The following is a 59,695-nucleotide window of genomic DNA, read 5'->3' on the forward strand; positions in this document are numbered from 1 at the left end:
TCGAATTTTCTAACTTCAAATGATGTCTCTCATCAGTTAGAGAAATCAGTTCAGGTATCAGTTCAGGAAATCAGTTCTCAATCAGTTCAGGTATTAGTTACTACTTCTTCTCATAATGATGTTATTTCAGGTATAATCAATAGTTGCTCCACTTATCACAAAATCATTCGTACAACAGCATATGTTCTACGGTTCATTCATAATTGTAGAAAACAAAATTCAGTCGCTCCGCGCTTTGGTCAATTAGCTATCTCTGAAATTTCAGAAGCTGAAAATTGTATCTTCAAATCTATTCAAGAAGAAGCTTTCTCTGCTGAACTTAAAGCATTGCGTCAAAATCAGGAGCTATTGCCTAATAGTTCTATTAAAGCCTTGTCACCATTCATTCATTCAGATTCTCTGCTCAGAGTTGGTGGACGTTTGCAAAATGCAAATGCTTCCTTTGATTATAAACATCAAATATTGTTGCCTAGCAATCACAAATTCACTCGTGCATTGATTGTTGCTCACCATCGTCGTCTAAGTCATGCTGGTGTGCAGGCCACCATGGCCAGTGTAAGACAACGATTTTGGTTTCCCTCCACCCATCGCACCATCAAAAGTGTATTGCGGCATTGCATAATGTGTTTTTGCTTTTCGGCTCTTCGTTCTGAGCATATCATGGGTAGTTTACCAGCGGCCCGCGTTCAGGCTAATGTTCCCTTTCACAATTGTGGTTTGGATTACGCCGGTCCTATTTCCATTCGTGTAGGCGGCCCCAAATCTTGTACTTTTTCCCCACCACTCTTCAGAAAAAAGACCCACTCCTCAACCACTCTTCAGAAAAAAGGCAAATGGCTAAACGATTATGAAAATTTGAAGGTTGGTACGGTTGTCATCTTGAAGGATCCTGGTTCCGCGCAGTCCACTTGGAAGCTGGTGCGCATTACTGAAGTTCATCCCGGTAAGGACGACAAGGTTCGAGTTGTCACTGTTCTCACTCCCTATGGAACTTTTAAGAGAGCTATTTGGAGTTTAGCACCTCTTCCCATTGATGAGGATTCTAGTTAATCCCCTTGCTCTTATGGTTCAAGTTGTATTTTTAGGTTTCATTGTTTTTTTCCCCTGGTTCTCACATGGGGCCCAGTTTTCAATTTCCAATTGCCTTGCCAGATTTTACATATTTCTTACTTTTTCTTATTGTGCCATACCCCCGTATGACACAAGGGGCCCAGTTTATGTAAAATCTGACAAAGCATTTATTGGAACGGTTCCACTTGTTACTCGTTCCGCTACTACGTAGACATCATGTCGTCATTTTGTCCGTCTGCGCTGACCAGTGACGTCACACTCACGGTTCTTTGCCACTGCTCTAGTCAAGTTGGTTTCCTATATTATTCGTATTTTTTCGTCGGATTATTTGCCGTTGCAATTTTAATATTTGTGCTATTCGATTTTTTGGAATTTATTTTGTCTTTAGGCATCTTACTTTCTAGTTATTTGCTAGTTTTTCACCATACGTTTGTAAACGTGTTGTTCGTGGCTGACATTTCCGCCTTCCCTTTTTGTTGCTAGTGCATCTAGCTTACTGCTTGTCTTTCAATGGAGGATAGTCGGGTGTGCATATCGCGCCCGGTCTAAACTTTTCATCCAAAGTCATCTAATCTACGGAACGTTTTTAAAAGTGAGTTATTCTTCAAGTTAATTCGTTTGTTCTATTCTTCAATTGTGATTCAATTATTCATCGATTGCTTCGTATATTTACTCTGATAAACTTTTGATAAACTTTATCAAAAATTGCAACCTCGTGTGGGCGTTCATCGCTATTTATTTAATCTACGGAACGTTCTTAAGGTGTGAATTACTTCTGCAAATTAATTCGTTTGTTCTATTCTTCAATTGTGATTCAATTATTCATCGATTGCTTCGCATATTACTCTGATAAACTTTATCAAAATTGCAACCTCGTGTGGGCGTTTTTCGCTATTCATTGGATCTATGGAACATTTTTAAAAGTGAATTATTCTTTCAAATTAATTCCTTTATTCTATTCTTCAATTGTGATCCAATTATTCATCGATTGCTTCGCATATTTGCTCTGATAAACTTTGCTAAGTTCACAACCTTGTGTGGGCATTCATTGCTATTTATTTGATCTACAGAACGTTTTTAAAGTGTGAATTATTCTACAAATTAATTCATTTATTCTATTCTTCAATTGTGATTCAATTATTCATTGATTGCTTCGCATATTACTCTGATAAACTTTGTCAAAAATTGCAACCTCGTGTGGGCTTCAATTGCCATTCTTCTACAATTGGCTTCACCTCGTGTAACTCAAACTTTCAAGTTCATCATCTCTACCGTTTGGAAATCATTCTAAAAATTCCACAACTTGAAAGTCGGATTATTCATTTGGGATTCTACATGCTCCTGTCTACATTTCCACTGGGGGATTGGCCTGCTGTGGTGGACGCTTCCATTCTTGTCATCGCATGGCCAGATCACATCGTCGCTTGCTGATGTCCTGATCCTTTGGGTATTGCGGACTCATTGCCTGTCTGCCTGGCTGCATCTCCTCTTCAAAATTTTATTCAGGTTACGTAAATCGTTCTATTCAATTTTCATTTACGTATGTATCATAATTGTTTTATTAATGTCTATCTTGACATTCAATTCACTAAGGCCACCGACGCCTATTAATTCATTGGATTTGACAGCTACCCTTGGCTTCACAAGTGATTTTCTGAGGCCACTGACGCCTATTAATTCATTGGATTTGACAGCTACCCTTGGCTTTACAAGTGATTCACTAAGGCCACCGACGCCTATTAATTCATTGTATTTAACAGCTACCCTTGGCTTTACAAGTGATATTTTAAGGCCAGTGACGCCTATTGATTTTTGTTGATATCTACTTGACATTTAATTTACTGAAGGCCTATGCTGCATATATTTTTATGTATTCTACTTGTTGAGCACTATTTACAGCTCATTGTCATTTGTTATTATTCCTTTTGTACTATTGAATGTCTATCTTGACATTCAAATTCACTGAGGCCACTGACGCCTATTAATTGCTCAATTGATATCTACTTGACATTTAATTTACTGAAGGCCTATGCCGCATATATTTTTATGTATTCTACTTGTTGAGCACTATTTACAGCTCATTGTCATTTGTTATTATTCCTTTTGTACTATTGAATGTCTATCTTGACATTCAAATTCACTGAGGCCACTGACGCCTATTAATTGCTCAATTGATATCTACTTGACATTTAATTTACTGAAGGCCTATGCCGCATATATTTTTATGTATTCTACTTGTTGAGCACTATTTACAGCATATTGTCATTTATTGTTCCTTTTGTAAATCATTGTCATTTATTATTATTCCTTTTGTAAATCATTAAGATTGAACCTTACTGCAATAACTTTCATTATAGCACTCAATTTATATTCATTTCAGGTATCATTAATATTACCTTTTCGTTTATTGTCAGACTTCAATGGTCATTAATGTCATTGACCTAATCTCATTTAAATTTTGTATTTCTCTAACGTGTTATCATGTTGTAATTATCCCAAGATATTTGACTCAATCTTCTTACAATTGTTTTTGTATGTGGCCATCTGCCTATTATTATTTTATTGATCCCAAGATATTTGACACAATCTACTTACAATTGTTTTTTGTATGTGGCCATCTGCCTATTATTATCTTATTATTATTAAATCTTATGTTGTTGATTCATTTAGTCTTTTATTGGCGTACTTACCACACTTCAAGCTATCAGTATTTTTATGCACAGAATTCAAAGATTTATTTGTAGGTATTTATAACAACTATCATTCACAGTCCACTGCCCTGACCTTGGATTCTGTCACTTATTGTGTTCCCAAGTAGTATGTTAGTTAGGCAAACCAATACCTGTGTCCTTTGCAAGAAACAGGAGTTTTTCCCTATACTAACATCCCATTCATCACCTGGTTGCTTGTCGCAATCCAGTGTCTCTTCAGATTGATTAGTCCTCGTAACCTACGTGAGTTCCACTCCTGGCCTTCTTTGAAGGTCCTTCCGCTAAGAAAGGGGTGGCCAAGTTACCTCTAGGGTGCCCGGCCACCCTTGACTCAGCCTCTTCACCCACATTTGTGCCTGGAGTTTCACGATCCCCTCATCTCTCTAGCCTGGACTTCACTCTGTAAGGCTACTTGGAAAAAATTGTTTACAGGAGCTCATACTCTACAGGAATTGAAGACAAACATTGCTAATGCTATACATGAAATAAACTGAGAAAAGCTGAGAAGAGTGGCCAGGAACAAGGTGAAACTTGTTGTTAATAGGTGCATTACAATAGATGGACAACATTTTTCCAACATGTGCGGTTGAAAAAAAAGTTGGTAATTCAAGTGTTTGTCAATAAATTGTTATTTACACACTGAACTAAGAGTTGGGTTCTGTTTTAAATTGAACACCCTGTATTATAAACATCACAATTCGTAATGGATCGAAAACCTCATCTTCAGTTTGATTGAGATCGATTTATAAATAACTCTGTCGATGTTATGAACTCTCCTGTCACAGAAGATTGAAACAAATCGTTTGTAAGCTACTGCAGTTCTTTCCTCTGAGCTTCTGCGCAACACGATCTAAAACCCATTTAACTGGTGACATTTTTCAAAGTTTTTCTATTTGAATACTATCATAAGTTACCAAAATTTATTTTTTTAATAAAAATAAAATATGAAATAGTTTATAAGCGCCTGAAGTCAAAAATTATCAAAGTAGCAAACTATTTCATGAATAAAAAATTTAATGAATACTGAAGCAGTGGATCAATATTATTACACTAATATAAAATGAGTCAACAAATTAAGTCACTAATTAAAGTTTTAATGCAACGTTGAACATAACAATAACTAATAATAATTGTTGCACAATAACGTTACCTGCTAGTCTTAACCATACCATATAGTGTTTTGCGAAAATCAAGTAAAATGACTAGATAATAGAAAAATAATTTGCTCACATATATGTCTGAGTTGGAAATAAATTTTCTAAAGTAGAAGTATTGATATAAAGGAGAGCAAACAAACTAATATTGTATTCTACATAATATGTCTACGGTACTAACAATATTGCATTACATTACTTGGGAATTTTATTTCTAATCGAAGTCATGATAGGATATTAAACATAGGTTAGATTTTAAATGGTATAATTGTATAATATTATAATACTTGAATGTGCATAAGCAATGAAATAAGCTAACTTAATGTATGAACGATCTGAAAGCACACTATACAATTATACTGGAATTAAAAAATAATGAGAAAAAAGTATACTGTACAAAAAACACGAATTCTTACTAATATTTGCACCCATACCTTTAGTACCTTGCTCTATCATAGTCAGAAAAATTATTGAATAAAAGGATGGAACGGAAAATTATATTTAAAAATTGAGAAATATGATCATGTATTCACTCCAATAGTGTGAATACAATACGAATTTCTTTCGTATACAATATTTTTAAGAAGTTCTACAATATAAATAGATTATTATCTATTTGTGTGAAAGTCTCTGTCATTTTCAATCAGTGGAATATTTCCAATTATGAATGAATGAAACAGATATAGTCAACTCAACTCCACTGGTTTGAAGAACAATAATAGAGTTTTAATGAAAATTGACACTCGAGTTTTCTTTTCTAAATAAAAATAATTAGTGGAATCTACAATATCTGATTTATTTACCTAGCATCTTACCAAATTCATAACATTATCATCCGCCTCATTATCCACGCACAAGCCTAGAGCTCAGTGGACATCACCCTCAGCAAAAAAACAAATGAATAAATAGAAATCAATTGAGAATTATACAATGACTGTATTTGATTACATAATTTAACATTCAAGATAAATAGTAGTCGTGAGGCCCATTGATAGCTTGAATTATATATACCGGTAATGATATAGGCTAAACGGTATATATTATTGAGGCTAGATAGAACCTTCCCATGAAGGGACTCATCGCTAACAAAAAGTCATACGAATTTACGTTTTCAATAGCTACGATCAGATCTACTCTATTTTTAATGAATAATGATGTCTAATTCATTCAAATTTATTAGATTTGTCAATTGAATGAAACTCTATTCACAGTATTATTATTACTGATAATAGTTTGACATCTTGTGATGCCGGACTCCCTATTGGGATGATTATTGCTTATCAATCAATAATTAGATTATCAATGTTCATAACATTTAGTGGTCATATATTTTATTCACAATCAATGCAACTTTCGACCCAGTTTACTGATACTTCTCCTACCGGGATCTGAGAAAAACTGAAACAGCGATATGAAATAAGAAAGGAGCGAGCCGATGATGGCCCCCGTGGAGCAGGGAATGGGCCAAACCTGCCAAGACCGGTGCCAGTCGAGGGGTATTACGAAAGCCCCCACCCACGCACCAAACAAACTCATCTGAATGTTCCTGTACAACGCCAGAAAGAAGATGTCGTTCATCTTGCCACCGGCTAGCAGATGTGTGACTGAGTACGATCCAAAATGCAAACACAACGGGAACACCGTTAAAACAGTCAACAGAATACTGAACATGAAAGTCTCCTCATACTTGCCGAAAGCGTCGGCTCCGAATAAGATTGTCATGAAGAAGTAGACGAAAACAATTACAGTGATTGTTATGGCGCACTTGATCAGTTCGACGATGTTTGTTCGTTTCAAGAGGAGGAAAATGATGGTGAGCAGTTTGAAGCCTTGCTTGGGGTTGAAGCTAAGCTCCTTGTGGTTGACCGACTGGATGTAGATGAACTTGAGCACTTCGGCTATGATGATGACGAAGTAGACCGGCAGGAAACTGTAGCTGCCCGTGTAGTTGAACGCGTCGGTCAGCAGTAGGCCACCTGTCAACAGAATCCCAAATTCATATGTTGAGTTGATTGAATTAAATACCATCACTGGTACCCTTATTTTATTTTAGACACGACTATTTCTAGCTTAACTTGTCTTTAACAAATTTCAAAATAGTTTCAAGTATTCTGGTTTGAATTTATAATATAAGCATTTTTAGTTGAGTTCTGAATGTATTTCACTCCTGTTTGCAGACAAGATTTTTCTTAAGCAAGCAGTATTGTATTCAATGATCTGTAATATCATTTGTGTAACGGAATTTGCCATGTAAGTGATGTCTTATTTGAGTTGAAATCTATTTAAAAAATACTGGTATTTTTGCTTGTTGAAATGCAATGTTGAAGTGCTTCTGTTGTAATACTCCCGTTGATTTGGCCGAGCTTATAAAGTGTTCAATCTGCCGAAACGCTTTTCATTTTAAATGTGTAGGAATCTCCGAAGCTAACTTTAAAAAACTGTCTAAAGCTAACTTGGCCAAGTGGAAGTGTTCATCGTGTAAAGTTAATAAACTATCTCCTGTTACTCAAAAGCAAAACAAAATGGAACTAAATCCTGAATGCAAGAAAGAAATATTGAATGAAATAAAAGGTATAATCTCTACGGAACTTGCGTTTTTTAGGGATGAATTGAAGAAGACGAACGAAAATGTACTCGAATTGCGTAAATCAGTGGAGTTGTTCTCAGCTAAAATTGATGACTACAAGTTGATAATAGATGATTTTAAGACTGAACAATTTGTTATAAAAAAGGAAAATGAAAAACTGTCCAAGAAGGTTCACGAGATGGAATTACAAGTCATCGAGCTGCAGCAATACAGCAGGATTAACAACCTCGAAATTCACGGAATACCGCAAACGCCAAACGAAGATGTTTATGCTATAATCGAAGATATTTCAAAAACTCTCAAATTGAAAAATGATGCATTGAAGATCGATATTGCTCATAGACTCCCAACTACGAATAAACATGCTATTCCACCGATACTAATAAAATTCAATAATAGAATTGCGAAGAACAACTTGTTTTCTCAATATAAAAAAATACAGAGTGAGCTGAAAAAATGGAACCACCGGGACAGTTAAGAACCACATCAATAAATAGAAATCTACAAGACGGGCCAGTATACATAAACGAAAATTTGTCTACTTACTACCGAGGTCTGCTGAAAGGTGCTAAACTATTTGCGAAGGAAAACGGCTATAAATTTGTGTGGGTCATGAATGGTAAAATATATGTTAGAAAGCACGAAGACTCAAGACCCATCCGACTGGCAAACCACGCTGATCTAGATCGTCTCAGGTGTGATGACCCAATTTCTTCTCAAATGCGCTCCAACAGTGGTGGAGAATAAAGATACGGCTTCCCTGATTTTTACTTTATTGAACTCTGAACTGTAATGATAGCAATAGAGGAAATCTACAATTTACTTAATAAGGAGTTAAAATTAACAAATGTAATTGACAACTACTGTGAATACTTACCGTCCCCAGGAAATAGACATAAATTTTTCAATATATTTCACATGAATATTAGGAGTATTGGCAAGAACTTTGATGAACTAATTTTATTTTTGAGTGATCTACGTTTTGAATTCGACATAATTGTTCTGACAGAGACCTGGTCTTGTGAAGGTATTCCATACGAACATAAGATCAATGGATATAAAACAATAAATAAATTCTCAAAGTTGAATAAATGTGATGGTATTTGTGTGTTTGTTAGAGACTGTTTTGACTTTGTAATCCATTCAGTAGATATTGATGAAGCTAACTCGCTGAGCTTGGTTGTTGAGATAGATAGTGGTATCAGGTTACTGATAATTGCAGTTTATCGCTCACCTAGCGGTAATCTAACTGCATTTTTGGATAGCCTTGAAAATAATCTTCAACAGCTAGGTGATAGAAACAGCTGTATTTTTATGGGAGATTTAAACATTGACTTGAATACTAGTAATACAGTGACCGATGAATACATACACACTTTAAATAAATATGGCTTCGAGTCTTTTATCAATTGTAACACGCGAGTAACGGAGACCACACACTCATGCATTGATCATATTTTTCTCAAGAATAGTATTAAAATAAATGAACATTCTATCGGTAATGTTTTCAAAACATCAATCACAGACCATTTCTCGACTGCTCTACACATGCACATGAAAGATAATAATAATAATAATAATAATAATATAATAATAATAATAAAAATAATAATAATAATATTAAAAGCTTAAAAAAGAGTATTCACGTAATTGATTATGATATTCTCTTAAAAAGACTTGAAGTAGAAGACTGGGGATTCTTGTATTCAGATAACGTCATCGATGTTGACCTATTGACGGAATTATTCGTTGAGAGAATTCAATGTCTAATAGAAGGAGCAACTAAAACCAGAAATGTTACACACAGGAACCGAGCATTAAAACCATGGATCACATCCGGTCTCATTAAATCAATTAATGTTAGGGATAGAATGAAATCGCAAACTATAAAGGAGCCGTATAATATAACACTAAAAAACAGATTCAGGGAATACAGAAACAGATTAAAAGAATTAATAAATATCACCAAAACAAACTATTATAGAAATAAACTAGATGAATACAAGAATGACAGTAAGAATTTGTAGAAAGTTATGAAAGAGATCATAGGAAATGACTCTAGTGAAATAAGCGATGTTAAAATAGAGCCTGACAAACTAAATAAGTTTTTTTCAGAAGTTGGTAAAGAATATGCATGTAAGATTCCAACTGTGTCCACAAATCTTAATGAATTATACAAAGCCCCTTTACAGTCAATATGTCAATCTCTATTCCTCAGACCTGTCACAGTGGAGGAAATAAGAAATATTATTAAAACATTGAAGAATTCAGCAAGTCCTGGGATGGACCAAATCCATAATGTTTTAATAAAAAGAATATCCTGTTGGATCGAAACCCCTTTATGCTATATTATAAACAAATGCTTTCAAACTGGTAAATTTCCAAATTGTTTCAAGATAGCCAGAGTCAAGCCTCTATTTAAATCCGGTAACCACAAACTTCCTGAAAACTATAGACCCATAAGTTTGATTAGCAACCTGGCTAAAATAATGGAGAAAACTATAAAGATTAGACTAATGGATTTTATTGATAAGCATGATATAATTGATAAAGATCAATACGGGTTCCAAAGCAATAAAAATACTGAGGATGCCCTGGCCAATTTTGCAAATGAAGTATCTGATAGTATGTCCTCTGATAAAAATAAGTGCCTTGCCATATTCATTGACCTTGCTAAGGCCTTTGATACTATTCCCCATAATAACTTACTCAATAAATTAAAAAGCTACGGGATTAGAGGTCTCTCATTTGAATTAATCAAAAGTTACCTAAATGATCGATCACAACTGATTTCTGAGAATGACCATTATACATCAGATATTGTAGAGCTGAATGATTTCGGATTGCCGCAAGGTACCGTCTTATCACCGATTCTATTCCTACTCTATATGAACGATATATTCAAAGTAAAAATTGAAGATTCAAGAATAATTTCCTTTGCTGATGACACAGCCTTAATAGTTAAAGATAAGTCATGGACCCAAACGTCTTTAAAAGCAGAAAAAGTTATGTCAAATATTAAAAAGTGGCTTGATCTGAATACATTGAGTATGAATACTACTAAGACTAAATATGTTGCTTTTTCTCCCACTGTGATTGGACAACCACCAGAGGAAATTGTACTTAAAATACACACGAATTGTGAATCGGAGACGTGGGGAGAATGTGCTTGCCCGAAACTAAAACAGGAAAAAGTGGTCAAGTATTTGGGGATTATGGTAGACTGTCATCTCAAATGGGACATGCATATAGCATTCATTTGTAAAAGGCTAAAATTTATATCTTATATATTTTACAAAATCCGTAAATTATTAAATATACAGGAGTTAAAACTAATTTATCATGGATACGTTCAGTCAATTCTGCAATATGCGTTAGGAGTATGGGGGGGAACTTATGATTACATAATAAATAGGATTTTTGTCATTCAAAAAATGATAATAAAGACTATTCTGAATAGACCAAGAATTCATCCAAGCAGGGACACATTTGATGAATTCAAGGTAATGACCATACGCCAACTATATATTAAAAAATTCTCTACTACATAAGAAAAAATAAAGATAAATTTACAATAAGGAATAATCTAGCCACATATAATTTCAGGTTAAATTTTCATAATTTATTCAACATAAATCACACTAACCTAACAATATTACGTCGACAATTAAATTATTTAAGCACAAAATTAATTAATTTAATCCCAAATGGTATGCAATTTTTGACTGAGGATAGACATGGGGCACAGATAAATAAATGGATAATTGAGACATTTTTCTTTACTCTCGATAATATTTTATAATATACATTTTTTTTCAACCTTGTTTTTTGTTTACTTACGTGATTCTAAAATTTTGCCATATTTATTTTTATTTATAATAATAGAATAATATTTGATATAATAATATTGAACTGATGCTCACGCCCAGCGGACAGGATTTTCCTTGCTGGGTTGTTGCCTTAATGAATAGATTTTGATTTAAATATATTTAATTTATAATTTTTGTTTTGATTGTAAGCTATGTTTTATTTTTATTTCTATGAATTTCTTGAATAATTTTTTGTAAATTGTATTGATGGCAAATAAAAAGAATTGAAAAATTGAATTGAAATTGTACTGTCTAAACACTGTGATTGAGTTGTAATATAAATTTAACACCACACTAGTCATAATAATTCATCGATTCAAATACATAAACAATATTAGAAGCATTTGAATTTTAGTTAAGGGTTTTTATTGGGCCAGTTAGACATGAATGTTAACCAGTCAAAATTCACAAACAAAATCTAAAATACCCATACATATAAATTATTCATTAAGTTTGTAGAGTAAAATATTGATGTTGTGGAACTTTTTCATAATTTCTTCAATTATTGACTTGAGAACTATTGACTAAGACTTGAGATTTTGCCAATATTCCACTTAAATAAAAATATTATTTTAGTGTGCTCACAACACATCAGCACATACGAAAGCATGCTCCTGTAAAATAATAATTTTTATTGAAATAAAGTGGAATATTGACAAAGTATCTTCAAATATAAATTATTATTGAATCAGTGAATTATTATTATCATTAGAATATTGGCCTAGAGAGTATGGATTGTTTGAAATTCGGATTGATGGATTTATTGATCGGACATTCACTTGCAACCAAACAAGAATATTTTATATTTTCGAAGGGTTGAGTATACTCTAAATAATATAACAAGTTGAGACTAGGACGAAATATGAGTTACTGAATTGTTTCATGTTTTCATACAAGCCTATATGACTGGATATAATCAATTTGATAAAACAGTCATTGCAGAGTTATCAATTTGGATACATCCAGCCACATTGGCTTGCATTATAGACATTAGAAGATAGACATGTTTCACAATTTGGCGATACGGATAAATTATCCAAGTCTCAATTCATTTTATTCAGAATATAGATGCTGTCTTTACAAAGATGGGAAAATGAATAAAATTGATAATGAACAGAAAATAGCATTTTTCTTGTGCATCAACCATTTTTATGAATACACTTCTGTGTAATGTGTGGGGGTGTCCATAACCTTCTGAAGTATTTCCCGTGGGCCCAATAAAATTATTGAATAATTATTTTCTCAAGGCCCAAAATAACGGCACCATCCAATCTATCATGCCAGACGAGTGTATTTGATCAACTGAAGTGGATTGCTTGTATTTTTAGATACCCAGTTTTCAATAACATAAAAACTCAAGATAGAGAGAATTCATATCAAAAACATGTTTGATATACGGATCCTTAGAGAGCTTAGAGGCCATCTGATTATTGGTAAAATATATATTCTTAATTTCTCCCGAGTTTCTAATGTGAATTCATCATTTTGGAAGTTACCAGTATGAGCTGAATGACCTAGAAAAATATTACAATGTGAGGTACTACATTGGATTCGGCATTTCTAGTCCTAGAATTTGGATTAGATTGTCTGGTCTAGTATGTGATAGTGAATACACTATCTCTCTCTATCTCGCACTATCTCCCCTCTAAGACTAGAGTTGTGCTAGTTTGGTGAAAATAGACACTTGAAATCTGGACCCCTATACATAGGTGAACAGCTTGAAGACATTTAGTAAAAACCAATAAAATATTAGCCTTGATATTGGACCAGGGTAGTTGTAGGTCGATAATTTTTTTTTCTATTCATAGATCTTTTTTTTTATTTTTTATTATTTATATTAAAACTAGTACTAGGACTAACCATTAATTTTGTTCTCTTTCTTATTCTAAAATATTAATTTTTATTGCTAAAGTCTTCCAGTGAAGCCTACAGTTCTAATCTATAATTTCACTGCTTCAAATTCTTTCACTACACTTTTATTTAATATACTTTTTTCACTTCACTAACACTACACCAACTCGAAGGGCTTGTAATATGAAAAGTAACAAGTAATAGCTCTTGGCGCAACCCATCCGGCCATGATGGTATTTGTGAAAAAGAAGATAATTCAAGATAATTGGAAGGTAATTAAGGTTTATCTGGTTTCAAGATAATGTATTACAATCAATCCACGGTGCCAACCTGGCTCTCAAGAAACAGGACCTGTACCACAGGACTCTGTTAGATAGATAGATATATTTATCGATCCATGAAACATCTATGGATGCATAAGATCACGTCAAAAGATTAGAACACGTACATAATAGATACAGATGGAAATTACTGAGATATTGCAATTATTCTAATGCTAATGAATCAATTATTATTATTAAACGAAAATCCAAATTAAATGCTGTAATTCACCCTGAAGACTTCTGCTACTGCAAATATTGACAACAGGGTAAACAGCTAGATGGAAATTCGATGAGCGCTACTATTAAAAAATTTCGCTCATCGAATTTCCATCCAGCTGTTTACCCTGTTGTCAATATTTGCAGTAGCAGAAGTCTTCGGGGTGAATTACAGCATTTAAATTGGATTTTCGTTTAATAATAATACATAATAGATTACAAGTCAATAAGTTATTATGCCTTATGGTTTCAATGGTTGTGATTGTAAAGCATTGCAGGTCTATGCTGGATTCAGACAGCTGAAATAAACTCATCAACATTATAAAAAGGGTTTAAGCAGAGCCACGTATGTAGAGTTTTTTCAACTCTATGGTTCACAACTTCATGTTGTTACTTTACTGATGCTACCTCATTACTTTTATGTGAGAAATAAGGACTTGTGAAACACTCTGTAAAGCAAGTTAGAGAGGATTTATGTGCAACAATATATGTTATTAGTTAAACGTAAATTCGTATGGCTTTTGTTGGTGGGGAGTCCCTTGCGGGAATGTCCCACCGACTGAATATATAAATTAAGCCGTCAATGGGCATTACGACTGTCATACTTTAGCCGGGACCGACATGTAACGTGCCCATCCGATAACACGGGAGTGATCTGGTTAAAAAACGTTTGATAATGAGAGGGTTTGAACCCGGGATCTATATGCTGCTACGCAAGCACTCTATCCACTAGACCACGATCACTCCTATGTTATTAGTAATAAAAACATATTATTATAGTGAGAAGCACTTAATTTTGTATCATTGAATCAATAAAATAATAATAATAATAATAATACTGTCATAATTCCTTATAAATAATATCAACATTTTTTCAAAACCAATGCTTATCATATGAATTGCAATTGCCTCTATACCTACCTATGAGCGCTGACAGGTAAATGCATGATGACATGCAATAGAAGGAGGTGATCTTGTTGATAGTGTAGCTATCGTTCGATAATGGAAACATTCTGGTGCAGTTGATGATTCAGTTCTCGATCATATCTTGTCCAGTCTTCTGATGAAAATGAAAACATTTTATTTTTTATCAATACCAAGTTCAATACTCGAGAGATGTCTAAATAGCTTAAAATGCATCATAGTCATATAGAAGTCATAGATGAAAGAACCGCTTTGCTAGTAGACCTACATTGTTTCTCTCTTTGTGAGGCAAGGCAATGGTTCAACAATCACAGGCTGAAATTGAATGAAGACAAAACCCAGGTATTAGTCTGTACAAAGAAAAATGATATTAGACATACAGACAATGCCCTAGTGAAATTACTCGTTTTCTGGATTGACAGCAAATTATGTTTGAGTGATCACATAAGTAATGTCTGCATTACGCTGTCCAGGATTACTCACTTGTTGCTTAAATTGAGGAACATTGTCTCTGCAAACTACCTGCTTACAGTATATCACGCACTGTTTCATACACATGTTACATATGGCCTCCTAATGTGGAGTCACTCTCAATATTGCAAGGATGTGCTACTGATTCAAAAAAGAGCTCTGAGAATAATGACGTTCTCCAATTTTCGTTGCATTGATGCATATGAGGAAGAATAATGAACAAATGAAAAGGAGAAATGAGGTCCACAACTACAATACACGGTCAGCAGGGAACCTGGAAATTCCACGAACTCGACTGACAAGCAATCAGAAGAGCTTCCAGATAGCGGCATTGAAGATCTTCAACAAACTTCCCACCGATGTTCAGGAAATGGAACTTAAGAGATTCGAGAAAGCCCTGAAACCCCAACTTCTTGTGCGGCCCTTGTACTCGCTCAACGAACTGGACGAAGAGACGCTTTTTCCTGCCGGATGACCCGGCTGGGTATACGACTACGATGCGGTCTATCTGGCACCCCCAGTCAACGACCCAGACATCAAGTATCTTGTCAAGTAATTTTTCTTGATTATGATAATATTATCGACGGGAGAATCAGAAAATAAATTGAGACAGTTTAGCAATAAAATATAGCTATTGATAAGTTTATAGTACCAGGGTTCATCTAATTAAAATATAATAATAATATTTATACTAGATTACAATAACTCCAACGTTGGACACCTGTATAATGACTGTAATGATGATATATCTCTAATCAGGAACTGCGGTGACTGTGGTGTGTCACAGGGCTCTATCCTGAACCTCTGTATTTTCATTCACTGACATAGCTAGGGTGACTGGCAGTAGTGTCTTCTGCTATAAAGATGACACTGCCTTCAATAACCAACAACCAATTTTTCGATCAAGGATCAGGCCATGGGGTCCTGGGTAAATTGCGTTATTCTAATACATATCCAACATAAAAACTAACTGGTCAAAAAGATCACACTTTACTTGATCAAGATGACAGTGTCACAGATCACAATTACCTATCTTCATTAAAAAGTTATTAATGTTATACAGACTCTTATTAATCAACCACTTAGACAAGAGAACCCTGAATACATACACTGGATGTGTATCATCACCGACTCAGGTAAGACGTTAAACATCCTCAGCGCTAGCACAATAATAATAGCTGCGAAGTTGGAGCATTAGGGGCAGTTATTTAGGAAAGTAGCTCAGGGTGTTTTTGTCCAGACTGGTTTTCTGTAAACCATTCTTTTAAAAGTGGAAAAAAGGCAGTCTTTTAGTGTTTAGCCTCAGAAATGTGGATGACTTTGCTCGAGTAATAATGATCATCCTATTTTAAGTAGAGAGAGGATCCTTCAATATTCTTCTATTTCATTTGATACGCTATGCAAGAGACATGCAAGTGTGGGGAGCTTGTAACCAGGCAAACCTTCCATCAATACATTACTTGGGGGAGACTGAGAATGGATGAAACTCAACAAAATAATGTTAAGCATAACACGGTCAGGTTTTGCCTTGAAACTATACAATAAGATGCATGTATTGACCTATGATCTATCTGCGGCACAGTTTATATTGAGCTATAAGGTTGTCATTGAGAGATCTGTTATTGAGAGTTCCACTCACTATCTGTAAAGTTTTTGTTTTCTTGCAGCCTGGTAATTTCCTATTATTTTTATATTGTTTGGATTTAATTTTCTTGGTATGTCCTAGGAGGGTTTTCACCCACATTAAAGACCTAAGCCTAACTAGGCTACCCAACTGAAAAAATCCTTACAATTTTAGCAGCTCATTTATGAAAACTAAAAAAAAATATTCTATGATATTACAATTATAAGGCGAGCCATTAACTTATCACTTTCCGTAGGCCAAGTTAATTAAAAGACATAAAAACAGAAAAAAAGCAGGATAAATTGATAAGCAGGATAGACCTAACTGAAATATTAGCCTAGAGTTATTGCTTAAAAATCAACAACTATAAATAATGAAGGTATTCAATTATTCATTCACAAAACGTTTACAAACGGATAACCAATCCTTTATTATTGTAATTCTAAAACTAAAGTTAAAACATGAAAAAAGTAAAATTATTATGCTTACCTGAGAATTGAGGTTATGGTAGCGACAATGCAACTCAATAATCATTCATCAAAGATTCTTCATTATTTTACAGTTAATTAATATTTGAAGAACATTGTAAATTTTATAAATTAATAATAATAATGCATAGTCTCTGCTATGTTTATTAGCTGTAAATAATTGAAAATTAAAAATTTATTTGAAAAGTAAGGTTAAGTTCACTTTATCGATCATTAACTTCGAGTTCGAGGGTCGATCGATCGGTCAACTACCGATCATCGATATTTTTCTGTATCGATAACTATTGCGCTCTATTTTCAAATTTCCACCGCCAATGCCAATACGGGTTTTCAGTAATTTCTATTAGACCTTGTCGGTAGGTAGTCTACTCAATTACAGTATATAATATATTTTGGTACTCAATTACAGTACTACTTTTCATCTGAGTTCATACCTAATATAGTTCTAATCTACCTAAAACTAAAGCCTTGTATAAGGTACCGTGAAATGTGTAGTACCTATACATTTATCTGATAAATTCTTACAAAAAATATTGAATTGAATAAGAGTGCAGATTATTATAGTAATTAGTTAAGGGCTTGAGACTATGATAGTAAGTGAATTTCAGAGCCAATTAGATTACAGTACTCAATATTGATTAAATTTATCATTTATATAATTTGCTGCTGAGAAATACACTTACCGTACCGAATGCTCAGCTGCCAAAAATTGTTAAATTTTAACTGTCATTAAATGTTACAAGAATCAATTAGAGAAGCCTAGAAAGTTACCATAGTATCAAAAAACCTTCTCTGATGATTTCTCTTGACATTAGGTAGCCTATAAACTTACCAGAGAAAACTTTACAAGATTGTTTATTGTAAGATTGTTTTATTCTATTCCTACCGTATACATCATGATTGACAATTCAAGAGGTTTTCCAATACGAGCGAACTCACTGTCAGCAGTTACTATAATTTTCAAGACTTGGAAATTTATAAACAAGAAACAGTTTCCTATCTCTTTTCTGTATAGGGCTACTTGTAATATAAATATAAAGAAAAATAAAAATCTCAGTACCCTTTTAGAAATATTTTATCACAACATGTTTCGAACATTTATGCCATTTTCAAGTGATATGAAGTACGTAAATAAATAAATACTGAGTTCATACCTAATATAGTTCCAATCTACCTAAAACTAAAGTATTTATTTATTTACTTCATATCACTTGAAAATGGCATAAATGTTCGAAACATGTTGTGATAAAATATTTCTAAAAGGGTACTGAGATTTTTATTTTTCTTTATATTTATATAACAGTTCCCTAGCCTGAATAAAATCCTTTTGCAATTTAGGAGCAGCCATCACATCCATCACCACACATATCGCATAAAGTCTACCCTGGATTATCTTCCTTTGACAGACTAACCAGTTAGACTATGCAATACTGTTGAGTGATGTAAAACTATAATAGTCAAACTATAATTAGTGATAGAAACACCAAGAAAGAAGTTGAATTTCATCTATTAATATTTCATCAAATATTATCCTTTAGTTATTAATCTACACTCATTAAGAGTGGAAAGGAGAGATGACTTTTCTACCCTTTTGATTCTGACCCACTAACCAGAAAAGCCACATGAGGCGTTTTTCAGACGAATCATACGGGCAGGGAACTCTCCGATTGGCTGATTACTATAGCTGATTTCCGGACGCCGAACCAATCGGAAGAGCTTCCTGCCCTGCTGACTCGTCTGAAAAACGCCGCATGTGTCTTGGCCCTAATACAGGAACAGAGTCTAGAGTAATGAGTGGTGCGGGGCTAATAAAATACTGGATACAAGAGTAGATAGCAACTTTTCTTTTATTGTATATAGGGTCACTACAATAATCTCAGTAGCACCTCCATTTTCAATATCAATTTATTATATTTATAATTGAAATTGAAAGTTAACAAGTATGTAGTCAACCCTTTTTATATTTTATGAACTATAAAAGAGGGTCCTTGATGAATCCAATATCATTTTAATACAATATTCTGTAATATTGTATCAACTTTCAATAGATTTGCCACAAGTTTCAAAAAACTTCGGTTTTTCGGTGGAGGTGGCGTCATCTATATATATTTAGATTTACTTCGAACCGCCAGCATTGTTGTCATCTATGAGGAATACTGACCCTACAATGAGTCTTTTTATAGCTCCTTAGCTATACAGAGCATAGAGCAGACATTTGAGGTCACAAACTTTTTGTGTGTTACGAAGAGATTCCTCAATATTAATCATCTTTGGAGAGTAGAATTTCATTGAATTTGAACCCTCTGTTGGAAGAGTGGTATCATTTAGCCAATGCCACTTAAAGTCCAGTCACTATATACATTGGTGTATGCAATTTATATTGTAGTTCTGATTTTTTAATATATTATTTGGGTACATAAGAGAAGTCCAAAACCAATTTCTTCATGCAAAATTTCCTTGTGCTAGATACAGAATGGCCCAAAAACCTCGTATTTTCGGCTCATTTTCCAGTTTTCAGCTATTTCTTCCAAATCTCGTAATCGGACAGAAAAATTTGCTCTCGCCTTTTTTAGATCATAAAATTTTGAATAAAATGAGATCATTCGGAACTCCTTATCTCCAATGAGTACTGAGTTATGATTTTTCAAAAATGAGTGAAATTTGAAGGAAAAATCAATTTTGATGAATTTCAGTTTTTGATCAACAATATCCTCCGATTGTTAACATTTAGATGTATAATTCAAAATCCCCCTGGGCGTATTTTTGTGCTCTACAATCTGAGATCAGGGAGAGCGCTCTATCTCAAATAGATTTCCAGGTACAGCTGACAACAATGCTCCTTGTATTGTGAAAAACACCTAATTTTCAGCTTCAACCATCATCACCAACTACATTGTCCTCACATTGATATTTCGCACTTCATTTCAGTATTTCCTAGTGGAGAGGCGCGCTTAAGGACACCTCAAGGATCAAAATTTCAAACACCTATAACGTTTGACACAATGCTCAGATTTCATCGTACTGCTTTTCATTCTTCTCGGCTCGTCAAGGCGGTCCAGAATCATGCATCATAAGTCAAATTCGGTCGAAAAAATGAAAAATTTATTGTTGAGTGTACTTAAGCCAATACACCCTCTCCACTAGGAAATACTGAAATGAAGTGCGAAATATCAATGTGAGGACAATGTAGTTGGTGATGATGGTTGAAGCTGAAAATTTTTTATGTCTATATTGACTGGACTATTAGTAATTAACAGGTACTAGCATAGAATAAACAATAATATAGCTATAGTGAGGTCAACGTTATAATGCCAATGGAAACTACGTATTCGATTCTTTGCCTTGTCACTGCCTCCTATGGAATATAACTGATATCGGTATATCTAAAGAAATTTTTTTGGTTTCTCGCATATAACTCGAAAACTATGCATTTTACAGACATGACTGCGAGAAATCAAAAAATGGTACCTTTGAACCACCCCCCACCCCCTTAGGACAGTGGCAAGGGGTGGGCCCCTTTAGAACAGTGGCTAGGGGTGGGCCCCCTTAGAACAGTGGCTAGGGGTGGGGACTTTTGATATGTGTACCTCCTCACTACCCTAAACAGTACTACAGGATCAAAAATTGTCTTCCAAATTTTTTCCTCTATACCCTTTTTTGAGCATTCATTGCCTGGACTATATACTGTATATTAGGTTCAATATAGTAGGTAAAACCAAAGACAATGTGTTATTATTGTCGTTCAAATGTTTTACCTACAATTTATTGTGTTTAATACAACGTAGCTGCAGGCCTATAGAGATCAACCTCAAACTGTCAGCAATCCATGTAAATACTGTAATATCAATTTCACCCAATGAACTAATGCTGACATTTTGAAGTGAATCTTACATACAAAAGGACAACACACATTCTTCGACAACTGCGGTGACATTCCGATCTGACAAATCATTTTTGAATAGTAGTGCTCATCGAATTTCCATGTAGCTGTTTACCCTGTTGTCAAAATTTGCAGTAGCAGAAGTCTTCGGGGTGAATTACAGCATTTAATTTGGATTTTCGTTTAATAATGTTTAATAATAATAGCTAACAGAATTGGTTAACAGTTTGTAGTGATGGAGCAGTCTGCCAGTTCACAGGATTGCTTATACTCCGTACAAAATAACTTTTGACTTGGAGGAATATGCGTCGCAGAGAAATGGAGGGAGATCAGCCAATACTGAGATGAATAGTATTATAGGTAGAAGCGCAGTTGCCAATTTGTCGATTAGAGTTAGTCGACTGAAGGATTCCAGACAGGAAACTCCGTAAGTTTAACATGAGCGCTTGAATACTCACGAGAAATTAGAGAATGCTGGCCGATTAAGAACGGTAACTTCGCCGCCGTTGTATCCCTACCTCTGTATGCCTTCTCTGCTGCGCATGTCCCTCCCAAGTCAGAAGTTAATTTGTACAGAGTATAGCCCCTTGCATCTTAAGCTGCGTACAGACTTGCGCGCCACGAACACGCGCATTTCACTTTAAATCAGCTGATTATACCTGTATTTGTATAGAAACAGTAAAGTACGATATTATAATAAGCTCATCAGCTGATGAAAAGTGAAATGTGCGTGTTCGTGGCGCTCAAGTCTGGACACACCTACATACCTGATTCTTGGCAGCGAACGCGCAGAGGTGGGAATGCTTCCTGAAGGTGTGTTGTCCTTGCTGATTTGCCACACCGACCGCTCATGTTGCTATAACACAATTCTGCAACTGCGGATGATAACACAATTAATAGCTGATTCATAAGGTATTGTTGAATACCTCTACAAAATATATGACCAGATCAAAAATTGAACCCGGTAGTCTGGCCAGATATAGATGATGGTTCAAATTGATAGTTTATCGATCCATTCCGAGCAGCAATGTATTAATGCACGGTTTTGATGTATTTTACGGTTGATGCATTATTATACGGTGATGTATTTCGTAGGTGATTGTTGTGACTTTGATCTTGATGGCCACAGTGGAATTATTTTTGGAAACTCTTTTGGTAATATTGTTGCTTCATAGTCCATATAATTTTAGATTATACTATTGGTGTTTCCAGTTTAATTGCTCTTATTTCTACAATACGTTCATGCCAATAGTTGTACTACTAACATAATTATCTTTACATAATATATTAGTGTTTTTAACTATAAGTTTCATATTTGCAAAGTTTCTATTATTCTCTATTCTTTGTTTATTTTTTATTTTCTTCTTGAATTCTTTATTAGTATTAGTTACATACGTTTTCCTTTGATCTGCTACTATAAGTTTCATATTTGCAAGGTTTTCTACTATTTTGTTTTCAGTTTCTTTCTAAAACGCAATAGTATAATTATTAGTTAAGCTATTTTATTTTCATTTTAATGTATTGTTTTTCAAATTGTATGCTCAATGTGCGTTATGAGGGCAATAATGGGATTCAGTTCCTGGTGCTCTCAAATATGTAAATTTTTTAAAATAAATATAACGACGTGCAGTCAATTGTTAAAGTAAATAAACAAATTTGTTCACTTACTGACTGGAGTAGGCCTACGTTTAAACGGCAAGTGTTCCCTTTCAACAGACTTTTGAAAATAGACGCTTGCCATTTGAAATTACTCCAGTCAGTAATTGAAAAAATTGCTTATTTACTTAAACAATTGACTGCACGTCGTTATAAATACATCAGAACCGAGTATAATGGTTCAATCACAATCAAAAGAACGGTTACCCTTACACTGCTGCGATTTCAGTCTTTTTCTTGTCACTAAACCATCTATAAGTTTCCAACAGACACTTTTGTTTAGTTGCACTCAGGTAGTATTTCTCAAGTAACTAGCCGATCATTTTGTATACATAGCTTAGTCACAGGCTTAGTCGACTAGTTGAATAAGAAGTAGCTGTGCTACTCAAAGACCTTAAAGATGCATAGACTCACATGCAGCGCTAGTGTCGTACTTGGAATTGAAATCGGCCATTGAGGGGGCAACCTATAAGATTATTACATACCAATGCCTTTGTAATTTATAGCATCACAAATATATAGATATAATATCTCGTGCTAAAATACCCCAATGACAGCCTTCAATTTCAAGTAAGAGCTGTCATTGGGAAGGCATAGGCATTGTGGGTCTATATATCTCTTTAAGGTCTTTGGTGCTACTAGACTTGAATCAATGAAACTTTTGTATTGGACAGCATAAGAAAATTATGCTTTTCACAACACAAAAGTTTCATTAATCCGACAGAAATATCCGGTGGTCAAATGAATCAATTAATTTCAAAAGAGCCTAATTATTAGGGCAATGATGAAGTTCTAGTCCTCCTTTGTGTGGGGACATAATTACTATGGTGTTGAAGATTTATTCTTCCTCTATTGCTGAACGCAACAAATAATTTTATAAATTATCACCATTCAAGTTTTCTGTGTGCAAGCGTCTCCACTACATAGCGACCACATAGTACAAATTTGTATTACGTGGTCACTGCCACAGACCAGTGAATTGATACTTCACGTTCACAGTATAGTTTATATAATTATACGTTTTAGATTTATGTGTTACCAGAGAATAGCTATATAGCTTTGTTTATGTTATAACTTGTTAATAAACAGACAAAAATGAAAAGCTTTAAGTTGCCGTTTTATATAACCAAAAATAAAAATAGTACAAGGACTACCTTATTATTTTATCTACCAATGTTATTACATTAGTGTCATTTGCATTGTAAATAAAATGAATAAATAAATATACACAGTGAAATAGAATATAATCGTTATTTTTTATTCCATTGTGTAAACGGAAATCTAGGCTTTTTCATTGTCTTTTTGTGTTTTTTGGATTTCTGTTTTCTGTGAATTGCACCAATGAACAAACAACTTCCTTCTGTTGGTGGTGCCTAAAACATGTTTCAATAAAGATATATAGGTTTTACATATTGCAAAATTGACACATAAATTGACTGGAAATTGTTAGAACTTCTTCATACTTCGGCGAAAGGAAAAAGCAAAATTACTGTCTATTCCTGACTATCCATTATAATCTTGGAACGAAATACAATTTCAATGATCGTGGAATCATCATCAGTGACATTTGTTCGAGACCAAGATGAAACTTGAGTTGTTTTTTTTTTGTAATAGAAATGATTTGAGGAATAGACAATAACTGTTTATTTATGTTACCTTAGTAATGTAAATTAAGTGCCGGATGCACAAAAGCCGGTTAAATTTTAACCGTGATTAATTTCACGTGAACCAATCAGAGAAGCCGTCTTTTCTAAAAGGCCGTCTGTAATTGAGTCTCCTAAAATTAATCACGGTTAAAATTTAACCGGCTTCTGTGCAACCGGGCCTAAGATTTATTGTATTTTCAACTTCTGCAATAGAGAATTTAAATAACTATAGTCCGTACAAAATTACTTTTGACTTTGAGGAATATTCGGCGCAGAGAAATGGAGGGAGATCAGCCAATTACAGTGATGAATAGGTAGAAGCACAGTTGCCAATTAGTCGATAAGAGTCAGTCGTCTGACTGCTTTAAGACAGGAAACTTCGCATGTGTAGCATGAGAACATGAACAGTCACTAGAAGTTAGAGAACGCTGGCCGGTTCAGAACGGCAACATCGCGCCTCTGTATGACTTCTGCTGTATGCTTTCTCTGCTGCGCATGTCCCTAAGCGGTACTAGCTAATGGGAGTGGTTTTTACTGAATGCACCACAGTATTTATATAAAAGTAACAAACATCGTCGATTTATTGTTCTAAACTACTGTCTCATGTCTTGAGTTCTAATATCATGCATTTTCAAAAATCACTCAGTCAATGATTTAAATTGAAATGACCTTTTTGCACTCACCGATTTCTCGACGAATCGACAGGACAGGACAGGAAGCCCTCCGATTAGCTGATTTTTGATACGTCATTCTCATCCTCATCAGCTTCCTGTCCTGTCGTGTCGTCGAGGAATCGGTGTGAAAACTAGCATTAACGAAGATCTACTGCAGCTTCAAAGACGAAACCAAGTTACATCATAATGAAATATTGAGAAAAATTGCTTATAGGGTAATAAGAAACCAATTTTTTGATACAAAAATTTAATGATTCAAAATGAAATATTTGATTTGGAGATGAGTAATACTCATTAAGAAAGCAAACCACTTGATAATTGATTGAAAAACAAAACGAAAGGTAACTTCTTACAATAATAATGTTGTTACACCATCTTTAGTTTGTGATAAATAATATGATTGCAATAGGAACAGTCATGATACAGTAGAGATATGCCTACAGTTAATCATACTGTGTTCGCAAGACATCACCAATCTCCTAAAAATATTTACAATTACTACGTGAATTGACCTAATAAAGTATAAGATTATACAAACATCTATTTATCAGGGAACATCAAACAGTTTGAGAGGATAGTAGTAGCTGACGAACGTACATTTTAATGTTTACTGTAGTTAAACATAGATGAAATTTCTAATTGAATGGATAAAATATTCACAAGTTTTGAAAATAATAAGAACGCTGATAAAACAGTGAGATAGTACGTTAATAAGACAGTATGGTCTTGTAGTTGATAAGATAGTACGGTAAGACATTGTGGACACAGAGGTAATATTTTGAAAAACACTTATTGAAGGCCATCAGCTTATCAACTCAATTCGAAATATTTTAAAGTAAAATTGATCAATATGAGATATATTTTGAAAAATGCTAATTGCAGAGTAATGCTTAAGATTAGAACTGTCAATTCGTTTCCCTTTATGAATCAATGAAGAATTTCCCCTTTACTCCTACCAGATATGATTCCTACTCCTGAAACACATCAGGAATGTTTATTAAATTTCTTAATATTGGAATCTTGTTCGATCTTGTACAACTACAGCTATTAATAAGTAATTTGTATGTGTGTTCTCGATAGAAATATAATCATGTTAATAAACACCAAACTAATTAAAAGGAGAAAGAGAATACAAAAATTAATAACAAAATTTGAATAATATTGATCGATTCTTCTATAAGATACTGGAACGAAAGAAAATTACTAACTAGATTATAAGATAATTGAACAAAAATACTATCTTCTGTAAGATACTGGGAGGAAAAAAATTATTAACTAGATTATCAAGAAATAATAATATATAACATTCATTTTCTTATATATTTTAAGAAGTGGTCACATTAGGGTGTGTGGTTAGGTCCTTAGGAGGATATAGATATCCTCATAATATGAGGATATATTCATACCCTTTCAAGACCGCTAAAACTCGGAACGTCTGAAAGTACTTTATGTAACACACCTTTATAAAAATACCTCATTTCTACTGAATTATTCAAAATAAAACTTTACAGGAAGAACTCTGCAATAGAACGAAAAAATGAATAATTATTTCTATTTCTCTACTTGAATGTTTGGTCAATCCACCTGAAATGATTGACTGTCACCTGACCTGGATTATGGCAATTAGTTTTAATTAAGGTTGCCATTCAAAATAAAATAAATAAGAGGTACAGTATTTGATTATTACACAAAATTGAATAAGATACATCACATTTGACTCATAATACAAGGCGAATCAAATTGATTAAACAAGGTACCAAAATTTACTGCATATTATGTAGCGATATATTGCAGAAATGATAGTCAACATATAAAAAAAAAAAAAACAAAAAAAACATACTTTTCTGGGACCTGTTTGAGAAAAAATTTGAAGTATTGTAAATTGTAAAAGGTTAATAGTAGTAGCCTTTATGCACATATTTTACAAACAAACAACAGCGAGTGGCGTTCACATAATAAACAATGACTTTTCTATCATGTGGTGTGCGCACATCTTATTAGCTACCGTAGCCTATTACCGTTTACAAGACCAACAATTTTATATAAAAACAAACCCTTGGAATGAAAAACGTCACTTACATGCCAAAAATAAAAAATAACTGAAATATATCAGACAATAATGCATAAAAATTATGCTGAAGTTTTAAATGTTGTAGTTATAAACTTTAAAGTAGGCCTATGTCTTTAGCACAATAGATAACACACTCATAATATACAAAATCTAGTAAAAAGTGATTACTTTGAAGGAGTATCTACCTCTTTACCGGTTGCCTCTTTGTTAGGAGACGCCGCCGTTGGTGTCGGGTCCTTGGTGAGTCGGAAAACTTCGTCGACGGACAAGTTTTCAGTTCTTTTGCTGAAAGCTTTTACTTCTTCAGCAAAAGCCTCTCGGAAAGTTTTACCGTCAGGGACAGTAAACAAGGACTTGAGTTTATTGTATACGTACTCCGCCTTGGTCCGAATCATTGAAGCCTTTGATGTAAAGTTCTGGACGGCCTCCTCATCCATGTTCCATCGTGATGTGTTTCCGATGTACTTACGCAGCTTCTTAATAGTTTCCACGCATTCGGGATGCTTCTTCAGCATTAAAGGTGTGAGTTGGATTTCCATCATTTCATCAAGTAGCCTCAAACAATTATCCGGGTCAGCACGAACAAGATTAAGACTTCCACGGATGTGCACATCAATATCTAAAAGCTGTGCTTCAATCCTTAAATATTCCAGTTTAAAGTCGTTGTCTTCTGCCGAGCATCCTTTACCCATTTCTTCTATCACTTTAAGTCTTGAATGGTGTATTTCTTCTAGCTCTTTTTTAATCCCTTCAGGAATTATTTCGCCGGATTCAATCTTGGTTTTCAATGCAAGAGCTTTTTTCAAACTTTCTGCGTGCCACTGAAGCCTAGCTTTATCGCTTTTGAAAGATTCTGGTTTATTTTTATTCAAGTCTATTTTCACTTCCTGGCCACCGGGTGTTAAAGCTGTCAACACATTGTCAATAGAAGATTCAACACTACAAATCATGTCTTTTTGTCCTTTTTTTTCCTTAGAAGTATCAGTACTTGCCTTTGTAGATTCTCCTTCTGTCGATTCAGCTCCCTCTTGATCAGCAAATTTTTTTGGTCTAATTTTTCGTCCAGATCTTGATTTTACAGATGACTCATCAATTGAACTGTCATGAGATGCTTCAGCCGAAGATGGCGTTGTATCTTGTCTCTTCTTTGCTTCAGGTTCTGCAGACTTGTCAACTTCAGCTGCCTTTCGTTTGGATGCTTTTGTAGCACTCACTTTTGGACTGGGTGTTGTTAATCCTGCCTTAGGAGTCTTCTTTTGCGTTGAATTTCCGTGAGGAGCTTCGTCGATAACAAGATTTCCTTCGATATCACTGTCGTTCTCAGATGGGGTTATGCTAGCTGTGCTAGTATTGAGATTGGCGGGACGAGCTTTTGGGGTTAATCCCAACTCTTGCTCAATTTGTTCGATACCTTCCTTAAAACCACGCTTCTTCATAGGCTTGCCAAACTTTTCACGATTATCAATATAAGAGAAGAGTTCTTCTGTTTTGCAAATTGCTGTTTCGCGAGTACCGTAAAAAAATACATGATATTTCATTTTGTTAGGCGTCTCGTCAGCGACTCCTTCTACTCGCGCGGGCCAAGGTGGGTAGCCTCTGACTTTAGCGAATACTTTATCACCGGGTCCGTATCGTTTTGCCATGATTAAAATGCAAGCCCAAAGGCTAAAAAACTTATATATTTCTTAAAAATTCACAATAATTTAATAAATTCACTAAAAACTGCAAACACTAACAACACAGGATCACAGGAAACAACAGTAAATTTTAAGCAGTATGACCAACCTCAATGACCTAAACATTACTTGTGTAACTGGTAAAATCTGTCTGATTTATTGCTCGGAATATTTCCTTCCAAAATGATTAATAACATAAAAGTAATTTACAAAGCTATGAATTATTTTAAATTTTTATCATTGATATTATATTGTTATTGAAACACAGCCATCTGTATAGTAATGGAACTACCGGTAAATTGAATTTTAGTATTCCAGCACGCAGGTAAGTCAGGTTAAAATTCTGAAATATTTTTTAATTGAAAATTACAAGTGTTAATTATTTTGATGTGTCGAATAAGAATTTTTAGGCCTATTGGAATTACAGAAATTAATCAAAATGGACTATGAAAATATTCTTACTCCAGAAATGAGATTGAAACAAATTTCTGATGTTGGGAATACAGTTGAATTGAATTCTAGTATTCCAGCACGCAGGTAAGTCAAGTTAAATTCTGAAATATTTGTAATAGATAAATTAATTTCGAACCTAAAATACTAACATCAATTTAAAGATATTAAATAGAAGTTATTTAATTTGCTGGTTATTTGTTTGAAAATTGCTTCATACCTATAAAGGTAGCATTACTAGCCAATATAAATTAAGGTTATAAGAACTAGCATTAGGTACTACATAATGTGTAAGACTAATGATTCAAAAATCTCAACATTTATTTATGTTGAGTCAGTTTAGCATATTCTTCATTTTTTAAATGCTCCAAACCAAGCAAAACTTGAGTTTTTTAAATTTCATGAAGAGAGATGTATTTTCAACAATTAAACTTTATTGAATAAAACCTACTCATTTATAATAAAAATTGACAGGTCACCATCCTAGATTTCGGAGAACCTGCTATTGATAACTTTCTTATTATAAGCTCCATCCCTTCACCTAGGAAGTACTACATATATAGGAATAGTTTTAATTGTATTTTGAGATATAAAACTTATGGTATGTAATTCAATTATTGGTCTAAATATTGATAAAAGCTGTTTTTTTTGTCAAAAAATTTTTTCAACAAACTCCTTTCAATATTTTTTCTACATCCATTTTTTTATCATCTACACTTTTTGTTTCAATTCATTCAAGATAATTAATCGCTTTAAATTTTGCAGGTATTTCAAGTCTGGACTTGAAATGGTACGCATGGCAAACGTCTATTACGACGAAGGAAACCTTGAAAATGCCTTTGGTCTATATATGAAATTTATGACGTGAGTATGTTGAATAATTCCGACATAGCCTAACTATCTGGCACTGTTTTAGGTTGATGATAACTACCAAGCAAGTTTATACAAGCATGAAGTCGTGAAAATTAATTTACATTCCAATTTAAAAATAAATACTAGATTCAGAACTATGTTTTTTAACTCGCATATTCGTATTGTAAAAGAAATTTACTCATAAAGGATTTCAAATAACATATTCCAAAAAATTATAAAGCTGTGGTCATTTGGGCAGACAATTCTCGTTCTGATTCGCTGTAAACTCTCAACACCCAGCAGGCAAGAGTCCTTATTCCCTCGAATTCGTCTTGACACACCAACCTACAGACGTTTGATTCTCTTACATATCACAAAAGACAAATCATTCCCAGTAGGCAACTCCTGTAAGTAAGCAGTAAGAAGTAAGTGAAAAAGGCAACTCCTCTCTTAGTAGAATTCTTTCTAATCCCGATTCACCCCTCTACTGTGCCACCCGATGGACCCCAACAACACGGGACATTACAGATTGCAATGAAACTTTTCCTGAATCTCAAACGACCAGTCACAGATGTTCAAGCAGGGGATGACGAGAGTCATCTGTCAGTTCAGTTCTCTCCTTATCCCTTGAAACTTTCAACTTTATTGTAGCCTGAGACATCCTGTGATTTACGGATTGTTCCATTACTGTTGTATCCATAAGCTTTGCATGTGCTGAAGCGTCTGGTGCAGCATATTCAGCTGCTCATAAACACGGCAATAATTAAAACTTATGACTACTGATGAATTTCACAAGGAAAGTTATTTGAACTCTAGCAATTTACAAATTTGAAATCTGAAGCAATTAATCTAACAAAAGTCCAGATTAAAAAATAAATCAATTCAGAAAGTCTCTCATTACAGACCAGAATAAGTTTTCTGATTGAAGAATCGATACAAGAACGGGTTAGATCTGTGATCTCATCTAACTTGAACAATTCAAGATTGTATTATGTGTACTTCCTTTCAACTTTCTTTTGTAAAATTAAAATGTATGATACCGTGTAGCCTAGTGGTTTATAAATAAGATAGAATTGATTCTTATTAAATAAAAATACTAAGAAATTGTCAAAAATCAGATTTATTCATACGATAGGTTTCGGTTGTCAATCTCTGATAAACTGATAAACAGAATCTCAATCTCTGATAAACTGATTGACCATTGTGTATCAGAGATTGGCAATGGTGTAACAACCGAAACCGGTCTTTCCAAGTATCAATAAATCTGTGGGTTTTGACAATTTCTTAGTATTTTTATCTAATATGAATAATTACCGTACCTTAATATCAACTTCTCAACTACACAAAAAGTGAATTGATTCTTATAGCAATACATTTTATTTATTTTATGTTCACCCAAGCACGTTTTGTATCCTATGTGACTATTATAAAAACAAATTTAAAGGAGTAGACTAAATTTCGCTGCATAAAAGGACACTAGTAGTATAGTATCCCTGTGTGTAGCGTGCTTGTGGGAAATGTTAATTTTATGGAGGAGTTGAAATCTATATAATGCATGTTTAATGATTTCGAATGTATGATAACTTTATTTGAAATTACTTCTTGAGTGAATGAATTTGGATAAAGCTTCAAGAGTACCAGATAACTACACTCCAAATAATTATCTCCATTAAATAAAGTAGCCAGTCAATAATTAAATTCGCTTGGACCTCCCGTAAAAATTGTTGAAAATCGACCTCCCGTATCTCTGAAAATATTCATTCCTCAATGAAACTCAGGAATGAACGATTCAGGCTCATTTCGCAATTGACTTAGTGGAAATCAGAAAGCCTTGAAATATTAGAATCTATTGAGGGAATCAATCAATTCAAACTAATACCTTGCAGAACGGTCCCCTTCTTCAAATTAACGGTATCAACCAGTATGCCAAATCTATTGGAGAGTCCAATACATTATCTAATCAGCCAGGCAATATAAGTCTCTGGCCATCTTCAGTTTTTATGGTGAACATCTACATTCTGGAAGGAACTGTAATTCTCATTAAAATTATTCACATTCTTCTATGGTGAGGTCCACATTATAATGGCAGTGTGTGATTTGCAATGGTGTTGCTATCCTTGTCTATCATTCATGAAAGCAGATGGAGCTATCTCTTTCACGCTTTACGATGTTGCCACATCATTTATCAACAATGTAGAAATTCAACTAATTGACAAAATATTTAATCTCAATAATGAAAATTTATTATTAAATCTTTATAAAATATATTTTCCTGGCAAATAAAATATGATTAACAATTTTCAACAATAATGAACAGTTAAATTGATGAGATATAACAGTATCAGCTTTTTGGGTGGCAAGGCTGAGATGTGGCAACCCTTTTCTCCTATCTCCCTACACTGCCTTTATAACGTGGATCTCACCATAGAGATTGATAATGATCCAACTACAAAAACAAGTTCATCGTTGATCCGATGAAGAAGTGATTGTAACAATTACAAATCTTTTCATTCAACACAATTACGTTGATCAAAAAATATTTTCAAGACAATTGTAATAGTTGTGTTTTTTACAGAAACTGAACTAACAATACATTTTTTGGTGAATTGTATAGTTGTGCTTTGTACTACTATACTTGGAGATAACATTTTATTTATTGTTGGTAGGAAAGGAGAGCACAAGAAGAGCGGCTACGCTTGGAGAGAGAGGCGGCTGAAGCGGCGGCAAGAAAAGCGGCAACGACGTCACAGCGATTGATGACATCAGAAGTGAAACGCAGCCTGCCCGCCGACGGATGGAGTCTGGCCAAGAGTGTCACTCCTGTTCCCCCCCTCCCCGCCGATCTGCTCCTCTATCCGTCTGATGACGTCACCCCTACTCCTTTTCCTACTCCTGTTTCTGTCCCCATACCGACGAGGTAAGCATAGGTTCTACTGAGCATTATCCTCCCATGTGCCCTAGGCTTGATGGAGGCTAATAAGGCGGATTAGATTCGAATATGTATTTATGTATATTATTTCAAAACAAATAGAAATAGAAATAAAAATCTCAGTACCCTTTTTTTGAATTATTTTATCAAACCATTCCATTCACAGCATTTATTCATGCCATTTTCAGTGATATCACTTGAAAATGGCATGAATGTTGAAACATGTTGTGATAAGATAATTCAAAAAAGGTTCTGAGATATTTATTTCTATTTATATTATAAGTAGCCCTAAACAGAAAAGAGACAATATTTCAAAACAATTCTGTGAAAATTTCAAATCAGTGTGCGGTGGTTTCAGACAAGATACAAAAAATGGTGGATGAAAAATTAGGTTACTGTCAGTATCAGTTATTTATTTATTCCAAGAAAACATAGAAAGGCTCACAAACTCCAGTACGAGCCTTAATGACATATATGATAGTATAACATTACAATCAACTTACAAAAAAGAAAACAAAAGAAAATAATATCGCACTTCATAAAATATTCACGATTCAGTATAACTAATAAGATTTGAAGAGAACGATATTTGGGTTAGATTCCGGAAAGTTAGCAAAGGGGTATAGGATGAAAGATACATATAGAAAGAAGAAACATTTGATAAAAAAAGGGATTTAGTAGAGCTCAAAAATAATATTTCATTCATCAATTTAGCAGCATAATTTTTCACAAGTTTTTTTGAATGTATTGTAGCGGTCATAGAATGGGTTTAGTCTATTGTACAATCTCATTGTTCTATTTAGGTAGGAATTGAAATGGTGAGCGGTTCTGACAAACGGTATCTGAAATAGCATATTAAGTCTTGGTCTATTGCATGGAACATGAAAATTTAACAAATTTATGAAATCTGGCATGAATATATTATTATTTAGAATTTCATATAATAACATTAATGCTCTAATGGATCTTCTGGTTTTCAATTTTTGGACTTTAAATGTTGACCTCGAAGTTTCAGTGGAAAAAGCTATTGGACAAAATGTATTGTACTTTTTGAAATAGAGAAACCTTAATAATTTATTTTGAATAATCTCCAAATTATTAACGACAGTGCTCTGTGAGGGCTCCCAAACAAGTGCTGCATACTCTAGCTTGCTCCTCACTGTTGCATTATAAATATTCAATATGACCTCACATCTAGTGGGCTTACAATTACGAAAAATAAACCCTAGTGATCTATTTGGCCGAATTCATGACATGAGCCAAATGATCCCTGTATTCAAGTGCTGGGTCCATCAGGACTCCCAGGTTTCTCATACTCGTTACTCTGTCAAGAAAAGTATCATTTATTTTATAACTGTACTGTCTAAGATTTTTTGGCGGGTAAAGATAATGAACTTGGTTTATGAAATATTGATTTCTAATTTATTCACTCCACACCACCTCTGAACACCGTCCAAATCCCGTTGCAAGAAGGTACAATCATGAATATCAGATATAGGTTTGTAGAACTTGACATCATCAGCAAACAGCAGAATACCGGACTTTCCAATGAAATCAGGAAGATCATTTATTAGTAATAAGAACAATAATAGGCCAAGATTTGATCCCTGAGGGACACCTGATGTGTTAGTGAATTCAAGAGACATCTGATTATTGAATAATACCTAAGATTTCCTATCATAGAGATAACTTTAAAAAATGTAATAAGACTTTCAAACAGTCCGAAACCTCTCATCTTATTCAAAAGTACTTTGAAATTCACTGTATCAAATGCTTTTTTATAATCTAAATAAATTACATGGACGCGACCTTGTACATCTAGCTCAGAGGAAACAGATTGGGAAAACTGCAGCAAATTAGTAACCGTTGATCGCGAAGGCATGAACCCATGTTGAAAAGGGGAAATTACAGCCTTTACGTGATTGAATACTCTACTGTAAAGTATATACTCAAATACCTTGATTGCTGAGTTCAAAATAGAATCGGTCGAAAGTTTCCGATTATATTTTTAGTACCAGATTTTTGGATGGGTGTTATCCTAGCAACTTTCCATTTTGTAGGATATTTATTTGATTTGAGAGTCAAGTTGAAGATGAATTTCAAGGGTTTAGTGAGTATATCCTTACATACTTTTATTATATATCCTGGCACTCCATCAGGTCCACAAGAGCGTGTGGCTTTCAGGTTATCTATGGGTGAGCTGACTTCTTCCTCAGAGATAAATTTCATTTGAAATTTATCAAGAGGTGGCAGAATGTAATTCATATTATTTGCTTCATTGTCGTTTTCGGGAGGTGAAGTATCATTATTGTTATTGCGATTAATATAGGTTGAATAAAAATAATCAGCAAATGCCTGAGGCACCTCCTGATTGGTATATTTACATCCATTCCATTCAAAACAAACCATCCCTGACCTTGATTCCTTTTTACTCCCTACGTAATTCCAGAATTGTTTCATATTGGTTTTAATTTCGCATTGCAATGAGTCTATGTACTTCTGAAAAGCTATATTTATTTCTGATTTTATTGACGCTCTTAAATCTATGAATTTGTTCAAGTAGTATCTGGAGAACGATTTTTTACGCGCACACTTATTTTTAGATTTAATCATTTGAATTATATTACTCGTATACCAAACTGGATATCTAGATTTAATCATTTTTTTATTTTTTGGTATATGCAAAGTGAAGACATTATTCATCAATTCATAGAAACAATCAAGAGCTAGATCTACATCATGAAATTCATATAAACCATTCCAATCAGAATATCTGAGTGTTAAATAAAATTCAAGTTACCTTTTTCACCCAAAAACATCTTTCGACAAAACATTGTTTTCTTGTTCCAATTCTATCTCATTAGTGTGCGATTCATTCATTTAAGGGCATGCCATACCGACATCTGTTAGTATATAGGTGAAAGCGAGCTATCGGACGTTTTTTTGCAAGCCAGGACACACCGAGCTCGCGGTTCTCTCTATATCGTTCTATACCGAGCTCGCGGTTCTCAATAGTAGTGGAAGATTAGTGTCGTAGGTTGTACAGCTTTAAAAATTCCCCACGAGGTTTTCTAAATGGGACCAGGCCATACTTCTCGCTATCGCGGCGGGTGTCTCGAAAAATCGGTAAGAACATGTTTTGTCGAAGGACCTATTAGCCGAGCCAGATAGCCGAGTTGACTAAGGCGTTGCAGGCGTTGTCTGCTAGTGCTACCTGGTCGCGGGTTCGAATCCCATCAATTAAGCATGGACGTTTGATCATATCTCATCTCATCTCATTTTTTTGTCCTACTAGCCATATCACCAATCAATACAATAGTTGGAAATACTTTCAGGCTTCCAACCAAAACTGTTTCTCCCCTGACTTTCAAACAACTAGGTCTTAGTGAAATAATGATTTGAGGTTCAATTTTACCAAACGTCAAACGTTTAGATATGACCAAAGATTTATATTCTAAAAAACAACACTCAAGCCGGGGCCACCTGCCATGCAGCGTTAAGATCCAATCAAGGCCTTGAATGGCCTCTAAAACGGCCTAGAATGCTGAATGCCACACATGTCCGTCATGTGGTTCGATATAACCACCACCCCACAGAAATGTTGGACATGAGTCGGATCGGAACACTGTATGATAACCATCTGAATGTAGATTTATTAGAATGATATCAGAACCAGTTTTATTTTTACCAGAACAGTGATATTTTTTGATACCAGAACAATGATATTTTTTAGTATAATTGAGAATCAATTCCAAAACATCTCTGATTAAACCGTGTTCAATTTTGTAATCTAATTATAATTTTAATGTATTGAAATCGACCACATCAGTTCGAACAGAAATATTTTGTTATTTCAATAAAGTTTTCTAATAGGGCTACTTGAATGTTCAATTATTATAAGAGTGCTCAAAACTAGGTAGTTGTGTTTATATTAAACAAGTTCATTTTGACACTTGAAAATGGAATGATTACTCGAAACGATTTTTGTGTATATAAAACATTTAATGAGGGTACTAGTAATTTTCTTTAATAACTTGTTATTCCATCTTGAGTTTTAAACAATTTTGATGTGGTTTTTAGTGGAGCAGCCAAAGACAGCCGACCCGACATTGATCGCAGCAAAAAGCCGTCGCTGCTGAGTGCGGTTCACACGTCGCGCCACGCGCTGCGAACGGTTGTCGTGCCGTCCACTCTCATGCACAAGTTCCTCTCCATCGCATCCTCCAACACCAACAACAACATTGAAACCTGTGGCATTCTGGGCGGAGTGCTGGTATGTACAAATCTGTCCTTGAAACTGATTGTATAGATGTATAGACTGCAATTAATGCAGTCACTGAGGCCGTGATGCTGTGTCGTTAAGACGTGTTCTTAACAAGTTATTTTATTGAATAATCTTATTTAGAAAAAACACATTCTCGACGGCAAAAAAGTTCAAGAATAAAATATCTTGTTTACTCGAATTCAACTTCATTTGAAATAAATATGAACCAAATAATATTAAAAGGCTCTTGGTACATAATTAATACGAGAATAACTTTTATGCCAGCACTATACTGTTATTGCAATATAAAAAACCCAGGCTGAATCTGCAGCGCCAATATCTGCTTGCTTTGTTCTAATTTTCCGTTACCAATCATAATGCTTTACAATTTAATTGACGATTTGAAGTCAGTAGTTTTCATAGAAGAACATTGTCGTTACATTTCCTTTTCTACAGCCTTGTATAATAGTTGTAATTAAAGTCATCCCGGTATATCTGATTAAATAATCATCAATTCTTTTTCAAATACTGAATATTTGAAATGTACAATTTGACAATGGTGTGGAGTAAGAAAAGGTTAGAGTTATCTGCTTTGTCTAATGACAGACAAGAAAACCAATGTTAAACGTTTATTTTACCGTTATGAATTTTTTTTTGAAACGGATGCTGAATTTAGAATGTACATCTCACTATATCAATCGAATCCAAGCTTTCGTGTAAAACGAGAAATTTTATTCTTGAACTTTTTTTGTCGTCGAGAATGTGTTATTGCGCTAAGTAAGCTTACTGAATAAAATAACTTGTTAAGAAAAAGTCTTTCACTTAATGTGTATATATTTCCCTCGTATTGTCAATATATTTCATTTTACAACTCAATTATGTGTAAGAACGGGTGGGTAAAATGATAGATAGAATTGTGTTGTTTCCAGGAGTACAACAAGCTAGTCGTAACACATCTATTAGTGCCTCTGCAAACAGGAAAGTCGGACGCTTGCATCACTCAGAAAGAAGAGCAGATATTCGATTATCAAGATCAGAACGAGTTGGTTACCTTCGGTTGGATTCATGTAAGTCTCATTATACATTTATGGATAGAACCATATTTTCTAAAAACGTATTTCTTCTTGTTAGTTGAAAGATAATGTTTTAATAATATAAAAATAATTTTAAAATTATGAAAAGGGTATTATTTTCAACTAATAAGGGTAGAAAATTATTAGCCTGCAAATATTGGAATTGATAGGTTGATTCTCTTGAGACTGTCAGCATTGGTTGAATGGAAATCACTGGTGCTATCTATAAGGAATGCTGACAGTTTGACGTGGATCTCACTGTAGGATATTTGTTTATTCTCTTAATACTGATTATAATAAGTTCAATTCTTATTGATCGATCCATTTCAAACGAGATACGATAATCTTGCAATAATATTATAAAAATCTCATCAAGCGGCTCAGTATGTTTATGTTGAAGCTTATGAAGCTTATTGTGTGTCCCAAAAGTATGTTAGTTAGGCAAACCAACTCCTGTGTCCTTTACAAGGTCCAGGAGTTTTTTCCCCTACACCAACATCCCATTCCTCACCCGATTGCTTACAGCCAAACAGAGCCCTTCTTCTGGCTCCAAGACTTTCGCAATCCAGTATGATATGCTTAGCAGTCTCTTCAGACTGATTACAAAGCCTACACATCTGGCTTTCAATTCTGAGTCCAATTGTATGGAGATGTTTCCTGAAGTGGCCATGTCCAGTTATCAGGGCAATTACCTGCTTGACCTGACCTCTACCCAGACTCACCAGCCAGCTGGTGAAGCGAGGGCTTGCGTCTGCCAGCAGCCTTTTGCCAAGTGCTTGACCAGGGTGACCCTGCCATTGCTGGTAACACATTTATTTCTCTATCCTCTACTGAATTATATTTACTTTTGAATTGTAGGAATTGACATTTCTTACTATTTATTGTTAATTGCCTTTGCTTCAAGAATTGGACAATTGACTGTACTCCAGTAAAAGCATTTATTTCTAGACTATCTAATAAATAATTGTTAAAGATAAGCGATGTGTCATCAGCAAACAACAGAGCTCTGTGATCTTTTAACTCTTTTGGTAATTGGTTCACATACAACAGAAACAGTAAGGGACCCAGAATTGAGCCTTGAGGTACTCCAGCCTGGACCTCCAGTTTTTGAGATTTAATTTTTACTATTTCATTCCCATCCACCTTGGTAAGCTCAACACACTGGTTTCTACCTATGAGATATGATTCAAACCATTTTAGTTCTATACCATTCACACCTACAGTTTTTAGTATTTCCAATAATATTCTATGGTTCACACAATCAAAAGCTTTGGATAAATCAAGAAATATTGCGGCTGCCTTCTCACCTGAATCTATTATATCTATTAGTCTTTCAACAAGGGATACTATTGCAGTCTTAGTAGATTTCCCTTTCTGGAACCCATGCTGTTCATCACATATGAAATTAATTTCTTCCAGGTGCATCAATAACCTATTTAAAACTACTCTTTCAAAAATTTTACTTATTACATTTAGAATACTAATGGGTCTATAATTTTCAACTCTTTCAGAATCACCGCTCTTGAAAATTGGCAAAATTTTTCCTTGTTTCAGATCATCAGGAAAATACCCTGCTCTAGTGAAGTATTAAGGAGATGCAATAAAGGGTCCAGTAATTCATTTTCACATTCTTTTAAAATTTTGCTTGAGACCCCATCCAATCCTACTGTTTTTTTGTTATTCAATTTTTTATTATTCTTGACAACTCATCTCTTGATAATGGATGAATTTAAATACCTTTTCAATTGGCTCAGCATTTAATGTAGTTGTATTATAAGTATTAGTGTTCAGTGACTTTTGGAGATTATATGCAACCTGTTGATAATATTTATTGAAAAAGTTACAAATGTCTATACTATCATCCATATAATTCCATGTTCATCGATTATCCTAGGGACATTAGTAACTGTATCTTTTGAGCTGCTCTCCTATTTCTATTAATTACCTCCCAAACAGCAGAGTTAAAATTGGTACTAGTTGTTAATATTTCAGCTGTTTTCTTACACTTAGCTTTCCTCACTTCTTTTGCATAGTTTTTCTTTAGACATTTGTATTTGACCTCACTCGGAACATCCCTCACTAATTTAAATTCCTCATAAGCTTCCCTAACAATATTTCTTTGAGTAAGGATATCTTCAGTTATCCATTCATCTACTTTGTTTAATTTACTTTTTACTTTGACTTTTTTTATTGGACAGCATACACTAATGTGAAATCTTAGAGTATCAATGAATTGCTTATATTTGTAATTTAGGTTACAACTGTTATAAACACTACTCCAATTTTCTTGAAGCAGTTCCTGCTTCAAACAATTTATATTTCCTAGCTCATATTGCTGAATTTCTTTCACAAAAGTTTTTTTTCTGCTTGGATTCTGGCCCTGCAACTTAACATCTAAAATTTGATAGTTATGATCTGATAGATCTGAGCTACCTAACCTGACATTACAACCTTCTATATTTGTGAGGATATTATCAATAATTGTCTGTGAAGTTCGAGTTACTCTTGTATATTCGTGGACCTTAATTTCTAAATTATTCATATTAATAATATCTCTAATATCCTCTGTCATTTTATCCTGCCTGGCAAAATCGGTATTGAAATCTCCTACTACTATAACATTTGTGAAACGAGCGGTTGTAATTTCCAAAAGTGTATGGAGCAGCTCACAAAATTTTTGCCAGTCTCCATTTGGTGACCTATAGATACCTAACACTGCTACCTCAAATCGATCATCAATTTTTAACCTTAGTCCCGTCACCTCTAAATCCATCTCAACAGAAAATCTCTTAACAAAATCCAGTTCATAAGTTTGGGTATGTTTAGCATTGCTAGTGAATATACATACACCACCACTTCTATGAGCTATTCTACAAAATTCTGATCTCAGTGAATAGCCTGGAATCCTAACTTGATTTATTTCCTTTATTTTTAAGCCATGCTCTGTGAAAATAACAATGTCAGGATCCTCCTGTTTAAGAAATACTTCTAATCTGTCAATTTTGTTGCGAAGATACTGAATATTTTGATGATAAATACTAAAAACCTTACCATCTTGTGCTACTCTATCTCTAGCATTTGTAGCTATTTCCCTTTCCCTGTTTTGAGCCAATTTACTAAAAAATCGTTATTTGTTTTTTTGACTGTTTTTAAACCAGAGGATTGCAAACGGCTTTCAATCAGCTCTGCCAATCTATTACAAAAGATTACTTTGCCAGATCGATTTAGATGCAACCCATGATTAGTGAAGTTATGTCTTTTCAGCCTTTCATTTAGAAAACAAATCCCCAGTTGTTTAGAATTCTTATTTTTTAGGCTGTTGATTGTATTATGGATTGATTTGTTTGTCGAATTGATTGCTTCATTTAATTCTGGCCTATCAAACCTATTAGGAATAGTACTTATTATTAAGTTTGTTTTTTTGCTGAGTGGCACAATTTCCTTGATTTTTTCTGTTACTTGAGGAAGATGATTCAAGTTAGGTTCATTTATATTATTTGAGCCACCCAGTACAATTAGATAGTCATTTTCATCAAAGTCTTTAGTTTGTTCCCTAGCTGACTCTACAACTGCATTAATTGATGCACTTGGCTTGAAAAAACATTGGACATCAAATTTATTTTTTAATCTTTTATCAAGGAGATCACTGCAATCACGTCCATGACTGGACGTCAGTAGCAGAACTCTCCCTTTCCTATCTTTATTTCCCTCAGCTATATTTTTGGTTGCTGTCTTCAAAACCTCACTGTACGTTTTATTTCGACCATTTTCAGAGCATTTCCCATCATTTAGGTTAGATTCTATTTTTTTGCATTTGGACGGAGGTTCTATCATACATTTAGTATTATCAAATTTAGATTTTAGTTTCTTTATTTCCTCCGACATTAGACTACATTGATTTTTTAGATTTAGTATTTCTTTTTTATGGTCTTCATCTTGTAATTTTATAATCAGTTCCAAAGATTTAATTTCTTCTACCATCCCTAACCTTTCTTCCTCAGACGTTTTTAAAGTTACTTCTAATTGGTTTTTTAAATTAGTGTGGCTACTTTGTAGTTGAGCAACTTTTTCGGCTAAAGTAGTTTGAAGAACTGGGTTTTTGGTTTTGGCGTTTTTGAATTTTGGTTTTGGGAACGCGTAAGTACTCTCGCTATGTTTACATTTCTATTATTAACCTTCGGTGTTTTACTTGAGCTCATCTTCCTATCTAAGAAATTATATTACTTGCAATAATAATAATTGATTTATAAATGATAGGATTTTAATTTGGTTATAATTTTAGTCAAGTAAACTATCTATGTTTATTTTTAAATCTCGAAAACCTAACCTCAAACTAACCTCTAAACGTGTTTGGCTTTTTAAAATAGAATTAAGAATTAAAATCTAAAACAAAATGATAAAACGTGATCAAGAAACAATTAATAATGAAATAAACACAAATTTGTACTTATCCGTGACTATTTATAACACAAAATCTTCCAAAACCCAGGAGCGAAATTATGTAGTACTTTCATTCACAACCTCTCAAGGTCATCCATGGTGGCCAGGTACCCAACCAAGATGCACAGAGTTACGTGTTGCAAGCCTGCTGAGTGTTTTGTGGCACTCCCACACCAATTTGGACTTGAATTCATTGGAGTCAAGAGCCTTGAGTTGAGTGAGCTGCCTGACAAGCGGTTCAGTAAGCTTGACTATAATTAGTATTATTGCTATCTTACTTGGGAAAGGTGAACATTTTAAATTCGGTTGTTGAGTTGGGTGAAATTGTTTTCTTTTGAAAGCTACTCTAGTATTCGAAATTTAGTGAAGTGAAAAGTGATAATTTTTTATTTCAAAAATTATTTCGAAGGGAAAAGTGTAAATTTAAAGTATTGAGCTCACTATAACCTTAGTTTCCGTTTCCTCAATACTTCCCATTAGGGAACTTTGGACTATAAACGGCGAGGTGCAACTAGTCCTGGGTCTCCCCACCATTGAAAGCCATACGCTAATAATAATAATATTAGAAATTTAGTTATTAAATGAAATTGTTTTAAAAAGAATTGAAGAGAAAATACTAATTCGTTCAGCTTTAACATTTCAATGCCGAGTCAGCCATTCTCTATTCTACCGGTCAAATGTATCACAATACAGTCTTGACGTAGGAAATCACCCATGAACTGAAACATTCCCAGTTATGTGTGTCAATTTTAGATGAAAGATCAAATTAAAGGAATATCAGAGCGGTAGTTTCTAATATCTTCAATATATGTTTTATTAAGTACTTGAAAAAATTGTAATTTCGGTTGCAAAACCCTCGATTTTAGTATCAGATTACATTTCCATGGTTCTTAGAGTATTAATTTCTACGGATTTTTTAAATGAAATCAACAATTGAATCCTTACAAATGTTTTATTAACTTAATAAATAATTCAATTCATTGTTGAGTTGATATGGTCATTACTATAGTGAGATTGACTTCAAACTGTCAACAATGACCGTTTTCACACTGACCGATTATCGGCCAATATTTATTGTAATGCCACCCACAATGTTCTCCGATTGGCTGAGAATCAGGTGTTGGTGAGAATAAGCCAATCGAAGGACATTCTGGATGTTGTGACGATAAATGTTGGCCATCAATCGGTTAGTGTGGAAACGGCAATTGGTTGGATGAGAAGCTTTGATTTTATTTATAAGGAATGCTGAGAATTTAAAATTTCAAGTGAATTTCACGGTATCAAAAAATTAGTACAACACAAGTCTAATTCATTCTTTCCTGTGTCCAGGACTTGACTTAAATTGAATTTTTCATGAAAATCATGGAGCTAGATTAATTTTACAGTCTACAAAGGCCTACAAATCAGATTCATTGATTATTTTCTGTGTCTATGACAGTCTATAAACTAAGAAAACTCGTGAAACTAAAGTCATTTTGCAGTCTACATACAAAATTAGTGTTTAATGTTATGGTGAACTATAATAACCATACATTAAGATGCGAGTCTACACATAGTCTTCACCCGCACCGTGGACTGTAAATCATTGCTCTAATATTGGCACTGACTTTATTGACATGAATACAATAGCACACAAACACATAATACAATAAATTGCCTTTAGGCGGCGGTAGCGACTGGAGTTCTCAAACAATCAGGTTCATTCATTCTTTGTCATGTCCAGGATTGACTATAAAATATTAAAAACTTCATGATACTAAAATCATATTACATTATTTACTGCAATGCCAGTAGTTTGCCACCATTATGGCTTCGCCTTGTATAATATAACTAGCTGGCCCGGCGAACTTCGTACCGCCATGCAACTCATGTAAAACTTTAGCTGGATGCACACCTGAGGAGGCGCGATGTGGCATTTTGAATCCAGGTGCTTCTTGCTTATTGGTTTGAATGGAAGAACTCACACACACTGAATCGGGTATGGCGTTGAACGGTGTCATAAGGCAATCTCCATAAGATCAACACTTTGTATCACCATGCCGCGCCTCCTCAGATATACTTAAGCCTTAGCTTAATCTAATGCACCATATTTTTTTACTTTCCTTGCCCTATTACCATAGGTAAGGAAAGTATTGCTTTCCGAAAAATTAAGGTACCCCAATTTCCAAATTTCTATACGTTTCAAGGTCCCCTGAGTCCAAAAAAGTGGTTTTTGGGTATTGGTCTGTCTGTGTGTGTGTGTGTGTGTGTGTGTGTGTGTGTGTTAAGCTACGTACACATATTCGCGCTTCCAACCCGCACCGAGCACGCTCCTCCTCGTACCGCCCTCGTACCAACATCGAACCACAGTCGCACCGCCCACGCACCCATCATGAACGTATGGAAGATGTTAGATCTTCTCGCGTTCCCCGGTCGAACGACTCTTCGGCTCGCCGTCGATCATCAATCGCTCTGCTGGAGTGACGTTCGGTTGCGGAGCAGAGCGAAAGTCTGTACGCACCTTAAGCTGCGTACACATATACGCTCTTCCAACCCGCACCGAGCACGCTCCTCCCTCGTACCGCCCTCGTACCACCGCTCGTTCCTCCATCGAACTACAGTCGCGCCGCCCACGCACCCATCATGAACGTTACGGAAGATGTTAGATCTTCTCGCGTTCCCCGGTCGAACCATTGTTGCTCCCCGGTCGATCATCAATCGCTCTGCTGGGTGACGTTCGGTTGCGGAGCTGAGCGAAAGTCTGTACGCACCTTTATGAGTGTATGTGCGTCTGTGTACACGATATCTCGTCTCCAATCAACAGAATGACTTCGAATTTGGAACTTAAGGTCCTTACACTATAAGGATCCGACACGAACAATTTCGATCAAATGCAATTCAAGATGGCGGCTAAAATGGAGAAAATGTTGTCAAAAACAGGGTTTTTCGCGATTTTCTCGAAAACGGCTCCAACGATTTTGAATAAATTTATAAGTAAAATAGTCATTGATAAGCTCTAGCAACTGCCACAAGTCCCATATCTGTAAAAATTTCAGGAGCTCCGCCCCATCTATGCAAAGTTTAATTTTAGATTCCCAATTATCAGGCTTCAGATACAATTTAAACAAAAATTTTCGAGTGGAAAAGATTGAGCATGAAAATCTCTACAATTAATGTCTAGTAACATTTTCACCTAAATTGAAAAATAAGCCGAAATTCGAAAATGTGATTATCCAATTGCAAACTGTTGGCAACTGTTGATTCTATTAAATCAACAGCAAGTGAAGTTCAGTTCAAACTAGCAAGTGAATTGCAAAAAGCCACAACAAGCCGATCTCATTTGCTGAGGCCGTGCAACTGCCAAAGAAGAGGACCGCACCTTCTACATTATCGAGTGCCGCCTCCACTGCTGCAGCCAGGGAGTCTCCGCCCCGGACCAAGAAGCTGTCACCCAAGGAGAATGTGATCATCCTGAAGCCAGCAAAATAATGGAACGGAAAAGGAACAAAGCGGAAAAATTCGAGAAACAATAAAGAAGAACATCACCCGTGAACAAAATTTGAACATTAAAAAAGCCGTTGATGTCCGTGGTGGGGGTGTGCTGTTAGTGCTTCACCCAAGGGCCAATAAAGAAAATGTTTTGGGTGATAAGGTCCTGCAACATCCAACATAAAGGTAAGCGAGCCACAATCCAAATTGCCAAGAATAATTCTGTATCACGTCGCTGCAGATATAACTGCTGCTGAATTGGCAAACGATGTATTTGAGAGAAATCTCGAGTCATCGTCATTGAGTAGGGAAAATTCTTGAAAAACTTCAGGCCGATTTTTAAAATAGGACCGAAAAACAAAAACACCGTGCACTGGGTAGTGGAGTGCACTGGTGAATTAAGAAAAGAATTTATTAACAAATCGCGGATTGGTATTGATTGGAGGGTGTGCCGAGTTGGAGACTATGTTGCCGTCTCTCGTTGCTTCAAGTGCCAAAAAATTGGACATATCAGTAAGCATTGCACTCAAGCACAAACACCTGTGCTCACTGTTCCACTACAGGACATGATGTTAAAGAGTGCCCTAATAGAGACAAAAAGCCCTCATGTTTAAATTGCCGCAATGATAAAAAAGCTTTCGATCACAAAGTAGGTGACAGAGAGTGCCCTTCCTATCAAAAAGCGCTACAACAAATAATTGATAGAACTGATTATGGAATCTGAAAGAAAAATATTTAATATACTGAGGATAAATAAAAATAATAGTGATAGTAAAATCAAGCAATCAACCCAACACAAAATGATTACTTTAAATTCCATCCTTAACAAAATTGATAGTTTCTACGTAACAACTAATACTGATAAAAGTAAGATAAGTCTGGTTTATAATTTTGGTGAGAGGGTTGATGTTATGATATCTTTTACAAAAATAGGAAATATTATTAAAACATCCAAAGGTCTCTCTCTGCTTAGAAATAAAAAGTATTTCTCTCTTGAAGAATGGAATCACCTGAATGTGTTACTGATTCTAATTGTATAAGAGTTTTGTTTTCTGATAAGAACATTCCTATTTTCATATTAATGATGGTGAAAATGGGGTACTTATTGATCTTTTGAATAGAATAAATGATTGGAGTAAATTCAATTACCCTTTGATTATAGGAATTGATTCTTTTAACAGAAAGTGAAACTTATTTTGATATTCCTGCCACTGAACTCTTGAGTACTGTCATAGGAGCTAGAGATTTGAAGTTTATTTTTTATTATCGAGGTTATTGTGAAATTAATTTTCTTAATATACCTAAGCTATCTGATAGTCCGGGAGTTGAGTACCCTGTGGGATTCTTTGAAGGTAATAATAAACGTGAAGCATTCATAAACTCTATGATTGAATTACGGACCCTACTTCAAAACACTGATAACGAAAATGCTAAAATATATAAAAATATTCTTCTTAGGGTCACGCATAGAAACATGTCAATATCAGGTGATGAACTAATAAGCGTCCTGAATAACAATATGAACATCTATGATAATAATTTGAAAAGATTCCTATTCAAAACAAACTCTAAATACCGAATGGGATATTGCTTGGAGCAGGGTGGAAGTTACGTAGAATTTCAAGAGGATACTTTAAAATTCTCTACTAAAGAACGATATGTTTTAGTCACACGTAATACTACACTTATGCTGAATAGCGAATTAATAAAAACTATAAATAGAATAACTCTTCATGAGTGTAAACTTCCTAAAATAAAATGGTATGACGGTGTTCCCGGCTGTGGTAAATCTTACTTTATAGTCTCGCATCATGAGCCTGGCAAGGATCTAGTACTCACTCAAACACGGGCAGGTATTAAAGCAATCCGTGAAACTGTCATTGAAAGGTATGGTCGAAAACATTGTAATCGTCTTAAGCTTGATTACAGGACAGTTGGCTCATATATAATAAATCATAATCAGAATAAAACATACAATAGAGTTTTTATTGATGAAGCTCTACTTATGCATGCGGGTTACATCGGTTTTATTGCTAACTTGAGTAAGGCCTCAGAAATAATTGTAGTTGGTGACGCAAACCAAATACCCTACATTGAGAGAAGTAATTATGCCACAAGATGGCATAAAATTTCAGAATTCTGCGAACCTTTTACAAAACAAACGGTAACTCGTAGATGTCCTATCGATGTTTGTTTTGTCCTTTCCACTGTCTATGAAAATATTACGACGCTTAATGAAAGAGCTATCTCAATTCTGCCTACTTACAGAAATGGGGAATACCATCTGATACAACCCGACACTTTGATATTAACATTCACCCAAGAGGAAAAACTTATGGTGGGTGATACTATAAAGTGGAGAGAGGATGTTGCACTTCACACAATCCACGAAGCACAAGGGCTAACTCATAAAAATGTTATTCTAATCAGAATTAAGTACAAGGAGAATGAAATCTATAACAGCATGCCCCATGCGATTGTTGCCTTGTCTAGACACACTGAAACTTTCAGGTATTTAACAACCAGTCTGGTAGATGATGCTGTGGACAAACTAATTAAGAAACTTAAATTCATAGATAGTGAGGGGCTTGTTAATGGAACAAGGAAAAGAGAAGTGGACCTGATGATATAAGTTATGAGTGACACTGAAGAAGTTCTTAATATTTTAGAAACAGAAAATGAAACAGATGTAATCGACGATTATTTGAACTATCACTTTCACGAGGACAGAAATAAAGATGCTGAGTGTTTCAATATTATGTCTATGAATATACGTAGTTTGAATGCTAATTTCGATCAGTTTATTTGCTGCCTCAATGAATTGAAAACTGATATTCACATTATAATATTAACTGAGACCTGGTTGACTGCAGATATGCCGTTCATTTTCAACATTCCTGGATATACGGCAATAAATAAGTACACTAAACAGAATAAATGTGATGGATTATGCATGTACATAAAAGATTGCATAAGATTCAATGAAGTTTCACTCGATATCACTGATGCCAATGTAGTTAGTGCTGACTTAAGAATTGATGATTTTATTGTGAAGGTGATTGGGGTTTATAGATCACCAAGTAATCAAAATATTGATAATTTTCTTAATAGTCTGAGTAATGAAATCAGTAAAATTCCTAATGGAATAAATGTATGTGTGGCGGGAGACATGAATATAAATACACATTCAACTAGTGTTCCTGTTCAAGATTATCTGCATATTTTCAATAGTAATGGCTATAAGTCTTACATAACTGGTGATACCCGAGTAACAACCACAACAAATTCTTGCATTGACCACATTTTTTATAAAAATTCAGGCAACCATTCTATGTCCATTAAAGGAGTTATATTTAGGACAACCATAACTGACCACTACGCGGTTGTACTGAACTTGGTGAAGGTCCCTATCAATAAGGATAATAGAAACGTATTGATAAACACATTAACTAGAACCAACTATCATGCACTATTGGAACGCATAAGGAATGAAGATTGGGAGAAATCTATACCGTGAATGGAAGCATTGACACTATTATGGATAAATTTGTCGATCGTTTGACCAGTCTCATCAATCAATGCAAGAAGGTAAAAGTGATACCTAACAGACTTCGTCCCCTGAAGCCCTGGATATCTGAAGGCATCATAAGATCAATAATCACGCGGGACAAAATGCATTCTAGACTCAGAAGAGATCCTAATAACAATATCTTAAAGAATGAATATAAGGCTTATCGTAATGGTTTGAATAAGATCATAAATCATGCAAAGGAAGTCTACTATAAAGGGAAAATTGAAAATTGTAATAACAACAGCATGAAGTTGTGGAAGTGCATAAACGAAGTTATAGGTGAGGCCAGTATCAAGGAAAAGAGTACTGAACTTGATGCTCACTCCCTCAACAATTATTTCACAAATGTGGGTAAATTACAAGCTCAAACTATCAATATCCCTGATAATACTGGTGATCGATTTCCTGCAATACAGATCGATAACACGTTTTTTATGAGACCAACGTGCCCAGTTGAAGTTGAGGCAACTATTAAAAATCTAAAGAACAACTGCAGTCCTGGTATTGATGGTCTAGGTAATATTACGCTGAAGAAAATAGCCAATTTTATATCTCAACCTCTCGCTTTCATTTTTAATAGATGCTTTGAGGAGGGATATTTTCCCGAGCACCTCAAATCAGCCAAAATAAAACCTCTATTCAAACAAGGTGACCCGACTAATCCCTGTAATTATAGACCGATTAGTCTTATCAGCAACCTTGCTAAAATAATGGAGAAACTAATAAAGTCAAGAGTTGTTTCTTTCTTGAATCTTAACAAAATAATCAACAAGAACCAATTCGGTTTCCAAAATGGTAAAAGTACATCTGACGCTCTAATAAAATTCATCAATACTTTATCTGATAAAATAAACTCCAATAAGAAAACTATTGCGGTCTTCCTGGATATACGCAAAGCTTTTGATACAATACCTCATAATACTTTGTTCAATAAACTGGAGTCCTATGGTTTCAGAGGAGTCTCGCTTAAATTGTTCAAAAGCTATCTGAGTAATAGAACCCAGTCCCTAACCATAAATGATCAATCTAGTGTAACTAACTTAACTTCTTATGGTCTTCCTCAAGGTACTGTACTTTCTCCCATCCTTTTCATACTCTATGTAAATGACTTTTTAAATTTAAGACTTCTAAACTCAACTGTGATATCCTTTGCAGATGATACTGCAGCTATTTTTCACGGTAATTCATGGAATGAAGTTCATACTATAGCTGAAAATAATATGCTTTTAATTAAGAAGTGGTTAGATAAGAATACCTTAAGTTTAAATATTGAAAAAACTAATTACATAACTTTCTCTGCAAATAGAGTAGGGCAGCCTAACGAGAATCAAGATTTGAGACTCCATTCTCAGTGCAATTTAAACTTGGGTAATTGTGATTGTCCCACCATTAAAAAAGTCAATAATACTAAGTATTTGGGAATTATAATTGATGAAAACCTTAAATGGGATGTTCATATTAAATACATATGTAGAAAAATTAGATATTTATCTTTTAAATTTTACCAAGTTAACAGAATTCTTAATAAGAACCACCTGAAAATGATGTATCATGCTCTAGTCAAGTCAATTCTGCAGTATGGCATAGTTGTTTGGGGAGGCTGTTTCAACTGTCATATTGCTGAATTATTTGTAGCACAAAAACTGATAATTAAAACTATATTAAGCAAACCCAGGCTCTATCCAACGGATATGGTTTTTAGTGATTTTGAGGTCATGACTATACGTCAATTATACATAAAAACCGTAATTGAGTACTTAATAAAATATAGATCCGATTTTCCTCTCACAATAAACTCTACTCTTAATTATTATAATCTAAGGGCCACTGCTAACAAATATGTAACCTATAACACTAATATTGAATGTATAAGGAGGCAATTAATTTACATAGGTACTAAAATAATAAACCTCATTCCAAATCACTTTCTCATGGACAATAAGATCAGCGGAAAAATTAAACTGGATATAAAAAACTGGACATACAGTAATTTCTTCTTCCATTTAGATATATGACTCGAGATTTCTGCTCCAGCATTTTTTTTTTCATTTTTCAGTGGACTCGCTTACCTTTATTTTGAGTACCTATTCCTCTGTTTTCTTCCTTCCCCCCATTTCTCCCTTCCTTTTTCCTCATTACTTCTCTTCTCTTCTTTGCCTGCCTATTACATGGGAAACCATAGTTGGCTAGGTATCTTCCTCTCTTTTTTTTCTCTTCTCCAACACACCCAAACACTAAGCCCATGGTTTTTTATATTTGTAACATTTTATTGTGTTTTATTTGTTTCGTAAATCTTTGTAATTTTGTTTTGTCTTGTTTTGTGTGTTTTTAATAAATTGAATTGAATTGAAATGATATTTTACAGACACATCCAACGCAAACGGCATTCTTATCGAGTGTTGACCTTCACACGCACTGCTCCTACCAGCTGCTCATGCCTGAGGCCATTGCAGTTGTGTGTGCGCCTAAATATAAAGAGTAAGTCAACAAATATCACAATAATCCTCCTATTTCGCATCCTTTCTTATAAAGAATATCTCTTCGAACGGATTTTATCCATTAGGGTTACTGGTGATTTGAACAATTTCTGTTCATTTGTTCTCAATAAATCTGAGAAAAAGCAAAAAAAAAAACGCTGAAAAACGCTAATTTTGGGCGTATCTTTGACGTTATTGCAAATTCCTTCTTACACAACATTATTACACCCTAGCTGAGCTTCTGTACTAAATTTGAACATTTTCTGTTCATTTGTTCTCGATAAAGCTGAGAAAACGCTGGAAAAGGCAGATTTTGGGCGTATCTTTGGAAATTTTTCCAAATCCGTTCTTAGTGCGCCTCTAAAGGGCCAACTGAACATACCTACCAAATTTGAACGTTTTTGGTCCGGTAGATTTTTAGTTCTGCGAGTGAGTGAGTCAGTCAGTCAGTGAGTGCCATTTCGTTTTTGCAGCTATATTGCTGCTATTTGCAAAAAAAAATTGGCACTTAGATCGCTTTGAAATGAAAGTATTCAAATGTTTGAAGCTAAATCTATATCTATCTATACTCGTGACAATCAATAAAGTGAAGAATTGGAATTAACATGTAAGGAATATGAGAAACATGTTTGAAGAATCATACCTTCTGAACTACTGAACTGATTAACTTGAAATTTTGCACAAAGATTCTGCATTTTTGGAGGATGGTTGAAAATCTATTTTCATTTTTATCAATCAATCAATTCTAATTTTATTATTAAAAGAAGTCTATTAAATTTGTGGTTCAAAATTTAGTGAACTGATTAACTTGAAATTTTGCATGAAGATTCAGGATTTACCGAGGATGGTTGTAGGCCTATTTTCATTTTTCAAGATGTCACTGTCATATATATATATATATATATATATATATATGTAATATATATGAGATGTCACTGTTGTGTGCGAGTCCAGTTGATGGTCTAAACTGGACTCGCACACAACATTGACATCTTGAAAAATGAAAATAGGCCTACAACCATCCTCGGTAAATCCTGAATCTTCATGCAAAATTTCAAGTTAATCAGTTCACTAAATTTTGAACCACAAATTTAATAGATTCTTTTAATAATAAAATTAGAATTAATTGATTGATTGATAAAAATGAAAATAGATTTTCAACCATCCTCCAAAAATGCAGAATCTTTGTGCAAAATTTCAAGTTAATCAGTTCAGTAGTTCAGAAGGTATTCTTCAAACATGTTTCTCATATTCCTTACATGTTAATTCCAATTCTTCACTTTATTGATTGTCACGAGTATAGATAGATATAGATTTAGCTTCAAACATTTGAATACTTTCATTTCAAAGCATCAAAAACATGGTCGGCATTGAATAGGGTACGAACTCATAATGGTAGATGTGCCTATCTGATGCATAAGTGGGGGAAGGCTGACTCCCCTTTCTGTGAGTGTGGAGCAGTCCAGACTGTGAGACACATAGTGGAGGAGTGTCCCAGATCAGCATACACGGGTGCACAAGAAGATTTCCTGGTGGCTAAACCAGCATCAATAGCCTACTTAAATACCCTGGAAGCATGCCTCTAATTTCCAGGTCAAAAGTGACTAAGATATTTTCATTCGTTTTATATATGAATTTTCTATTGTTTTCTTTTTTTTCGAATTTTGTGATCATAAATGTGTTGTGTATACTGCCATACGCTAAATAAATAAATTTCAAAGCGATCTAAGTGCCAAATTTTTTTTTGTTTTTTCGTTTCAAAGTGATCTAAGTACCAATGCCAATGCCCTTCTACACGATCTATGTTCCAAATCAATTTCTGTTAGTTTTCATAGCCTCTCATAGAATGCGCTGTGTCTATGTCCAGTGGCAGTGGTTTTCAAAGTGATCTAAATCCATTCCACCAGCTGGCAGGCTGTCATCTGTTTGTGAGTTCGTTTACCAGAGAACTAGGCTACAGAAGGTTTCTCTTTCTATTAAATTTAATATAAATATATTATTAATATCAATATAATGGGTGATGTCATAGCCACCTCTAATACAAGGCCGCGGCCTACGATATTGCAACGTCGCAGTGTAGGCCTAGAATCTAATACATGATTTCTATCTTTTTCATGAAATCTAATCAGCTGGTATTTTTTTAAAACTTTTTCACTGCGACGTTGCAATATCGTAGGCCGCGGCCTTGTATTAGAGGTGGCTATGGTGATGTAGGTGATGTAGCATTTTCAACAGAAGAAAATGAAAATTTTGAAAGGAGAAAAGGTCGAAAAATGGAAGTAACCCAAGAATGAGATTAGTTTTTTGGACTTAGACCCATTTGAAAGTAACTGGCACCGGGCTTAGACCCATTTGGAAGAAACTGGCCTCGGACTTAGATCTTTCTGCTAACCTGTCCCTTTTTTTATTTTTTACTTTATGATTGTTTTAGTTATATCGTTTTAAAACACATGGACACTTTTTAAATTCATGAATTATCTTAAAATAATAATACAGTAAATAAAAAACTGGTTTTTAAAAATTGGAGTGTTTTTATTGGTTTTCCAAAAATTTTAACATTTGGCACTTAGATCACTTTGAAATTAAAGCATTCATTTAAACAATGCAACTATAGATATCGTTGAAAATTAAATGATAACTTCCACCTTTCTATTATTGAAACTATTATGAAAAGTTTAAGTTCTAATAGCTGTTTGTGTTTTTTCAGTAATCAATGTTTTTGCCTTACACCCTCCTACGGAGTGGATTACATTGCCGGCTGTCGGCAGTCAGGCTTTCATCCGCACCCTTCAGAACCTCCACTTTACATGGTAACAATTATCACAAACTTCCATTAATTCTTCAATGTTGTTTTCCATCACGAACTGCTTAATGTCAAATAACTTCTTGCAATTAAAATGAACGACTAGCAGTCAGATTTTTCCAATAAATGAATTAATCACTTACTGTGACAACGAGATCTTTCGGCAGGTCCGCCATCTTCCTGGTTGTCAACCAGGATTAATTCATTCATTGGAAAAAGTACTGACTGCTAGTCGTTTTTTTTAATTGCAAAACGTTATTCCATTATTTTTCTGAAACACATTAGAATTAGAACTATACCGATTTATACATATTTATCATTTATTGAAAGTAAAATATTATTCGCAGAACTGAGAAAATAATGTTCACTGGAAATTTATGACAGTTCTAATACTACTTTACATTGGGGATAGGAATCATTTTCTTGATATGGCTTATAGTACAGTTGAACTCTATTCGTGAAATAGTAGGTTTTATAGTGTAGTACGGAATAAATAGGGTTTCTAAATTTCTCCACTGAAGCATTCCAGTCCTTAATGTTTTACTTCTCAGTTCTATTCAAATAATTTTGTATTCCAATATGTCAAAGAGTGAAAATTATAATGAATAAATGTAAAATCAAATTCTTATGTACACATTTTATTACAAATGTATTTGTAACAATAATATATATCGTCAAAATACAAATTAAATCAATGTAAAACAAGAAACATGTAATTTCACGCATTAATGTGTTAGTTAATTTAGTTAGGTAATTATTTAAAAAGCCAAATAGAATAAGTATTCTACAAATTTTAGTTAAGCGCTAAACTTGTTAAATCTAATAATGTAAACTCACTGCTGGCTCTCAAGTTCTTACTTATGCCAGCAGTCGCCAAAATAAAGATAAATTAAGTTTTGATCTAATAATTAAGTTTAAGTTTTGCTTATTTGTTTAACACTTTGTAACTTAATATATTGTAATATTGTAATTTTGTTTTGGCAATAAATTTCAATTTCAATTTCAAAAAAAAAGAAAAAAAATCAATGTATAGTTTAATTTGACGTTTATCAATGCATTGTTAACAATGTTTATGATACTAAAGATTGTTGTTCTTATTATATTAGGCTACTATAAAGTACATAAACAATATGGAATACTCGAAGTTTATTATCAAAAACTTTTTCAACACTAGCACAGCCTAAAAAATATTTTTTTTTTTTAATGTAATTTAATTTCTCGCCATAGTTGTTGGTGGTAGATGAAGATGTGACCCCCATATAACGTAACGTGTCTTCTTCTCGAAAAGCACTATTCTCTAATTCCCTCAGCCTCTAGTGTTGTATTGTAGACATTTCATTCAATGATTCGTCATGTCACAAACAAAAAATTGAACTTAAATGCTCGTTGGTACATTCATAACAAGCCTTTAGTCATAGAATAAACAGTATAGAAGTTTTACTCATCAAGTTTCCATTACGAACTGCTTGTTAATAATCACTTTCGAACAACTAAATTACGACATAGCTGTCAGGTATTTATAAATAAAAGCTATTAGCTTTTACTCACATTTGTGGAGCGCTTTCGGACACTAGGCCCTTCCTCAACATTCGTGTGTTGATGATGTTGTGAGGTGTGTTGATGAAGGGGCCTAGTGTCCGAAAGCGCGCGAGTAGAAGCTAATAGTTTTTCTTCATAAATACCTGACTGCTATGTCGTAATTTAGTCGTTCAAAACTGATTATGGAAGTTTTCTCTGCTTTAGTTTATTCATAGCACATAAGAGAACTAACCATAGCTGTCATATATTTTTAGTTATAGTGAGGTCCACGTTATAATGGCAGTGAAGAAAGATAGGAGAAAAACGTTGCCAAGTCTCTCCATTTTGCCACTGATTGTACACAGCTGTTACTCAATTCATCCCATTAAATTTGATCTAATAATAATTATCATTTCGTTGATAAAATAATCAATTTAATGTCAAATTAATCAAGAAAATATATTTTTCAAAATTTGATTCAAAAATTTGCTTCCATAACTAAGATCAGATTATTATTTTTATACAAAACGGAAATGGCTGTGATACACCAATCTGAATTTCAAAACAACAGAAATTAAGTTATTTGGTGGGTATTCTATTCCAATTTCTTTTAAAAATAATAGAAAAATAGAAACCCTTTTCAAAATAAGTAATTTCAATGGAAATAATTCTGAAATAACCTTTCAATATTATTTATACCGGTACGAGTAGCTCTATCCTAAACGTGTAGGCTAACTGAAGCATGGATGAAGTCTAGGATGGTTAGTTATCAACTTTTAAAATGTCATTTCAGGTATTTTAATTTGTGTGTCTCATACGGTAATGTCTGAAAATTATTTCATTGTTCCAAAAATACATTTTAAATCAATATTATAAGACTTGTGTAACAAAGTATTTTGATAGAATGAAGAAAAAATGGCGGCTGAGTTACTTTTGTACAGTCACTGTCAAAAGTGAAAATGAAATATTCTGGCAAACTGACAACATTGCAAAGCTAGAGAGAGATAGCGTTATCTGCTTTGTTGTATGATAGAAAAGGACAGCAACAGTATTGTCAATCGTACACTGCCATTATAACGTGGACCTCACTATAGTCTCATAATATGCTACTTTATACGTTTTATTATTACAATCTAGTATAGTTGGCTATTATGTGGCTTTGTTTTGGCTTATGTGTTTACTGTGGACTTGAAATGTTCATTATTCGATAATTTATTTAATAATTCCAATGTCTAATCTACTGATTTTCTGTTGATAGGTCGCAGAACATGTGAAGTTTGTAGAGGGAGCACCTTTGGAAGTGGTTGACTTCAGAAAGCGGTGAAATTCTGACATCGTATGATAGCCGATCCTAAGTAATGATCACACATTAGGAGTCGATTGTCCAGTTGACTAACCCATCAACTACTTGTCAACTAGAATGCAAGTGGATTGTCCAGTTGACTAGCATATCAACACATTTCAACTAGACCCCACTTACATTGTATGAAGCTCGTATTCACATTATGCTAGAGCATTGTCTAGTTGACAAATCTCAACTAGTTGATTAACCCATCAACTATTTGTCAACTAGAATGCAAGTGGATTGTCCAGTTGACTAGCATATCAACACATTTCAACTAGACCCCACTTACATTGTATGAAGCTCGTATGCTAGAGCATTGTCTAGTTGACAAATCTCAACTAGTTGACTAACCCATCAACTATTTGTCAACTAGAATGCAAGTGGATTGTCCAGTTGACTAGCATATCAACACATTTCAACTAGACCCCACTTACATTGTGTGAAGCTCGTATGCTTGTGCATTGTCCAGTTGTCTGCTACTCTATCGACTAGCATTGTGTGAGCGCTGCTTAAGATGAACATTTAACAAGCATTCCAAAATGACTAAAACACAGCAATTAAAACAGCACTACGTGTTTGATATAATCTGCACATAAGAAAAAAACGCTTTTTGCCTTATTCTTGATTGTTATAAGACTAAAGAAGTACATAAAATGTGGCAAATTAAAGCCGAATTTACTAATGTAAATTAATGTTTTTAATAATCAATGCAAATAATTTGTAATTCAGATTTAATTATTATTTGTAAAAACCAATATTATTTATTAAACTTGTATGATATTATAAATATTTGAGAAATTGAGAATTGAATTCATTTTTTTTATTTATTCAGATGAATACTGTTTATTATCTTAATATAATGATAGTCACGTTTCATAAAGTCGCAACGAATACGCTGGCTTAGACATGTTGAGATGATAAATAGAAAAAAGTTGCCATATTGGAGGCAAAAATTTAATGCGCAAGAAGAAGAGGGAAACCAAGGAGAATGTGGCTGGAAGATGTGGAGAGAGATCTGCTAGTGTTGGGAATTGGAGGATGGAAGAGAGTTGCAGGTGATAGAGACAGATGGAGAGGAATTGTCATGGAAGCCAAGGTCCACATAGGACTGTAGTGCTAAATGAAGAAGAAGAAAAAGAATTAAAGGCGTTGCTGAGTTACAGTTATCAACAGAAAATAATGTATACAATCAAAGCTACTAAACCAGTGAATTGCTGCTCATCATAGCTACAAATCACGACCTCCTATATACGAGTATCCTCGTACTATACAGAAGGTCCTTCACAAATATTTCAGTTTAACTCCTAAAAACATAATTTTATGCTTTCGTTTTCATCAATCAAATTTGGCGTTCGAACTGAGCAACTAAAAAATAAAGTCTCTAAAACATAATCTTTTGAGCAATAAACTAGTCAAATTCAACTTATACTTTTGATAAATAATTCTCTCAGCTAAATTCGCCGAAAATTTTCTACATAATCTGATGTATATCTTTTGATTTGAATTTTTATCTCTACAAAAAACTCAATCGATTTATTCATATTATGCATTTATAACTTGACAACACAAGCATAGGTTGAAACTTTATACCAAACTATGAAAAAGGTATAAAT

At 34.2% G+C, this 59,695-nt stretch overlaps 3 protein-coding genes across 5 annotated transcripts; 1 reads left to right on the forward strand and 2 right to left on the reverse strand.

The window, feature by feature from the left end:
• Positions 1-4,855: 4,855 nt before the first annotated feature.
• LOC111050098 (phosphatidylinositol-glycan biosynthesis class F protein) lies at positions 4,856-17,537 on the reverse strand. 2 transcript variants are annotated; one of them, XM_022336348.2, is made up of 3 exons: positions 17,291-17,537; positions 14,704-14,842; positions 4,856-6,912 (listed from the first exon to the last, which is right to left on the reverse strand). In XM_022336348.2, the coding sequence occupies exons 2-3, from the start codon at positions 14,792-14,794 to the stop codon at positions 6,278-6,280; spliced, it is 726 nt and encodes a 241-aa protein (XP_022192040.1). In that variant the 5' UTR covers positions 14,795-14,842; positions 17,291-17,537; the 3' UTR covers positions 4,856-6,277. The 2 variants fall into 2 exon arrangements, with proteins under 2 accessions (XP_022192040.1, XP_039276776.1); XM_039420842.1 differs by having other exon boundaries at positions 14,704-14,845; positions 17,291-17,522.
• Positions 17,538-24,062: 6,525 nt separating this feature from the next.
• Positions 24,063-29,133, reverse strand: LOC111050099 (PC4 and SFRS1-interacting protein). Of its 2 annotated transcripts, none has more exons than XM_039420843.1 (2): positions 27,402-29,133; positions 24,063-24,198 (listed from the first exon to the last, which is right to left on the reverse strand). In XM_039420843.1, exons 1-2 carry the CDS (start codon positions 28,857-28,859, stop codon positions 24,076-24,078), a joined length of 1,581 nt encoding a protein of 526 aa, XP_039276777.1. In that variant the 5' UTR covers positions 28,860-29,133; the 3' UTR covers positions 24,063-24,075. The 2 variants fall into 2 exon arrangements, with proteins under 2 accessions (XP_039276777.1, XP_022192041.2); XM_022336349.2 differs by lacking the exon at positions 24,063-24,198 and adding an exon at positions 25,376-26,119.
• A 56-nt stretch (positions 29,134-29,189) lies between these two features.
• LOC111050100 (AMSH-like protease) lies at positions 29,190-58,884 on the forward strand. Its single transcript, XM_039420022.1, has 9 exons — positions 29,190-29,429; positions 30,108-30,206; positions 30,259-30,280; positions 32,861-33,111; positions 37,204-37,396; positions 38,317-38,454; positions 52,305-52,417; positions 55,124-55,226; positions 57,996-58,884. The coding sequence occupies exons 1-9, from the start codon at positions 29,332-29,334 to the stop codon at positions 58,059-58,061; spliced, it is 1,083 nt and encodes a 360-aa protein (XP_039275956.1). The 5' UTR covers positions 29,190-29,331; the 3' UTR covers positions 58,062-58,884.
• Positions 58,885-59,695: the final 811 nt, after the last annotated feature.

This window comes from Nilaparvata lugens, chromosome 2 (assembly GCF_014356525.2).
Source record: "Nilaparvata lugens isolate BPH chromosome 2, ASM1435652v1, whole genome shotgun sequence".
Classification (NCBI taxonomy): domain Eukaryota; kingdom Metazoa; phylum Arthropoda; class Insecta; order Hemiptera; family Delphacidae; genus Nilaparvata; species Nilaparvata lugens.

Bases quoted from the DNA above. Each gene is read 5' to 3' on its own strand.
- LOC111050099 (XM_039420843.1), bottom strand. From the start codon at position 28,859: ATGGCAAAACGATACGGACCCGGTGATAAAGTATTCGCTAAAGTCAGA. The intron at 24,199-27,401 runs GTAGATACTCCT...AACATGTTTTAG, and splicing joins AAGAGGCAACCGGTAAAGAG to GCACCACCAACAGAAGGAAG.
- LOC111050100 (XM_039420022.1), top strand. From the start codon at position 29,332: ATGGACTATGAAAATATTCTTACTCCAGAAATGAGATTGAAACAAATT. The intron at 52,418-55,123 runs GTAAGTCAACAA...GTGTTTTTTCAG, and splicing joins TGTGCGCCTAAATATAAAGA to TAATCAATGTTTTTGCCTTA. The intron at 55,227-57,995 runs GTAACAATTATC...TTCTGTTGATAG, and splicing joins CAGAACCTCCACTTTACATG to GTCGCAGAACATGTGAAGTT.
- LOC111050098 (XM_022336348.2), bottom strand. From the start codon at position 14,794: ATGTTTCCATTATCGAACGATAGCTACACTATCAACAAGATCACCTCC. The intron at 6,913-14,703 runs GTAGGTATAGAG...TTCTGTTGACAG, and splicing joins TTACCTGTCAGCGCTCATAG to GTGGCCTACTGCTGACCGAC.